The sequence below is a fragment of the Papaver somniferum genome, chromosome 2 (genome assembly GCF_003573695.1).
Source record: "Papaver somniferum cultivar HN1 chromosome 2, ASM357369v1, whole genome shotgun sequence".
In the NCBI taxonomy this organism is placed as follows: Eukaryota; Viridiplantae; Streptophyta; class Magnoliopsida; order Ranunculales; family Papaveraceae; genus Papaver; species Papaver somniferum.
Genome location: NC_039359.1, coordinates 92,307,083 through 92,379,171, shown reverse-complemented (window position 1 = coordinate 92,379,171; position 72,089 = coordinate 92,307,083). Strand labels below are relative to the sequence as shown.

The window sequence follows — 72,089 nt, the reverse complement described above, 5'->3', positions numbered from 1 at the left end:
CTTTGTCGACTAGTTCTTCCAAATGTGCCTGGAAAGAGAGATGAAAATGAAAATATGTTAAGCTACATCGATCCTGGAAAGATGATGACAGATGAACTTAAGGGATCAACAGACTGGTACAGAGTACAGACCCGCATGAATGACTTAACAAGAGGCAGAATAATCGTCCGAAAATTGTAGGAAGACAAGGGTCCAAGCTTAAGCCCTAACTGTTGCATGCCTGTGACATTTCGCATGATCCTGGCATCAATTTTGCTGAGCTGCAGAAGAAAAATCAAATGAGATTAAAACGATGATTTTAGCTGAAAATGTACACCTAGTTACACACCCACCTCTACAGATAACTGTTCCTTCCGTCTCCGGAGTGCTACTTGAATGCAATTATCTGCTTGATGAAGAACATCGTACATTCTCCCGTCATCATCTTCTCCATAATCCGTATCACATAAATGAGTAGTGACACCAGACAGAGATTCTTCGTATCCTTCTTTGAGAACACTTGATAGAGCCTCCAACTCAAACCTACTACTGATGGACATAACATCACTTTCTCTTTCAGTAAGTTCTTCTTGACGCTTGCGAACGACAGCCTCCAAACTACGGGAGGCAAATCCAGTAACATGCTCCCTTTTTTTAAGCTCTTCGAAGATGAGACTCTCAACTGCTTGTAAAGCTTCATCGCAGCTCAAATGCTCACATTTCCTCTCGCACAAGCCTTGTAAGAGGTAATGTTCCTTCTCAAGCATCTGAAGAAATTCCAATCCACGATGGGAGTTTTCTTTCTTCAGACGGATCCATGATGTAAGCATTTCCTCACTCGAAGGACCAGAGAAAATCCAGGATAGCAGAGCACTGCTATCGAGTGGAAGAAAATTGTCATTATCACTAAAGGGAAAAGGAGTGGCTGCTGTATCACCATAACTCTCAGAGCAACCTTTCTCATAACCACTGCTAGTAATTTCGCCTCTAAATAAACGCTCCCCTAGAAAAAGAAATGATGAATCCCTGCTCAGAACAACTAGTTCTTTGATTTCAGGTTCTTTAGCATCACTTGGTTTCTCATATGTTAAGCTGGCTTATCAGGATATCTACTTAATCCGCAAGAGTGAAAAAGCTCCTGCAAAAATTTGAGGCCCTTGCTAAGTTGGGAAGCGCCCAAGAAACAAATACAGCGGGGTGTTTGGTCCAAACCAAGGTTTGAAAGCTGTGAATCAAGAACAAGTCTTTGAAGCTCGTCCATTGTGTACTGAATGACTTTATTAAGATGGCTTACTGCGAGACATTTATGTCTAATAAGAGACTGGAAAATAACGTGGATATCCTCAAGGAGTTTTGCGCGCTCAGTATCCTCACATGTTGGACACGATTGTGTGACGGGGAATGATTTCAACCACCTAGTGTTGTCATATTCCATTGATTCCAAGATGGAAACATTGTCATGCCTTCCGCTTTCAACTAAGCTTCCATTACAACATATTGCCGTCTGGTCACCATCCATTGTCAACTCCTTCTCCTCATTGGAATCCCATGTGTCTCTTGAGTACCAATTATCAGTTGCACTGGCATTCCTCCTGTCGTCATCATCATCATTCCTGCTATAACCACTCAAGAGTTTAGAAGATCCAAAATTTGATCGATCTTCAGCCATTTTGAAAGCGACAGAAGAATCAACGGGTTTCCATGAGCCATATTGAAGCATCCTAGTCCAATCAGCGTCAACTTCTTGAGGCAATACTGACTGCAAATTTGGAGAGAGGCTGCCCATATGCTCCCTCACCACATGTTGCAAATGTGAATCGCCATCAGTAAACTTCTCACTGCAGCAGCAGCACACCCAGAACTTCCACGTCTTCTTATCCTGCGCAAATAACAGGGCTTCTAACAGAGTCTGTAGCATCAAACTATCCTTTGATGAACTGAAATGAGATTTTAGATCCTCAATATTCACAGGGAGCAAACTTTGCTTCTTCTCAAGGGCCATTGTATCCCAAAAAGATTTAACATGATTCATCCTGTCTGGGAGGGATGCCGCAAATTTAAATGCTTACGTCGCTCAACCACTTTGTGAGTCCCCAAAGATGAATCTACGACTCTACCTTCAGCATTCTCCGCAGGAAGCAAAACAGGTTTCTGTTGCAACAGCCCAGCAGCAGCTACACGTACTTCAATTTCCTTCCTTCTCTCCTCAGGTGTCTTAGTTGTTTTAACATGATTCATGCTGTCTGAGAAGGATGCAATCTTCCGCAAATTTAAATGCTTATGTCGCTCAACCACTTTGTGAGTCTCCAAAGATGAATCTATGTCTCTACCTTCATCATTCTCTGCAGGAAGCAAATCGGATTTCTGTTGCAACAGCCTAGCAGCAGCTACACGTACTTCAATTTCCTTCCTTCTCTCCTCAGGTGTCTTAGTTGCTTTTTTGATCTCATTAGGCCGGCTAGCCTGAGCCAAACTAGCCTCCATAGGATCTTCGGTTATCCATGTCACTGGAATCAACTGAACCTTTTCGTCCGTCCCATTATTAAGATTCTTCATCCAATTTGAAATTGACGCAATGTTGGCTCTCTGAATAAGATCACGAAGTTCCTGTTGAACATAGTCTATCCGTTCCTGGGGTGTTCGTAATTTGTGCTGGCTCTCATCCTGCAGACTCTCCTTCGCTGGGTCGATAGGATTCTGAATAGAGAGTGCCCTATCACACTCATGAATAATCTCATCATACCCAACCTTACTCTCATTTATATATTCTAACAGCAAATTAGCATAAAAATGAGCAAACTCAATCGAGTTGGGCGACAATAAAACAGCTCTTCTAGCTGACTCGATAGCATTCTTAATATGTCTTTGTCTCACATTTGGATCTTCAACTAAGGCAGCAAGTTTAAAACAAATAGTCCCTTGAACTCATGAATTAAACCAATATTTTCATAACGAAGACTAGCCTCTTTCATAAGTTTTAAAGCCTTTGTATGATTCCCTCTTCGTAGTGCCGTTAGGGCTTTTTCACATTCAACTTTAACACAAGAAAACAATGAATCATCCATAACATTATAATTCTGCTCATTAACAACACCATCTTCAACTACCTCCTCTACCGTTACTGAAACTACAGTTGTGGCAGAAGCAGAGGGAGTAGCTGAAGTGGGTTTGTTTCGTAAACCAGGGTTACGTTTCTTATGCCCCATTGTGTGATTTTATACTAAAACCTTATCGTTCTAACTCAAATTTCTTTGCATAAATAATAACAATTAAACTAAATAGAAAGAAAGAAAAAATACTTATCAAGTAATGGGGTGGAAAATCAAACCCATTGATGATGAATCTGTTTTTCTTGCCTCAATTTCTTCTCTGTGTTTCCCGCTCTCTCTCTCTCTCTAAAACCTTTTCTCTGTAAAAATTTTTGAGAGAGAAAAGAAGTCCAAATGAGTGGAAATATTTTTTTTCTTTTTTCATTTATAGTACCCGATGCTCGGCGTGCCCACATGTCCGTCTACTCTGCCATTAAAATTCGATTTTGAGTTTTGATTTTCTTTTCCACATGTATTCATGTATTCATGTAGGCATGACTTTTTACTTAGATAGTTAGATCGCGTCTTTTCATTAGTATTGGAGTTCATCTTGGTATACCGAAAACCAAAAGCTAGAGACTATCTCATAAAGATTTATCAAATAAAAATGTGGGAAAGATTTTTTGTCCCGAGTTGACCGTCTATATGGGGATAGATTTTGCAAGTAAGGGCAGTCAACCCATTATTGGCAGGTCAGGTAGTCCCTAAAAATTGAAAACGACTGGTCGAATACCATTGGTGGCCGGATCGGTTCAGCAGCTCGATGGATCAAGCCTGGACGGCTGCTCCGAACTGGACAGTCCCGATAGGGCGGGATGTACTTGGCAGGGGTGTCACCGGGGAAGTGGATTAATGCGGAGATTTGAAAACGTGACGGAAAGCTGAACTATCGGCATCGAGAAGGGTCGAGCGAAGAGTGTTCCCCTTGGAAACAAGGTCGCTTAGGTGGTCTGGTCACGCCGGCAGGGCTTCAAATGTATGCAGCACTCACTGTCTAAACGGTGCGATTAGCTCATGTCCAAAACCACCCAACCCGAATAAAGGGAACAAAAGGTCATTTTCATCTTCATCATCTGTATGCCTAGACAATACCTGCACAAGGCGGGAATCAACTTGGTATACCATCAATTAATCGGGACGACCGAAGGGAGTCCCTTCTATACTGTCAATATTGGGGCTAAAAATGCATCGCTTGCAACGCTTTTTTTTCATTTTTAATCGATCCAATTGAATGGGTATTGGTCATTTTTTCTCGAAATTGAATCAATAATCGGAGAGTTATCGTCCCCGACTATGGTTAGGAGCAATGAAAACGGTTGGAAGTCGACCCGATTGATGGCTAATTAGGCATGAAAATGGTCAAAAAACCGTCACCTAAACTTTTAATTTTAATCTTGATCGTTGGTTGCCAACAAAATTCAGCCATCAGATTTAAAACTGTTACTGAAATGTTACAAAATTGTTACAATATAAGTGTTAGACAAATATAACGCTTATAAATGTTATAAAATCACTGTTACAAATTTTGTTGCAAAATCTGTAACAAATTGCATCACAAAAACAGGCTCCCCGACTTTGATCGTCCCTGCACTGCTATAGCAGTCATCTAGTATTTTTGTACTCTGAATTCGTATACAATACACTTTTCAGATTCTGGGTACTTTGAGACTATCATTGATCAGATATTCAAAATAAAATATCCAATGCATTTCTAATCTTTTTTAAGTTACGAAGTATAATTTATCCAAATACTTAATATCGGAAGCATCTACAAATCGGATAGGGTTTAGAGCATTGTTTAAGATTATTGCTTGATTTTCGTATTTACGTTTTCCGTAAGTCAACATGGGTATGAGAATAAAAGGCTAGGCCGAAACGTCAAGATCAAGAAATAATAAGTTTAGGTTAGGGTTAATTTGGTTGTAAACATCGTCCAGCATATCAAGCCATCAATTGGTACTTAGAAACCATAAACGTCAAGACGTGTAAATCCGAAAACCGTGCATTTAATTGAGTATTTTAATATTTTTCATTAAAAAACTATCAAAACGAGATTAGTTATACAAAATAATTACGCCAAAACACTCTCCTTGTCATAAGGTTTCCGACGAGTCGTAATTTGCCTGAATCGCACTACGAAGAATTAATAGTCGTTAAGCGGACCGAGCCAATACATTGAGACATATTAAGTGGAAATCATACTACTCGCCCAAGAAGTCACCCAGTTAATAAAATATTACTCTCGCTCATCTTAGTACTATTCTCGCCCAAGCACGCTTAACCGCAGAGTTTTGATGGGTTCTGGTGTATCAATTCTGGTATGATCGATAAGTAGTCACTGCCTTTCATAGGAAAAACCGCCGTAAAAAGCAACAAAAAAAGAAGAAATAAATCAACACGAGAACTTCCCAAGATGTCACCCGTCTTCGTATTACTCTCGTAAATAGAGTAATACTAAGATGGCGAGAGTAGTATTCCCAAGAGGTCACTCATTTTCAGGCCTAGTTTCTGAAGAGGACCAGGACAGCTGGTACAATGGCCTTCCTCATCCTAATCTCTAAGTGGTTTCTTTCGAAAATCCCTTTACATAAGAAACTGTAGTGTTCTCTAGCTCGGAAAATTATCTGCATTCGTTCTTGATGTAGACCTCTTTCTCTCATGTTCTCGTGACTTGGATTATTTAATTTCTTGATGATGTTGCTTCTTCTTCTGTTCTTGGACAGTGTATCCATAGGGAGATTAATTAACTCTATCCATTCTCTTTCTCCTGTTAAAAATTAATAATGCGAGTTACGTGAAAATTCATTTTCTAAAGCCTCTCCGAAAGCGACGGATCTAGGAGAGACTAAGGTGGGCTTTAGCCCACCCAATAATTTCAGAAAACTCTTTTGGTCCCTTATAATTCTCACAAAAATTATATTTAACCCACCTATAAATTTAGATTACCCTATTAGTAATAGAGAAAAAAAAAATTACAATTTTCTTAAAAATATAAAACACAACATTCGTATTTTCTATATGTTTCTTTTATTTTAATAGCTAGAATCATTCGATCAAACTACTATTCAAAAACAAAAAGAAATATCAAGGCATTATAAGCGTGGCTCTATTCTCCCGCATTGGCTCTAGTTAAAGTTTTGTTTGCTTGTTTTATTCGTCAGTTTAATTATAATTTAACGATCGTACTAAGTATATTAATCAAACATATTTTCAAGTATGACAATGTTATTTAATTCTAAAAAAATGATGGAATTCACAAAATTTGAAACGTCTTACGGCCGCCTAAGATATTAGTATGTATTATATAAAAAAATCGTCGTTAAAATTTTCCCCCACTAAGATAAATTTCTAAATCCATACATGATTTTAGGCGCCTTTATAAATTTACCGAACATATCATTATTACAATTGAGTGTTTATGATATTTTTTAGCACATCCATACATATATTCCTGATTCCGTCGTTGGTTTCAGGTTTGTAGGTCGGCTCTAAATGAAGACCTGTACACTTCGCTTATCTTAGAACCCTTTCATGTCAAGAATGTTAAGGAAAACGCCATTTCACATTTCTATTGTTATAGAGGACTCTGATAATTTGAGAGCCAATTCAAACTTTCTATCCTTGGTTAGCATCAAAATAAACCAGTAAGGGTCTAACCTAGATAACAACTTTTTAGATAATCTGATTAATAAACCATTAATATAATTGTTGTTAGATAATTGTTTTTTTATAGTTTGATTAATAATCCATTTTTGTAACTGAAATCATATTGCTTATTGACCGAGTTGTAGCATAATTCTCTCATAGCCTGCTAATTTTCCTTATTTTGTGATTCACAACTCATTATTCTGGAATTTCAACTAATAGCTATTCCAACTTGGCTTTACTTTGGATCTTTGGCCATTATATTTTAAATTATGTGTATTCTTTAAATCAGTTTATCTCTTTTAGTGTTCTCTTGCCTTTACTTTGTGATTGACTATTTTCTTAGCTTGGTTATTAGCTTTGTTTTTTTAATTAATTATTCACATAATAGATGTCATAATTCTAAAAGATCAGTATGAACAAATTATCTTGGAATTTTCATATTCTAGGATCCAAACCAAGTGGTCATCACCTAGCTAAGCTTTGTATCTCTGGCAAATCTAACTTTCTATTTCTTGATGTGATATTTTTGCAATCGCACGAAGTCTACAAAGTGGATATGGCATGTATAATTCGTTCCACTAAGATTGATAATACTATCTAGTTACTAAACAAATCCTATGCTAGAAATTAAAGAAATATTTTTTTTTAGATGATTTTTCTTTTTTTATGAAATTAGTTTAAAGATTACCTAATGATGGGAGAAAGCCATAGGGTTTCGGATTGCACTACATATAACGGTTCTTAATTCAATATTTAATTTCTCTAATTTACTTTCAAAACTACATAAGGAAATTTTTAAACCCAATCTCATGCATTGGGAAAAAATTCGTTTATAAATAATAATTCGACTTAAGTCGATTCACAAAGTCTAATTTCCTTCGCTTATAAAATATCGGTAGCTTAAAAACTACCCAAAAAATTATTATGAAGCTATTTTATTAGAAGAGAAATCATTAATTATTAAGAATCTTAATTAGAGAGTAATAATTAAAGAAAAATTAAATACCAAAAATTAGATGTCAAAAGTAGTTTCCTCCTCAACCCTAGAAATTAAATTTAGCTAATCATGAATCGTAAGTTGGAAGATATTGATGAATCATTGTATTCAAAAATACACAAATTTGCTTACAATAGTTTGCAGTTGCAGAAAATATCCAGCGACCAATATTCCAGTTACTAAAAAGCTATCGCAACTGAATAATAAAAGACTGACTTCTTCTGTGTTTAATTAGACCATGGTTTCTGCAACTGTTATAGGTGGTTTGATTTCTTCGTGTTCTTCTTCAACAGTAGCAGCATGAAACTTTCTATGCAACTTCAATTTTATGCTTTGCTCTCTCCCAAACTACTCGATAGCCCCTGTATTCCCCTCCATACTTTATATATACTCTCAGGACCCAAATCTCGAGTTTAAAGCAAAACATCCTCTATTTAAAAATTTATTCTCCACTGCCATTACACGAGAATAATTTCTCTTCTTTAGCTTCTCACACTTTTTTATTGCAGTCTACACACTCCAATTCGTCGCTGCACGTCTCAGCAGCTGTTAGACACGTTCTAGACTCGTGCAAACCTTCCAAGGATAGAGAATATCTCACGGGAATTTATACTTCCTTGTTTTCTTCAGTTGGTGATTATCCAGCCAACTAATTGAATCAAACACCCTTACCACCCCAGTTTAGCCTAATCAATTCAGCCTAATGAAAATCAGCAATTTAGTCTCCTCCAAACAACTCCAAAAATCAAACCCTGAATTCGCAACTCTGCTGCAAATTTTCCCCGCCAATTTTTCTGTTTTGAATTTAAGAAGAAGCCGGAGTACCCCTATCCTCTAGTGGGGTCCCTTTAGCAATTGCCCATGGGTACCTTTAATAATTTTTTGGGTGCCTATATCACTTTTTCGATCCAATTGTTGCAAAAAAAATTATTTCCCAAAAACACCATAATAAATACAAAATCGAGCACTAATAATACATAAAATTGAGAACAATTCAGCCACAAAATTGTGTCTATCAAATACCCCCAAACTTATTATTTGCTAGTCCTCTAGCAAATCTAATCTAGAAAATAAAAATCATAACTCACTGTCGCAGGCATCGCGATTGCACTTAGCATGTGCAACAATCCTTTGAACCCTTAGGTGGCCCTAGTGGACGAGTTATAGTCTCGAGTGGGTTTAAAAGAGGTGTACCCACAAAACTTTACTTATAATTCGTGACAAGTGTCCAAAGATATATGAGGACATAAATTTTCTCAACATATCGACAAGTAGTTAGAGTGCAAGAGAAAAAAACATCTACCAAATATCCGCTCCACAACGGGACATATCTCGTTCAACAATGAGAGAGAGGGATCCGTTAAACAACTAGAGTAACATCGAGAGAGAGATTCCGCCCAATATCGGAGAGATATCCACTCCACAATGGTATGACATCAGGAGAGACACCCGCTAAACAACTGGTCTTATTTGATCAACATCGGATAAAGAGAGTATGCATGGTGAGTTGAACCAGCGCCATAAAGGTCTTGTGCCAGATGGAAAGCGGACTAACATGGCAATCCCTTTCTCCTCGACTCTCTCATAGTGCTTAATAGAAACAACATTGTCTTCGGCTTCAAATATTTGATGATAAACTCTTGAACTTCGTAGAACTTTGAAAGTGTATTAACTTTTATCCTCCATTTCTTCTTGCTTAAAACTTCTTTATATATTTCTCTTCCCCGTAGCCTACAAAATTTAAATGCAAATATTTATTTATTTTTGACTTTTAATGCATTCCAACTAATATTAACATGACCATGAGAGAAGGACTTAACTATTTGGATCTTCACAACTTGTAGTGTCTTGGTATCATAAACTTCAACAACTTACATCGTTTGATTTTCTTCGCTCTTGTAACTAAGTCTTCAACTTTGATTATGAATTTTTCTCTTCCTTGTATTGTTTCTTATAAATCTTGAACATCTTCAACTTTCTTCATAGATTTTGATGTCGCTTCGCTTGTTGATGATGATAAGTTTATATTGAGAGAGAGTCACAATCCATAACACTACATGATGAGGTTGCTCTATCTTTCTGGCATAATTGTCTTTCCATCAAAAATGATTAGGTCCATCGTGACTACCCTCTTAAATGTTAATTACCTCTCCAGAATGTTAATTTCTCTATAGTCTCTCAAGAATGTCAAATTCTCTATTGTCTCTCTAGAATGTCCAATTCCCTAGCAATTCTAATTTCCATATTTTGGCGAGAAACGGTATGTAAACTTAACTGAGTACTATTTGACTCTAAAATTTTCTCCCTTACCCTTAAACTTAAATTTTATATCGTCCTTAATGTTTCAAATTAAAGTGCAATACTAAAAATATAGGTAACAAGAGGAATAAAGAGGTAAGTCAGAAAGATAGTACATGGGTGAAGCGTAACAATCCTTTGCGGGAGAATAAGACAGAAAATACTTCTGCATATAATGGTTCAGACAAAGTTGTTGTTGGTAATGGTAAGACTCTTACTATTTCTAAAACTGGTCGTTCCACATTACATACATCAACTGCTAATTTTAAATTGGATAATATCTTGCTAGTGCCAGAATTATCTAAAAATTCATTGTCAGTTACTCAGTTTACTAGAGAAAATTGTTTCTACTTTGTGTTTGATCCATGGAGCTATGAGATTAGAGATTTAAGTTCACATACAATTTTGGCTCAGGGTAAAATGGTTATTACTTGTATCCAGTCAAAAATTTGTCCTTTACTTCAGATAGTCACTTTACATCTTTTTCTACTATGATTGCATCTTCATTTGTTTAACACAACAGACTACGAAACCCATCTAAGAAAATCATACATCATTTGAGTGCAAACAAGTCTATTAATTGAAATTCTGAAACTTCTAAGTCTCTTTGTCATCCATGTCAAATTGTTAAAAGTAAAAGACTTCATTTTCATCTGTCAAACTTTCATGAGTCTAATCTTTTATCTCTTATCTACTGTGATGTTTGGAGACCATCACTAATACCTTCTTATGCTAGCTATAAATATTACATTGTTTTTATAGATGATGCAAGCAGATTTCACTGGATTTATCCTATGAAATTAAAACTAATGCCTTAGAATATTTTGCACATTTCAAAACCCATACTAAAAATATATTCTCTACAAAAATTCTTTGATTTCAAACTGACAATGCATGTGAGCTTGCGAAATGAGTTTTTAAGAAATTTCTTGATTTTAAGGGTATTCATCTCAGACTTTCTTGTCCAAATACACCAGAATAAAATGGTCCGGCAGAAAGAAAACATAGGCATATCACAGAGATCGGTAATACTCTTTTTTGTCATTCTTCTTGTTCAAAATCTTTTCAGTATGATGTTTTTCTTACTACAACTTCTCTCATTAACAGAACTCCTACTTCTGTTTTATCCATGAAGTCTCGATATGAAATTCTCTTTAAAGTTGAACATGATTATTCTGTTTTAAGAGTTTTTGATTCAACATGTTTTCCTTATCTTGGTCATTACAGATATGATAAGTTGTCTCCAAAATCATTCAAATGTGTGTTCATTGGATATAGCCCATGCATAAGGGTTACAAATGTTTTGATCCTGTTTGTAAGAAAGTTCATATCTCTATACATGTAATTTTTGATGAGAATTATTTTTATTATGCATCTTATTCACCTTCATTTACTCCTTTCTCTGGTGATAACTTGCTTATAAATTCTGATTCAGAATCCTCAAATTTTACTCTTATTCCTTCTGTTCCCCAACCTTCTATTGTCATTAGATCAATAAGGGGTATTTCAAAACAAAAGAAATTTCCTGATTTTGTCTCAAATCATTCAGTTAAACATAATGTTCCAAATGCTTTTACTTGTTTACTGAATACTATTTCTGCGCTGAAATCTTTCAAGGAAGCATCTAAATGTGTGAAATGGGTAAACAATAGGGAAGCATGGTAATCGTTTCCATACATGATAGATCACCTAAAGTTTGCTGAGATACGTGGAAATGGTATTCCGTGTAGAGTTTCTAGAGTTTTTGCTGGCAAATGCCATAATGTTGGAAAAATTGATTCTCACCCCCTGTAGCTATTCTAAGCAAGTGATGATAAAATTCCGTGAGAAATTGCTAAAATTTCAAAGAGCCTCGAAAGATACTCAAATTTTGTTAGAATCTGAGCAGAGTCGTACCTTTCTACCTCTTATTTCTAATTTTTTTTTCCCTAAACGCAGTTGTCATTGTTGTCTATTCACTACGTCAGTGGCTCAAAATAATTCGACTTTTAGTGGACAATGAATGGCCGTTGTAATGCCTTAATTTGAATTATGTTATACTTTTTATGTTTATGAGTCGGTATTTTTGGCCGACTCTCGTGCCCATACCTGCAAATGCGGGGGTCTAACAACCACACCCAACAATTCGTTTGGCAATCTGAAAGGACTTACTCCATACACTTTCTAGAGAATCAACTAGACAGTCAGACTAAATCTAGAGTAAAGTATATCAAAGAGTTTAATATCTCTAACTATTAATTCAATACACAATCAGCAAAATAAAAATCTGCGAGCCCGATTTAATATAAGAGGAGTTACTTGAACGGTACCAAAGACCAATGTTCAAGTGACAATCAATGTAAATCAACAACCAAAGGTTGGATATTCTAATTGATTGATCTTAGCGAACAGCCTGTGATATTTCAATTATATAAAAAAATGTAATACAGAAAAGAAATAATACATACACCAGAATTTTGTTAAAAAGGAAACCGCAAATGCAGAAAAATCTCGGGAGTTACTCCAGATTGAACACCACACTGTATTAAGCCGCTACAGACTCTATCCTACTGCCAATTAACTTCGGACTGGACAATAGTTGAACCCTAATCAATCTCACACGGATTCAAGGTACAGTTGTGTTCCTTACGTCTCTGATCCCAGCAGGATACTACGCACTTGATTCCCTTAGTTGATCTCACCCACAACCAAGAGTTGTTACGACCCAAAGTCGAAGACTTGATAAACAAATCTGTCTTACACATAAAAGTCTATAGATTGAATAAATCTGTCTCCCACGGAAATACCCAAGAGTTTTTGTTCCGTCTTTTGGTAAATCAAGGTGAACATGAACCAATTGATAAACCGGTCTTATATTCCCAAATTACAGCCTAGTATTATCAATCACCTCACAATAATCTTAATCGACTAGCAAAACAAGATATTATGGAATCACAAACGACGAGACGAAGATGTTTGTGATTACTTTTATCTTGCCTATCGGAGAAATTAATATCGAGCCAATTATTTCAATTGTACTCAATACGATAGCATCGGGAAAGATCAGAACACGCAACTATAAAGAAAATAGTTGGGTCTGGCTTCACAATCCCAATGAAGCCTTTGAAGTCGTTAACCTACAGGGTCTCGATAGAAACCTAAGGTTAAAGGATAATCGACTCTAGTTTATGCAACTAGTAACACACATGAGGTGTGGGTATTAGAATTCCCAGTTGCTAGAGTTCTCCTTTATATTGTTTTCAAATCAGGGTTTGCAATTCAAGTTAACTTGGGAACAAAGCATTCAATATTCACCGTTAGATGAAAAACCTGATTCAACCAAGCTAATATCTTTCAACCGTTAGATCGAACTTAGCTTGTTACACACAAATGAAATGTACCCTCATTTAGGTTTATGTAACCGTACCCAAACGTGTACACCATGTTGGCTCACAAATAGTTAACCAAGGTTATCCATATGATTACTCTCATATCAACCTTATTCATCTTAACCATAACTAGTTCAAATGACTCAAATGAAACTAGTTAAAGAGTTGTTCAATTGCTATATTCTCATAGAATTATACAAGAACACAATTGAAGCAAAATTGGTTTGATTCACTCGAATCAATCATGAACATTATAGCCACGGTTTGAAAATATTGCATTCCTTATTATATAAATGTTTATGTTCATGTTCATAACCGATTTTAGAACTTTAACCTTCAAGTATGCAAATGGGTACGCATACTTGAAACACCCGGAATAAGATTTGGTTTCGCCAATACGCAAACGGGTACGCGAACTTTCAATCCCAACAGAAATTCTCGGACATGAACCTGTACGCCAGTACGCGGTACGCATACTTACGTTCCCGGATTTCTCAAGCCAACAGGTATGCAAACGAGTGTGCATACTATGGTTCCCCGACATGGATTACATATGTGCAAGAGTGCATAACATGACATATCCAATAATGGTTAAATGTTCTGAACTCTTATTTCAATCATTGAAACTTTATTAGAGGATGACAATAGCCGTTTTCACACAATATTCACATCAAAGCAATTTTCAAGTTATTGAAATAATCATTACGAAACATTCCAAGACATTGCCAAATGATTGTATCACGCAAACCATGTAAGATGTTACTCGGCAATTTTCACATGATACAAGATGAACTTGGTCGAAGTTAAAGCTTGCCAACACATATTTCGAGAAATATGTAAGCGAGTTAAACTCAGCTCGAAATCTCAAATGTGCATATAGAAAACTATATCGTAATACGACTTATGTCTCAATATAGGATATAGAGTATAAATAGACTTTCCAAGTGATAGATGAGTTTAAGTCTCCACATACCTTTTGTCGATGAAGTTCCACAAGCTCCCCTTAGTAATAATTCGTCTTCAAATGATGAACGTCGTGAAAACTAATCTCAACTACACAATCTATATCCTAGTCCGAGACATCTATAAATAGGCTAGAAATCAAGAATTATAGTTTTGATAACTAACATTGACAAACATGCTTGAGATAGCAATGGATGCTAGTTCGACCGAGCAATGCTCTGATAATCACCCTCTTTGTCAATTTTAGTGACAAAACTATCAATACATATGGATTACAAAATAAATAAATAAATTTAGCTTTCCATCCAAATTCTTGATCTCCTTGGCATCTTCAACACGACTCGAAAACTTCGTCACTTCCAAGTACTCCATGGTTCTAAACGTGTTCAACTCAGCATCATAGTTGTTGAAGATCCGTAGCGATAACAATGAGAAAAAAAATACTATGGTGATATGTATCACTCCCCCTTAGTCAATACTTCATCTCAAGATGAAAACCACTCCCCTTTACATAATGATCCATAAACTATATGTATTTGTAGTATGAAACTACACATTAATTCTCCCCCCTTTTTGCCAATTTCATGACATTTTCATAGAGATACTTCATGACCAAAAGAGAATAGCATACCAACTTATTTAGATGCAATCATAAAGCCGAAGCTAAATGCATTCATCAAGGATTTTATAAAGATACAAGATAACCCCTATAATATTCCACAGCCGCACTCCCCACAAAGATTTGGCACTTAAGCACAAGTTCAATTAAGAACTCTCCCCCATAAAATGTCATTCCCGAAAGAACAACAAAGGCGACCTTACTTTTACAAGAAAAGAAGGATTTCTTTGGACATAACCAAATCACATGAAAACATGAATTTGTATCCAAAAATATAAATTGAATCAACCACAAAAATGATCAATTCAATTGTTCATGATCGACATAAGAGAAATTACGGAGCAACACAGTATGTGCACAAAAATGTGGATCGGAGATCGACCAATACTGCGGAATACACAAGGATTCATTCTATTTTCCATCACTATTTGCACAATGACATACAATAGACATAATCCTTGTAAACAAAAGTTTTATCCTTTCTTCCCTCAAATAATGACATAAAAGGCTTTAATTTTTGTAATTCAAAAGTTCATTCTATCTTTTATCAATACTTTCATACTGACATAATAGAGATAACTTTTGAACAAGTATGGGACAGTCACAGGTTCACGGGCGTAAACAACATATCCCATAACAATTTGCAACATATAAAATCATAAAGATTAAAATTGCAAACATCATCTTCCAAAAACTTAGAATTTAAATAAATAAATCTAAACATATGAAGATGAAAACGTTTTACATAGCTATGTGTACTCACAATGTGGCTATTCCAAACCCTAGTAATCCTTCTAAAAACACAAGAAATAAATTCTGATAAGAAGTTTCCTAGATACTGTAGAGCTTTCTCAGGGCATATACATAGAATTCCTTTTCATTATTTAAAAATCCATTGATAATCGGATCATTCAATTCCTCCAAATCTTCATAAATATCAGTTAACTCACTAAGTTCTCTTTTCAGTTCACGCAGAGTGTTCTTTGTTAGAGACAACATTTGTTCATAGTGATAAATATCTTTTAAGGATGAAATTATTCGATATTTTAAATCATTTATTTTTTCGATGAAATCCTTCACCATAACCCTAAAGTTATTATCAGAATGACAAACAGACAATAGGAAATTGGAGGAAGAACCTGGATCATTAGTCGTATCCTTTACTTTTCTTTTCCTTGAAGACTGGATTCCTTCACACAAATACACATTGACTGCTTCTAAAGAATCTCTTTTTGTTGTACCTCTTGTTATAGGAGCCATGAGACTGTATCTTTTGAAGAGAAAGAGGTAAAGGATAATTATGTTCAAAATGAACATAAAAAGACTTCTAGGATAATAGCTAAAAGGACTTTGAAAAAAGTCTCCACGGTTCATGATCCATTATGTATTTCAACAACAAAATATTTACTTGCTCAAAAAAGAACAGAAAATCAACAAAAGATTTACAAGACTTGAACAACCTTGAAGTAATCCTTATTTTTCAAGTCCAAAATAAGGATACAGTTCATTACTATGATTTAGATAGTAATGCAGTGAACAGAATGTTCAGTTCTTGTGTCACAAGGTGACATTTCAATGTTTGTAGAATAAGAAGACTTACCGTCTGACTTTGAATCTTTTGGACTTCTTCTTGTACTCAGGCGTCACTGACTGTTTTTCCAGAGTCAGATCCATCTTTTGCATGTCATTTTGAAGTTTGGAAATTCTTTTGATGTTCCTCTTGAATCTCCAACACTTACTTTGGACATGACTTCCACAAAAAGAGCAAAGCAAAGAAGGTTTGCTTTGTAGAGATGGCTCAAGATCAATTGATCCAGAGCCGGCAGGAACAAAAGATTTCGTTGTGCTCACTGTCTTACTTTTGAACCCTAAACCACTTGTGTTTCCAAAAGCCTTTTGACCAAATAACATTGCTGAAATTTTGTCTGAGCTTCCTGACAACCTTTGTAGGTCACACTTGAGAGAACTGATCTCTTTTTCTTTTAGGAATAGGGTTCTGGTGAATTCATCATTAAGACAATCAATCTCAAGAGCTTTCACCTGTAGTGATGATTCAAGTTTATTCAACAACTCCTTTGGTTGAATATTTTCATGGTGAATTTCCTCATACTTATCCAGAAATTCTAGGATCTCAGTCTCAGACTCGCATTCCGATCTGGAATTTGAGTTTCATGGATTTTCTTCCGAGAATGTTGAATCTTCTATACACACTTCAGCAGTATGTAAGATGTTGGGACACTGAGATATTTTTCCTTGTCTTGAATCATCAGAAGTAATAGAGAGAGAAGATGATCTCTCGGATCTTTTGATTTTCTTTACCATATCTTTGATCTTTTATCTCATCAATGATCTATTAGAATCGACGACATTCATCATCCCATGACAAGTTAGAAGATTCACTTGCAATGGTCACATCATTGAACGCAGAAGTTCTGACTGTATTCTGATCAAGATCAAACAATTTAATCTTTCCCACAAGAGTACTTCTGGAAAGAGTATCAATGTTATTTCCCTTAATGATGGCATGCTTCTTAGAATCGTATCTAGATGGAAGCCATCTGAGAATTTTCATCACAACGTCCTTTTCAGGAATAGTCTTACCCAATGCAAAGGATGCATTAACAATTTCAGATACTTTGTGATTAAACTCATCAAATGAATTTTCATCTGCCATACAAAGGTTTTCCCAATCGGAATTAAGGTTTTGAAGCCTAGCTTCCTTATCACTGGTATTCCCTTCGAATACGGTTTCTAAGATATCTCAAGCATCTTTAGACCAAGTGCATGTAGTCATACGGTGCTGAAGATCTAGGGTAATGACATGTATTACGGCATTCAAACCTTAGGAGTTTTTCTTTGTAACAAGTATCTCAGCAGCGTCATATGCACCAATATCCTTAGGAACTGTCGCACTCCCTACTTCCACAACGGAAGCATCATAGCCATTAACTACGTAAATCCATGATTGAAAATCACGCGCTTGAAGAAAGGCACGCATAACAATTTTCCACCACAAGTAATTTGAGCCATCGAAGACCGGTGATACGTTTATAAAGACAACACCTCCATATCAGATCGCTACAAACACAGACTTATGAGGTCTTTAATGTGTTTTCCTGCTCTGATACCAATTGAAAATGCCGGGGTCTAAACCACACCCAACAATTCGTTTGGAAATCTGAGAGGACTTACTCCAATACACTTTCTAGAGAATCAACTAGACATTCAGACTCAATATAGAGTAAAGTATATCAAAGAGCTTAATATCTCTAACTCTTAATTCAATCCGCAAACAGCAAATAGAAATCTGCGAGCCCGATTGAATATAAGAGGAGTTACTTGAACGGTACCAAAGACCAATGTTCAAGTGTCAATCAATGCAAATCAAAAACAAAAGGTTAGATATTCTAATTGGTTGATCTTAACGCACAACCTATGATATTTCAATTATATAACAAAATATAATGCGGAAAAGAAATAGCACATACACCAGAATTTTGTTACCGAGGAAACCGCAAATGCAGAAAAACCTCGGGACCTAGTCCAGATTGAACACCACACTGTATTAAGCCGCTACAGACTCTAGTCTACTACCAATTAACTTCGTACTGGACTGTAGTTGAACCCTAACTAATCTCACACTGATTTAAGGTACAGTTGCGTTCCTTACATCTCTGATCCCAGCAGGATACTACGCACTTGATTCCCTTAGTTGATCTCACCCACAACCAAGAGTTGCTACGACCCAAAGTCGAAGACTTAATAAACAAATCTGTCTCACACAAAAAAAATCTATAGATTGAATAAATCTGTCTCCCACAGAAATACCCAAGAGTTTTTGTTCCGTCTTTTGATAAATCAAGGTGAACAAGAACCAATTGATAAACCGGTCTTATATTCCTGAAGAACAACCTAGTATTATCAATTACCTCATAATAATCTTAATCGACTAGCGAAACAAGATATTGTGGAATCACAAACGATGAGACGAAGATGTTTGTGATTACTTTTATCTTGCCTATCGGAGAAATTAATATCGAGCCAATTATTTCAATTACGATAGCATCGGGAAAGATCAGAACACACAACTATAAAGAAAATAGTTGGGTCTGGCTGCACAATCCCAATGAAGTCTTTGAAGTCGTTAACCTACAGGGTCTCGATAGAAACCTAAGGTTAAAGGAGAATCTACTCTATTTTATGCAACTAGTAACACACAGGAGGTGTGGGTATTAGATTTCACAGTTTCTAGAGTTCTCCTTTATATTGTTTTCAAATCAGGGTTTGCAATTCAAGTTAACTTGGTAACAGAGCATTCAATAGTCACCGTTAGATGAAAAACCTGATTCAACCAAGCTAATATCTTTCAACCGTTAGATCGAACTTAGCTTGTTACACACAAATGAAATGTACTCTCATGTAGGTTTATGTAACCGTGCCCAAACGTGTACACCATGTTAGTTCACAAATAGTTAAGCAAGGTTAGCCATATGATTACTCTCATATCAACCTTATTCATCTTAACCATGACTAGTTCAAATGACTCAAATGAAACTAGTTAAAGAGTTGTTCAATTGCTATATTCTCATAGAATTATACAAGAACACAATAGAAGCAAAATCGGTTTGATTCACTCGAATCAATCATGAATATTATAGCCACGGTTTGCAAAGATTGCATTCCTTATTATGTAAATGTTTATGTTCATGTTCATACCCGATTTTAGAACTCTAACCTTCAAGTATGCAAACGGGTACACATACTTGCAATATCCGAAATAAGATTGGGTTTCGCCAATACGCAAACGGGTACGTGAACTTTCAATCCCAGCAGAAATTCTCGGACATGAACCTGTACGCCAGTATGCAAACGGGTACGCATACTTAGGTTCCCGGATTTCTCAAACCAACATGTACGCAAACGGGTGCGCGTACTATGCTTCCTGGACATGGATTACATATGTGCAAGAGTGCACAACATGACATATCCAATAATGGTTAAGTGTTCTAAACTCTTATTTCAATCATTGAAACTTTCTGAGAGGATGACAATAGCCGTGTTAACACATTATTAGCATCAAAGAAATTTTCAAGTTATTGAAATAATCATTACGAAACATTCCAAGACATTGCCAAATGATTGTATCACACAAACCATGTAAGATGTTATTCGGAAATTTTCACATGATATAAGATGACTTGGTCGAAGTGAAAACTTGCCAACACATATTTCGAGAAATATGTAAGCGAGTTAAACTCAGCTCGAAATCTCAAATGTGTATATAGAAAACTATATTGTAATACGACTTATGTATTAATATAGGAGATAGAGTAGAAATAGACTTTCTAAGTGATAGATGAGTTTAAGTCTCCACATACCTTTTGTCGATGAAGTTCCACAAGCTCCCCTTAGTAGTTATTCGTCTTCAAATGATGAACGTCGTGAAAACTAAGCTCAACTACACAATCTATATCCTAGTCCGAGACATCTATAAATAGGCTAGAAATCAAGAATTATAGTTTTGATAACTAACATTGATAAACATGCTTGAGATAGCAACGCATGAGAGTTCGATCGAGCAGTGATCTAACAATACCCCTAACAAAAACTAGATGAAAACAAAGTTTGCTTCTTAAATCACGACCAAAACCAACCAAAACAACTAGAGCGCCCAGCGACACATGAGAAGCAGTAAGCAACGTCTACCGAATCTTATGCAAACCAAGTTCTACAGATTGTGTAATATGTAAGGATGCACAAGAACCGGTTGAGATGACCTGGACTGGAGTGAAACCGGAAATATCGAATCGTAACCGGACCGGAACCGTTCTAGTCGGTACATAGACCGGTTCTGGAAGTTGAGAACTGGGATAGACCGATACACACCGGTTCTTGGGGGATCGGACTTGAACCGAACCATATGTACCGGTGATTATTAGCCGTTAAGATCTAGATATGGTTTTAATCCTAGCCGTCCAAGATAGGGATAGGAATATCGAGAGAATAGTTCACTCTCATTTTTCTTCTTCTTTTTTTTCTCAGCGACAACATTCTTCTCTGTTCTTCCCTCTATCATTCAGATTCAGTGATTCACAGTATCAGTGTATCCGTGTATGAGTATCACCATATCTATCAGGTAAGTATTCTTCTCCTTAGGGTTTGATTGTTGATTGATTTAGGGTTTGATTGTAGATTGATTTAGGGTTTTTACTTGTTTACAGATTCAACTCATCATCTCCATCTCTTTTAACTCATCTGAGTTCTATATATTCTTGAAGAAATTGGGTTCAGTGGAGTAAAGGACTGAAGGTAAATCGTTCTTTCTATTCTTCCTCTGTTCATTAACTGAACTGTGATTTGATCTTATTCCATTTTGGGTATCTCAATCAAAGATAAATGTTCTAAGAAATTGGGTTTTTATGTTTAGTAATTGGGTTTTTATATTTTTAGAACATGGTTAGGGGGATATAGGGTTTCTAATGAACAACTTTAATGTCTGATTTTCATGTTTCCTGTTGATGGATTTTTTGTGTAAGAGTAAGTTAGGGTTTGTTATATGCCTATTGAATTTGGTTCTAGAGTGAGTAGAAACAAACTAGAAATGATGTTTTGGGTGGGGGGGGGGGGGGGGGGGGGGGGGGGGGGGGGGGGGGGGGGGGGGGGGGGGGGGGGGGGGGGGGAATGTAAAATTTTGCAGGAAAAAGCTATAATGGAAGCTAATTTACGATTCATGGATACAAGGATTGGATTGTGTCTTTAATTTCTTTATGCTTCCATTATTTGTTTATTTATTCGCATTAGAAATGTATTCAAATGAGTATTTTAATATATGCATTTTTATTAACTGTTGTTGCATTTCAAGTGTTTGTTGGAATGACTCATAAATGGAAGAGAAAAAAAATCTCTGGTTGGTTTTGCTTGTATGTGCATTGTAATTGTTGGTGTGTTATTGCTTGTATGTGCATTGTAATTGTTGGTGTGTGATTGCAAGAATCTGAATGTAATTGGTTTTGTTTTATGTTTGTTAGATGACCACATCAAATTCAACTCCAACTATAAATGCAAATCCAACTACAAATGAAACTCCAACTACAAGTACAACTCAACAAACAGAAGTTGAATCATCCTCTCAAGCTGCATCTCACACAAATGAATCTGAAAATGCAACTCCAACAAGTACAGCTGAACCAGTTGAAGTTGGTGGTAGCAAAAAGAAGCATGGCAAAGTGAGATCAACTGTTTGGTTGGAAATGACTAGGATAAATGATGATCTTGTTGAATGTCATCACTGCCACAAGACATATGTTGCTCACAATGACAATAATGGCACCTCTGGACTAAGAAAGTATTTGAATAGATGTTTAAGAAATCCTAACAGGAAGAAAGAAAAGGGACAACCATCTCTGCTGATGCCACCCACAAAACTAGGTCAGGATGGTAAACTTATTTCTCATACTTACAGTTATGAAAGGTTAAGAAGGCATCTTGTTGAGTGGATAATTATTGAAGAAATACCTTTTAGAAAAGTACAAGGGTCAGGCTTTGTGGCAATGATGCAAGAGGCACAACCTAGGTTCAAGGTTCCATGACGTATGACAGTTCATAGGGATATGTTAAAGATGTATGTAGAAGAGAAGAATAACTTAAAAACTTACTTATTGACATCTAAGCAGAGGATATATTTGAAAACTGACACATGGACATCACCAAATAACTTTAATTATATTTGTGTAACCGCTCACTACATTGATCAGATATGGAAACTGCAGAAGAGAATACTCATGTTCTGTCAAGTTGAAGGTCACACAGGAAATGCAAATCAGTGAGAAGCTGGTGGATTGTTTGAAGGATTGGGGTCTAAAAGATGTATTTGGTGTCACTCAAGACAATGTCAGCGCCAACACAGTAGCTATGGATCATCTGCAGAAAGTTGTTACTAGCTGGACAGGATCACCAATTAGAGCTAAATATTTACATGTAAGATTCTCATTTCACATCATTCTGGTATTTTCTATTAACTTTAACTAGTATTATTCATACATGTTCATTAATAATCATAGATTCAGAATGTGAGACTTGACTGGACATTGAGTGAGTTGAGCTAGAACTTTGAAGTACACTCTGAATTAATGTACGTGTTACGGCATTTTATGTTGCTCCTTGTATGTTTATTTCTTACTGATGTATGGGTTCTTTTAGTTCTCTGTTCAAGTTTTTTCTAGCCTGTGGCTACTGTCATATGTTGGAAGTAAATGTATGATTTGGTGTTCTTTTTCTTTATGTTTTGTGTTCATACTGTCAGCAGTTTATCTTGTTTCAGTTGTTGTTTGTTAAAAGGTTTTTCAGTTCTGAATTTGTGTGTGAATTTGTCACAGCCTCACAAGCATCTTATGACTAATTTTTCTTGATTATTTGTTATCGGGTGAGGTGTGCAGCCCATGTTCTTGCTCTTGTCATAAAAGATGCAGTACGGCTCTTTAATGAATTAGTTAAAAGGATAAGGTCAGTTGTAAAATATGTTCGTAGTTCTCCTTCTAGGTATGAAAAGTTTAAACAATGTGCTTCTGTAGAAAAGGTAGATTACAAGAAAGCACTGACTTTAGATGTGTACACCCGATGGAATAACACTTACTTGATGTTAGATGCTGCTCAAAGATATGAATTTTTTTTTGCAATGTTAGCACAGATTGATAAGGACTTCCAAGAGAGGTTTATTTTTGAGCAAGACAAGGAATCTGTTTTACCAAGTGATGTTGATATTGAGGAAGCTATAACTAGTGATGATATCATGGAAGAAGTGGTTGAGGATATGGAAGAAGATGAAGAGATTGAGCATATGGAAGAAGAAGTTGAATAGGTAGATCCAACAGGCAAGAACAAGGCAAAGAAGAAGAATAAGAAGAAAGTACGGACACATGCTCCTTATAAAGAAGATTGGAAATATGCTAGAGGTCTTGTGAAGTGTTTAAAGGTATTCTTCGATGCAACTATGAATTTTTATGCTTCTACACAAGTCACTACTCATACTTTCTTATGGGAATTGGTATTCATCCATGAAAAATTGATTGAATTTAGAGAAAATGTAGCATTAGATCCATTTATTGCACGTATGTCTCGTCTAATGTTTGCCAAGTACAATAATTATTGGGGTGTGTATGAGAGAATGAATTCTGTTATGTTTTTTTCTCAATTGTTGGATCCAAGAGAGAAACAAAAGGGGCTAGAATTTACTCTTAAATGCTTGTTTGGAAACAATTCGTGGGAGGTTCAAATAATTATGAGAAAGGTGAAATTAGAATTTCAGGAAATCTTTGATGATTATAGGTCAGTGTATTCAACTCATGAGGAAGGGTCATCTAGTGATGCTCCGGTAGTTGCCAGTTCAGTTAGCTCGCAATCTCAAGGCTTTAAATCTATAATTCAATCAAGGAAGAGACAACGTTGGGACAACCCAAGTTGTGTTGAAGAAGCAAGAACAACGGAGTTAGATAGGTACTTGACAAATGCGATGGATGGCAAAATGCGTGAAGTATATCAAGATGACGACTTTGACATATTGGCTTGGTGGCAGGCTAATGCAAACAGGTATAAGGTACTGTCATACATGGCAAGAGATATATTAGCCATGCATGTGTCTTCAGTTGCCTCTAAATCAACTTTTAGCACCGGGAAGCGCGTTCTTACTCCATGGAGAGCTTCTATGTCTACAACGACAGTTGAGTCATTGATCTGTACACAAACCTATTTACAAAAACCCATTGCTCTTGATCTTCTATGTGATTATGTACCTGATGATGATGGTGAAGATGCGGCAGATACTTATTTAGGTTTTTCTTATTTTTTGTTTTCTGTAATATTACATACTTTTCTTGTATTGGTAGTTTGGTACTTACTTCTTGTTTATCTTTTTTTTGCCATTTGCAGTCATAATTGAAAATCTTCTCAAAGCTTGAAGTTTATTCCTTTGCTCCTTGCTAAGAAATGGAAGGTTGGTAACTTTCTTTATCTTGCTGTCCTTGTTGAAACATAATTTGGATTCATTTCTATATCAAATTCTCATTGCTACTACGTAATGTATGGAAATGGATGGACTAAAAATATTCAACCTACACAAATTCAACTGTAGTTATGAACTTCTTATGTATTTGCTTGCTATTTGTTCAGAACTGGTTGTAACACACACAGGTTGAGGTTGTGTTATCCTATCAATGGCCTTATTGGAGAGGAAGGTGCGGATTTTTGGCCTACAGTTGCAACTTGCAAGTGCAGACTGTGCAGCCATCCATTTTCGTTTGCAATGATCGCATTTTATTTCTTGTCGACTTGTCGTGGACAGACTTATGGTTGTGGAAATGTTGTTTATTTTGGATTGTTGTTTTGAAGTTATGGAAATGTTGAACTTAAGTATGTATGCAACCTGAACTTATTTTGGATTGTTGAAACATTGAACTTATGAAAATGTTGTCTTATATTTTGTAATGTTTTTCGGGTAAAAAACCTGGTACCGGTCTTGTACCGGACCGGTACAACTCCAGGTACAGGTACAGGGACCGGTCCTCAAAATGAGGTATCGGTCAACTCCAAGTACAGGGACCGGTTCCATAAGAGAACCGGGCCGTACCGGACCATGTGCACTCCTAGTAATATGGTAGTTGCATATGAATTTTATCCTTATGACTATCAGTATGGGTGCTGGATGATGATTGTATATTGGTGTAGAGCTTATTTTATGCAATATTTGATTGATAGATTCTTGTTTGATTAATAAATATAGACTAAAATTGAAGAACTTAAACTTATTAGAACAAATCCAGTAGGGTGGGCAAATGGGAAAATTTGTCAGTCTGCTTAATTAAGCATTGAACTGAGCATCTTGCCCCACTAATTAATTAGTAAGTCATTCTTATGATTTAACCAATGAAGGTAGCAGTCCTGAATCTCTACTAGCAAAATTCCACGAGACATCAACTATGTCACATAGCTGTCGCTCTACAACAACATTTGCGGTGTAGCAGCACACCCATAATCAGAAAGTAACAAGTAGTGGGAACAGTAAAGAGAGTGAGGATAGTAGTGGTCGTACGTCACTAATAGTCTTCCCTGACATAGAGGGCATGAATTCACTACTTCCTCCACAGACCATAGAGGGCATAACTTCCACCACTTACGAGATAAGTGTATGCTACAACTAATATAAATAGGTTACTCAACCTATTCACAGGGATATCCGAGACTTACACAGACAAGGATTATCTCTACAGTCTTTCGGCTTCCTATTAGTCTTACATAGACGAGGCCTAACAGAGTAGTTTCACAGCAAACATCTAAGAACTCCGTATCACAGTTCAACAACATCATATACTTCACATCATACTCTGATATCAATACTTTCTATGTTTCTCTTCCCTAAGACCAACCCTTCTCCCTCTTCTGTAACTGATGCACGAGTTGAATGGCTATCTCTTGACTTAGGCTAGCTTTGTACGATTTTGATCTCTCGAATCTAAGTACTTTTATAATACATTTTTTAGCCTAAAACACGGTGCTACTCTTCTTCTTCATACGATGATCATCAATAGTAGTTGAAAATTATCCAAGTTTAAAAATACAAAAATCGTGAATTGTTCACGGACGGTACAAGGTTTTGGAGGACACTCTTCGATAGTTAAACTGTTCTCTCGAATTCGTTGTCTCTAAAGTTTTCGTTTTTTAATAAAAAGAAACCCAGAGTTTGTATTTATGCAAGCTCATCTATTATTGCTAATGGAAATACTGGTTCTTGGTTAGAGCAAGTCTTATGATGGAAGAGTTCCATCTTCCACGCCACCTCAGCATTTGGAATTGTGGATGGAAGTGCAAGTGTAGTAGTAGAACAACAAAAACGCTAATCAGAATAGCGTTAGAAAAACGTTACTCAGAATAGCGCTCAACGCTATTAAGATTAGCGCTTTTTTCTCAGCCATTAGATTTTCAAGGCATCATTTTAAATCTATGGATAAAAAAAAACGCTCTTCTGAACAGCGTTGAGTGCTATTCTGATTAGCGCTTTTCGTCTTCTAGTGCACTATTCTGAATAGCGTTTTACGCTATTCTGATTAGCACTCAAATGGATTCCATGGGGCTTTCCACGAAACCATGGAACACTGCTTGGATTTTTCATGGAAAACACCAATTTGGAAGCCACTAGACTTGACATTCCACAATTTTTCCACACTTGGAAAAGGATGGATTCCACCATAAGACTTGCTCTTAGAATAGGGTTGGATTTTTTATTTTTTTTGAAGTAAAGAGGTGATCCTCTCAATTTCATTGATATATAAAGATTGTATACAATATGTTAAGATACATCATTGAAAAACATTATAAAATACAGAATTTTTGTATCACAATAGTAAGTAAATTATAATACAAACGTATTAAATACATGAATTTCAAGGAAATTGATGATACTTGAGAGATGGTAATTAAAATTCTGCCATTTGGATTTGAAGAATTTGTTTTCTTCATCATTATCTTCTTCATAAGATGGAATTGTCCCATACAGGAGTAATAAGCACAAAACACCATTATCACAATCAAATCCGGTAGCCATTGATCTTCATAAGAATGTAAAATTACGTCATGCCGGAAGAAATCGTCCTTGATGTACTTGAAACGATTGTTACAATCGTCTGAAACGCCTATAAGGCTATGAGAAATCTCTAATGAGTTTGAGAACACCATGATAGCAATAATGAAACTGAGATAGGAAAAACCTAAAAATCGCATTGAGTAGCGATGTTTTATTTAATATAACTACTAATAAAAAATATGTACTATTGTATCCAAATCTAATTGGAAGATCTGAATAATTCAGATAATATCCAACAAATTTGAAATACAAATTTGGAGAATCAAACATTTAGGAAGATCTGTTTGCTAAGTTATGGGAGGGGAAGAGAGAGAGGATGAGACGATGAGTACCAAAAACCAAACTTAAACTGGGTTGGATTTTGATTTCCAAATATAATTTGGATTCAGTGTCAATATGATTTCTAAATTTGAGATTGAGACTATGTTAAAAAAAAAAAAATTGCCAAAACAGAATTTGAGAGCCATTTAATGTTTTAAACATTAGAAACGTAGATTATACATTAGGTTTAGAATTTAATGTATGTACGTATAATCATATATATATAACACACAGGCACTGTACAATTGGGTTACCGAACGGAGGCAATATGACTGCTCTCCTACAGGCATTAAAAGAAAAACACCCTGAAAAGTAAAGAAAACATCTATCTATATATACTTTAATACCATTAGCCGTAGTTAGTAGAGAGAAAAGAAGGCCGTGTATAAGCTGGAACAACCACAACTCCAGCTGTACAATGTGCTCAAATTTACAATCCTCGGAAATGCATCTGTTTAAGAGAACAGTTTTATGCGCAATTCAGTACTGAGCCCAAGACTCCAAGCTCAGTAACAGTCTGGCCCATTCCCCTTTCTCGTCTGTGTAGAACTTTCACAAACTCATTCGCACTTAAATTCCCATCAGCATTTGTATCAAATACATGGAATATGATGTCAACTACGTTGTCAGAGAGAGTGACACCGCATACCTGGAAATTTTAGAAGAGAATAGAACACTATGTTAAGAAGACCATCATACATAATTATCTCTCATTTGGAGCAGCATATGCAAGAATATGAACATATACAAGTCATAGTGTACAGTGGTATTTACATTGGAAGCAGCTCGCTGAAAATCCTTCTTTGTGAATAAGCCATTTACTGTCCCATACGAGAAGATCGCCAAAGACAACGGAGCTAATTTCTTACGTATCTCTGCAAAAGCCATGAATTCTTCCAGTGTAATGCGGATCTCACTGAGATGTGGTTCATTGTCTAGTTTATCGACCCGGGCAAGGAACTGATTTATATTGCTCATATCAGCTGCAGCTACCATGGACAATGCAAAATCCTTAGCTGATATAGTTCCTCGGCGCTTGTAATCATAGTGATTGAACTCCAGGAGCAATATCTAAAATCTCATAAAGGATTTAACATCTGATTAGTGAACCATACACTCCTAACTGATAATTAACCTAAAGAATATGAAATATGAAAGCAGGTGCCTCCATTAGTATTGACCAATGACTATATATAAGCATATCAAAGTCAGATCCTAATATTACACAATTGAAATATAGATTACTTCCCAATTTCTTAAAAGCATTTTCTCTATTTACTTTTTTCCATATTTTCCTCTAATTCTACCTGCTTTTTATTTGCATAACTAAATCTTCTTTCTGGTTATCATCAATCAAATTCACAATATAAAAGTGACATTTCCCTACAGAAAAAACTTCCTTCACAATTTTACAAACTACTCAGTCTTTTTTTTTTACAAACCAGCATATCCATGATTCCTAGATATGTAACAATAACATGGATATGCATGCATGTAACCACCCACTGACCTAAAGGGAAACGTAGACTGGGGTGGCATATTGGTTGGGTAAAGAATAAAGTGGAAGACTCAGTGCTCCCAAATTTTCATCTGTTACACATACAATAAGAATCACAAAGCCTAAGTTTCGCATGCATGGGAAAATGCTGGTTGCCTTAACATGGAGGTGACTTTTTAAGTTCTTTTTTCTTTTATCCTTCATTTTTATATTTTCTTATGGTTTATCCGAACATAGTTGCAGTAACGACGTTCCTGGTGAAAGTACGTTGTCACTGGCATGCACTCACAACTTTACATGAACAAGAATCTAAAGCAGCAAAGCCTTTAGACTCCCTGTCCTACAGGCACGTGTTTGATTATCGAGTACCCACAATCCCGATATAAGAATAACTAAGAATAAAGCAAGAGAACCTAGAACAACTACATACTTAAAAATGTCATAACGGAGTGCAGTGTTCAATTCAAGTATTCAACTAGTTAGGGTGACAGACCTGATGAACATTTCCATTACATACGTTTAAGATATCGAACAATAATTGGTGCTAGCAGATAGTTAACAAGGCCATGAGACAGAAACTATATGTACCTCATTGTGCAAATTTCTCAAAAATTCAACGAATTTTTCATGTTGTAAGCATGATGTTCCATCCTTGCCAAAAAAATATTCCAGCAGACCTCCATTTTCAACAGGATAACTAATTTTTAGACCAGTGCGCTTTCCATCCCTGTGATGAGCTCCTTGCCTATTGAGCGCTCGCATCCAAGTCATCACTCTCTTAAACTCATCCCTGTCTATCTCTCTGGCAATAAACAGTATCAATTAATCAACACAACTACACATAACTCAGCCCAACAAGATGAAAAGACATTATAAACTGTCAAGAGTTTAGTGTTTGAGTAACAATACAACAATCGCGTCATTTATCTTTATATTTCACAAATTTTCACAAGAATCATAAAAAGTAACAATTTTCACATTACATTTTGTGCTAAGTTGACTTCTTAAGGAAATCCGTGTATATCAAAGCAGCCAAACAGAAGCTATGCTAGAGATAGGTAAGTTAGTACAAGCAGAAAAGGTCTGAAAAATTACCGGATTCCAGAAAGGATATCGTAAGCAAGTGTTGCCTTTTGGAGGGGGGGGGGGGGGGGGGGGGGGGGGGGGGGGAAGGAAAAAAAATCCTACACAAGTTCATGAGTTTCACATCTAGGAATTGGTTCAACATCATGTAAGTACTTAACTGACTGATGATCTCTTGAGATTACTACAAATGAAAGCACGTAGGAATCTCAATCTTAACTCTCGAGCCTAACCCAGAAATTAATGGGTCTACTGAGATCTTTATCAATCATCTCGAAGGAAGAAAGTACAAAATGGAGGAAAAACATTAAAAAATGGAAGACTACTTTCAGAATCCAGGTAGGAAATGGAAAGACGAGACAAAAATGTTTCATTCTGTAAGTAACACTATAAACATTGGCCGCAACAACCTTAATTAACTTTTCAACAACACACAAAAGTGGTGATGTAGCTTATAAAACTTAACTCATAAGTGCCGGGTAGTAAGTACGTTAGTTCCACTAGTAGTAAATAGAAATTGTGCGAAGACCAAGATACGTACCCATTGTAGTCAAGGTCAAACATTTTGAAAGCTATGGAAAAGCTTGATTCAGGAATGCTAAGTAGTGTGACGAAGAAAATGTACCTAAAGAAAAGGAAACCAAATCTTAGACCTGCATGAACCAGCTCAATCACTTGTAGAACATATAAGAAACCCACATTACAGTTCAAGAAAAATTTCTGGCAGCATATTGCTGAAAGATTGATAACTCACTCTGCAAAAGATATAAGTCCATCATTGTCTGTGTCAAAAAGCATGAAAAATTTTGATGGAGCACATCTCAACTCTCCTTCAGGGGCACGCTCCCCTCTAAGATACCCTTCTCTAACATTACTAGATTCAGATGGAGGAAACACCGGAACGATTGCCCGCATTAAATCTGCTGGTCTCATAAGAACCTCACCTTCAGGGGTAACGAAGGATGCAAAGTACTCAAAAACCTGAATGGACATAAGTTGTAAGATATAACTACCAAACACCACTTTGTAATTGTGTAACAATTTTACATAAACAGGCACCACCTACACATAATTTAAACACCAATTTATTGCCTCTGAGCTATGAGAAGTTGAGAACCTCTCGACTCAATCCATGTTGAACCTCGAGTTTTCCGTTGAACCCAATTCAATGGTTCTCTGTTATTTTATACTGTATAAGATCCATATCCATATAAAGATGCAAAGAATGCAAATAGAAAGCCCAATTACCCACTTGTAAGTCAAATAAAAGTGAAATGAAAGTGATGAACAAAATCTACAGCTACAGCTTCCACCCCAACTAAATATAGACCAAGGATCTACACCTAAGGAGAAAAAGGAGGAGGGAATATGAAGCCCAATACCTTTTCTGGAGGACTCCTCATCCTAATGCGTTTTTCATAGTTAAAGAAGACCTTTCTCCTGTAAGCATCTGTAATGAGAAACAAGATAATTATAATATTATAGTAGCACAAATAGACTGCCCATGTTTGACTCCCGTTATGGTTAAATAGGAGTGACATTTCAAAGGAATTACTGTGAATAAAATACTCAGACTCAGAATAAAAGCAGCAGGTTACTAAAACCTTCTACTCAACTAAAGGTCCATACATACAACACATAACATAAAACAGAACACAGTGACCAATCAGTCTTCAGATATCCAATAGACTATCATATTAATGCTTAACAAGCCGATAATGAGATAAAAGCAGAGAAGCAACCAGACTTAGCAAGCAGATAAGGTAAGAAAAACATGGAACTGGCACTAAGCCACCAAATACTAGGTTCAATAAGCATTAGCAAATTGAGGTCAACAACTACTCTTACCTATTTGAAGATTGAATGCCTCACTACTATTATTATGCTAAAGCTCTCATTGAATTCAATCCATCAAGCAGTAATTTGACCAGTACCATTAGGAAGGGGGAACTAGTACTGATCGGATAGCTCATAGATCATGCTCCCAAATTCTGACGGAATTAAAATAATTGGTTTCACTAGCTCTAAGGCAACACGAAACCCAGAGGAAGAAAGAAATTGGTATGTCTGTAATCAGTGCTGACACCTTACAAGTCTCCCAATACCGCACTGGAGCTTACAACCCATAAACAATGCACCTCTTATACAATGCAAATGCAAATAAGAACCATTGAAGAAACTAATTCCCGAGGCCTTTTGTGAAAATAAGTTCTTCTTAAGTACTGTACTACAAATGTGAGATAAGGCCTATCAGATAGTAACTTACACTTTGATGAGAGGGGGAATAGGTGTGCTATCTACACTGTTTAAAAAGGCATTCAAAAGCTAGGCATCATGCTGAAGCAAGATCACGCCTTAAGGCTTGAAGGCCTTACTAGCCTCATTTCTATATTATGCCCTTAAGGCTGAAGCAAGATCATCAGTTTTACCACTGTTTTTAATTTTATCTTAAGGCAAGAGCTTCAAGGCACCGTGCTAAGTTCCTACTCACTTAGTCGCGCCCCCATAACTCCTGGCTACAATTGTTCATGCCAAGTTTAATCTATTTATCGTTGGCAACAAGTTCAGCGTGCATCTAGAAGCTATGTGAAAATAAAATGAGTTTCCTTAAGAGGTAAGCTGCAATGTTCAGAACATGATAAACAAAAAATGCGCTTTCTCAGGTAGAAAACTTTCTTCCTATGAGCTTATCCTTTTTTAAGGAATTTAAAAGACAATAATTACGTTCAGATCTGAGCTCTAGAGCATTCTCACAAACAATGAACAGAAACACAATTAACATTACAATTAAATTTAAAACCAGCTATGAATTTGTGAAATCAGTTTGTAAAATTATTATACTCCACAGAAAACCAAACCAAAATAACAAATCGAAGAGCAAGCTTACCCCCAAATATGAATTTAGATTTCTTTTTCTCTGAAGTATCAGCTGAATCATCTTGTTGTAAAACCGAAGGATTTGTTTGAGTAGTCCAATCAGCAAAAGCAATAGCACCCGATTTTGCAGAAGAGAAATAAGAAGAATTAGAAAACCAATAACCTAAACCAGAACCAGCAGCAATTATAGATACTGATTTAAGAAACAAATTCAGAGACGATGGAGATGACGACGACGACGACGACGATGATGATGAAGATGATTCTCCTGCTTGATTTCGGAACAACCGAATGGTGTGATAACGATGTCTGTTTAATCCATAAATCAAAGGAGAAGATCTTTTCAACGATGAACCGAGAGACATGGTACCGCAGCAGCACCAGAGAATGAGACTCAAGGATGATGGATGGGATTTACAGGAAGAATGGAATGAAAATGGTGAAGGTGAAGAAGGGGGATTTAAATTTGAGGCGGAGATTTAAAAGTAGAGAGAGAGAGAGCGGAATTCCTGTGTGCGCCGGAGAGTTTGGGGGATTTGACCAACAAAAATGGTGGGCTTTGCTTTTATTGGGAATTTACCGCGAAAGCTAACACTTCGCTTTTGCCCCTCTTAAATTACCGTACCAAACACCACTAACACTAGATTCAAAGACCTTTTACTTTTACTTTTCAAAAGTTGAAATTAAAGCCAAGGTGGTGGAACCCACCAACACCAATAATTACTTGAAGTATAAATGATATTTTACTTTTTAAATTCACTTAAAAATAAGCTGAATTGAAAAAAATAAAAATATTGTTGTAGGGCCTGTGACCTATAGAAGTGCGGGCCAACTAGGTAGTTATGGTTTTCCCATGGTTGTATATAAAGCATACTCTGCTACGTAATATGGCTGCTGCCTATCAATACAATCTCTCTTGTCGTTTCTCATACTTTTGGTCTTCTCTCTATTTTTCCCTTAAAGACGTTATCATGCACGAAACTACCACAGAGCTAGATTGAATTGGTGAACTTTTTTACATGGAATGGATGATTTACATCAACGATTAATATTAGAATACAAAACAAGGCTTGGAAAAGATCTAAGTAAGGGCGATTAGTCATCAGTCAAGGAAAGTCAAATCAAATCTCCTATCACCATTAATGAATCTCTGAATCATGCAATAAGTTTTTTAGTTTCATTAATACTTTCTCTGTCACCCAGCATTTAATTTTCACTAATTTCTTTTGTTTCATGTCTGATTCTCGAGTCTTGTTTCTTAAATGTATTAAGGGTTCTTCGTTTTTTTCAAGATTGCATGTCACTTTTTTAAACTAATCTTGATCTTTTTGTTTCGTTTTTACTCTCCTGGATTTGATTTAATGGCTTGCAAGTGTTAAGGTTATGCCTGGTCTTTGTTGCCTTGTATTGGTACAAAGTTGTCATTGCAAAGGTTGTCCCCCCAAAGGTTGTTTTCTTCAAGGTTCTTGGTCTGTGTTTAAAGTAAATGGCGGAGAAAACTAAATCTAAAGCAGTTCCTTGATTCTATGGTGAATCTCAGTCATCTGCATTTTTTTCTTGATGGAAGATTAGTGTCAAAAAAGCTATGACTAATCCAACACGTCTCAGTTCAAAATCATGCAAACCCTCTTTAAATTGGAAATACTCAAAGCTGAAATTCCTCGTCCTAACCATCATTCTCTCAAACTTCCTGAATCCAAAATCAAAACCTTTCTCAAATTTCATCACCATGGACCCAAATTTGGGGGATATGAATTTCCTTGAAGAGCAGCTCATGTCAACAAACCTCAACAACTCTGAATCTGATGAAATTAGACAAACTTTTGTTTATTTTAGTGTTAATCTTGAAGAGGATTTCCGAAGTGGGCCACTAGTGTTGTAGGGAAACTTCTTGCTGCTGATCTTATGAAGCCAGAAATGGAATTCCATCTCAAAAATATTTGGCTGAAAAAAGTAAAGAAAATTCAAATCAGAAACCCAGCTCCAAACCATTTTATCGTCAGATTCACGAACTGGGATCAAGTCAATTGGGTCCTTGAGAATGCTCCTTGGTCTGTAAATGGAAATCTCTTCATGGTCAAACCATACAATTCATTTGTGCATATACAAAAAATGGATTTCAGCACTCAAGAGTTCTGGTTTGATTTCAAGGATTTACCACCAGAACTATTTGTTGAGGAAACAATGAGGAAGTTTGCAAAAATAATGGGTGAAGTCATAGCCCTGGATCCGAAAAATGGAAACCATGTAGATTCAAATGGTATCAGTGCAAACATCAAAATCAATGTGAACACCCCTCTAATTAGAGGTCTCTTAACTGAAAATGGAGCTGGGTACACTCAATGGATCCCTTTCTACTATCAAAAACAACCAGGAAATCTTTGTCCAGCTTGTTTTATCTTAGATCATAACGAAGATGAGTGTGAAAGGAAGGCTAACTTTGTTAGAGCTCTGGATAACAAAGTTCTCTTCAAATTTGGGAAAACCAATTTATCTCTCAAAGATGTCATGGCAATGAATCCAAAGTATGGAGATGGTTCCCCAATAACCACCAACAAAAAGGTGTCCAAGAAGAAAGCTGCAGCTGCAAACAACGTGATCTTTCAAAAGCCATCTGATGGGTATCATGTTACTGCTGTCTTCACTGAAGGAACTGGAAGTCACACTACTGCAAGGGAATGCTCTAGTCAGAGAAAAGGAAAGAGGGTCAGAGAAAATGTTGCAAGAAACCTGAATTTTGACAATCCCATTTTCATGGATGCTGACAGTCAAGCTGAAAATAGTGTGTATCAGAATGATCCTGAAATTCAAGACTTGGATCAAGGGCAAGGGGGGATTGGGATCAGTATTGAAATGCTATGACATAGTACCATCATCAAACAGGGCAAGAAGACCAGGTAACTAATACTTTTAACACTATCCCAATCTTTTTGCAAGCTCATTTATTTTACAAGTTTTCTGGTCTTTATCATCATATCATTTACTATCATAATTACAAGCATATCATTTACCTACATAGTTTTAATCATTTTAAGAGTTCAACTAAAAATCTTAGGAAAATGAAAATTTTAGCTTGGAATTGCCAAGGCATTGGTCAAAAAGATACTAGGGATCATTTGAAACATTGCATTCACAGTAATGACCTTGACATAGTCTTCATTTCAGAAACCAAAACAAACTATAAAGAAACCAACTCATTTATTAGATATTTTGGTTATTCCAATTATTGGTCACAATCATCCATTGGCCTCTCTGGAGGAATTGCTCTACTATGGAATGATGGAATGAGCATACAAATCACAAATGAACAAAAAAACCTAATAGAAGTCATGGTCACAGCTGGTCCTAAAAATTTACAATGGCTACTAACCTGTTTATATGGAAGTACAAAGTACAGAGAAAAGAAAGAACTTTGGGAAGATATCACCGCTAGAAGTCAGAATATACAAGTTCCATGGATGATAATTGGAGACCTAAATATCATCATCAGCAGTCAAGAGAAGATCTCCAAGGCAGAAAAATCTCAATCCAGCATAAACAAATGCATAAAGGAATGGCTTCTTCAAACTGACCTAGTGGAGGTCAAATTCTCAGGCTACCCCTACACATGGAGCAATCACAGGAAAAATGACCAATTGGTGGAGGTAAAGCTAGACAGGGCCATAGCAAATACACAATGGCATGACAACTTCAAAGCATCTACAACATATAGCCTAACATCTTTTGGTTCAGATCACTCACCAATATTACTCCATACTAATCCAGCTGAGAAAGAAAACAAGAGACCATTCAGACTCTTTGAGAACTGGATACATCAAGACTCTTGTAAAGAAGTAATTGCCAAAGCTTGGAAACAACACCAACAAGGATCTGCAGCTTTTCAAACTGTATCAAGACTAAAGAAAACTAAGAAAGATATTCAAAAATGGAACTATGAGGTCTTTGGTAATGTGAATCAACACATCAAGGAGGTAGAGAAGAAGATTCAAGAGGCTCAAGCAAGTCAGAGACACAACAACGGAAATGAACTAAGTAATCTTCATCAAGAACTGAGATTCTGGTACAAAATGGACTCTGATATGAAACATCAAAACTCCAGAGAGAACATTCTGAAGAAGGAGAGCAGAAACACCAAATACTTCCATTCAAAAGCCAACTAAAGAAGAAGAAAAAATCACATTGATTCTCTCAAGGATGATCTAGGAATATGGCACTCGGAGAGAAAGGATATTGAGCCACTTCTCAACAAGCACTTCAGTTCCATCACCACTACTTAAAATCCACAGAAAAATGAAGCATAACAGCAAAAGACAATACTAGTTTAACAAGAGTCTCTGATTTAGAAGAAATCAAGAACACAGTTTTCCAAATAAAACCTTGGGCAGCACCAGGACCAGATAGCTTTCAAGCAGGTTTCTACCAACAATGTTGGAGCATAGTCAGTGAGGATATTACTCAAATGGTTCAACAATTTTTCAAAAATGGATTTCTTCTCAAGGAGCTTAACTACACATTTCAAACACTGATCCCAAAAATTGAGTATCCTCAAAACCCCTCAGATTCCAGACCTATAAGCATGTGAAACATAAACTACAAAATCATCTCAAAGATCCTTGCCAACAGATTAAAATCAATTTTACAAAAAATAGTTTCACCTTTTCAAGCAGCTTATGTCCCAAATAGAAATATCTCAGATAACACAATAATAGCCCATGAAATTGTTGATCACATGAAGAGAAGTAGAAATAAATTTGGTAAGGTGGTTATCAATATGGACATGCCAAAAGCATTTGACAGGATTGAGTGGAAGTTCTTATTGGATATTATGAAACAACTTGGCTACTACAACAAATTGTGTCAAATGATCAGTCAGTGCATTGGAACTACCTCAGTTTCTGTGCTTCTTAATGGTTCATCTTTCCAACCTTTCAATCCTTCAAGAGGCTTAAGGCAAGGTGATCCAATTTCACCATATTTATTCATTCTACACATGGAAGGATTCTCAAGAATGATGTGCATGGCTGAGAGCTTAAGGAAAATACAAGGAATAAAACCAAGTCAACATAGTCCCATCATCAGTCACTTGTTGTTTGTTGATGACTGTCTCCTATTATGCAAAGGTAAATATCAAGACATCAAGAATCTCCTAGACATCATCACTAAATTCAACAATGCCTCTGGACAAGTAGTGAACTTCAACAAATCAAGTGTGTTCTTCAACAAGCATATGCAACCCCAGAGATGTAATCATATCACTAGTATTCTTCAAATAAAGAAAATGGGCTTAAATGAAAAGTACCTTTGTCTTCCATTATTCTTAGGCAAGAACAAGAGAGAAAGCTTCAAACCAATAGAAGAAAAGGTTCAAAACAGGCTAAGCACTTGGCAAGGAAAAATAGTTGATCAAGCTGGTAGATCTACTCAAGTTCAGTCAGTGCTAAGTACCATGGCAAATTACCAAATGGGATGCTTCAAAATGCCAAAGTATGTCACAGACTCAATTGATAGAGTTCAAAGAAGATACTGGTGGAGGAAAGAAAATAAAGAAGGATTGAATCCAATTTCTTGGGGTGCAGTTTGTAAACCCAAAAGAATAGGTGGAATGGGCATTAAAAATACTAAAAAATTCAATGATGCTCTGCTAGCAAAATTTGCCTGGAAAATGATTAGTGACCAAAATTCTCTTTGTGCCAGAATTTTGAGAGCCAAGTACTTCTACAACAAAGATCCTTTTAGTGATAATATTACTTCTCATGGTTCTTGGATATGGAAAAGTATATATAGAGGACTACAGATTGTAAAGAAGTATTACATTTGGAGTGTGGGTGATGGTTCTAGAGTTAAAATCTGGAGACACAATTGGATTGCAGAAATGCATCACTCAAATCTCTCAAATGCAACACAATTCTTTGCCAATAATGATAAAAATCATAGTTTAATTCAGCAAGAGACTCTACAATGGAATCAGCAAAAATTAGATCAAGTTTTCAACAACACAGAGAATAAGAAAATTGAAGAAATTAGAATCTCAGGAAATTCCAGAGACTTTCTCAACTGGAGTCTAACAAGAAATGGAACTTTCACAGTTCAGTCCACCTATAAAGCTCTAATTCAATAAACAAATGGAGACTACATCAACAAAGAAGAACAAAAAATTTGGCTGAAAATCTGGAACTTAAAGCTTCCTTACAAGCTTAACTTATTCCTCTGGAGATGCTTAAAAGATATTCTGCAAACAAGAACTACATTGGGAAGACACACTCAAATGGAAGACTATAGCTGCCCTTTCTGCAAACAACACCCAGAGATAGACATGCACATTCTTCTGCAATGTGATATGGCAAAAGCCATTTGGTTTACTCTACTTCCAGAAGCAATGCACTCCCAGCAACACTTCAACTCTCTGCAAGATTGGATAAAATCCTGGAACCAAGCTCAGAGCATCATCTCCTTCAAAAATGAGAAAAGTATCCTTTTAGCTACAGTCATAATGTGGCAAATTTGGAAATCCAGATGCATTACAGTCTTTGAAAAAAAAGTCTCACACCCTAATAGTATCATAATAAGCATTAGGCAATTCTGCAAATATAACATTTTAGGTAGTGAGACTAACTCTATAAGCAAAAATAACAGCAACAAAACTAAGGAAAAATGGAAGAAACCACCTGAAAAATGGTGGAAATTAAATTTTGATGTTGTTTTTGATAATGATACAAACACCTGTGGTATTGAACTAATCTTAAGAGATTGTGCAGGGAGATTCGTGGAGGCAATGGTGAAAGCTACAAAGGCTAGAGATGCAGAGCAGGGAGAAGGTTTAGCTCTGCTAGAAGCTGTAGAATGGTTCAGAAGTAGAAGTTGGAGGAATATCATCATTGAAGGAGATTGTAATACTGTTATTGAAGCTGTGACTTCAAATTTTGGCAACTCCTCTTGGCAGGATCATAATCTTCTTTCGGATATTAGTAGGATAATAGAATCTAGTAGTAATATCAAATGTACTTTCGTTCCTAGGACTGGTAGTGAAGCGGCTGATGGACTAGCCAAATATGCCAAAAGATATGAATGTAACCAAGTGTGGTCTGATAACCCACCAAGATGTATCCACTCAATTCTTGAGTTGGACAACTCTATGTAACTGTTTACTTTGAGTAATGAATTTTCTTTTATGATTAAAAAAAAATCAGCTAAGTTGGGTCTATTTATTCTTATATATATATATTTTTTTTTTCTTCCCTCTTTTGATTTTGGCATATCTAATGTTAAATCTCTGGTGAAAATTAATTTGGTATGTCTTCCCATGATCTGTTCTATATCTATGTATCCCATAATCAATTAGTTAAACCCGTGGTGAAAATTAAATTTTATCTGTAAAAGCTACGTCTGTGCATCCTATACCAGTCGATTTGAATTTCATAATAATATAATATGCTTATGTTTGTGATGGGATCGATTGTGTTTATGTGATAATAGTGCGCCACTTGGAATCATCCGGGAAAAGAGGAGGAGAAGGAAAAAAAAAACTACATCCCAGACGATCCCAATTAATCTCTGACTCTTTCTTTTTTTTTAATAAGAAAATAGGGAAACCCCGAAGATTACATGTGTTGGTGCTCATTTCCATAACCATCATTAGGTAGGTAATTCAAGTAATAAAAAAAGGAATTACTGAACCATGTGTTCGTTGAACATTCCTCTAGACCTACTGCCGCCAGACTTCTGGATATAGAGTTTTCAGAAGTTGGAATTAAGTTAAGGGCTCGTATCCCCTTCATACAAACATGAAAATTTAGACTGTTTCCGTCCTGCAACCTTGTAGAGCTTTTCGTTATGTTGTTCACCAGTTTCCTTGTAGCTTCAAGGACTTTCATGTTGTCACTCTCAATTTGTACCATCTAGAGATGCAAATCGCGTATCCACTTGATCGTCAATGAAGCCGCTTTTTCCTCTAACTCTTCTCAATTGACTCCTGCGGTATTAACGCACCTGGCCCCGGAGTAAGTACATGTATGATTAGAACAGGTTAAAGCAATTGCAGAATTTTTATTATCAAGATCCCATACAACATCTACATTTATTTTCATGGACATAAAAGGAGGGTTTAACATACAATCACACATGGCAATCTTTATCTCTTCCTCCCTATTTGGCAACAACCTACTTCTAATGTTATCCTTAACTAAAGAGTTGATAGTGTACTTAGTGTTTTCTACATTTGTTTTGATTTTCCTAAACACTAGATTACATCTAGCTTTCCAAATGGCCCATGGAATGGTAGCCATTGTTTCTGGCCAGTTGAGTAGCTCTCTTTCCTTGATGTCATTTCTAGTAAACCAATTCCTAATCCATCCAAGGATATGCACCTGATTATTCAAAACAAACTCAATGTTAAAACCAATGCTATTAAAAACACTCAAAGTGAAAATCACATTTTAGAAAGATATGAGTTAGAGTTTCTTCTTGTTGTCCACACAGAGGACAAGACTTGTTTATGGCTGGTACGATTCTCGCCATCCTCTCATTGAGGGAGAGGATATCGTGGACACATTTCCAAAGGAATGTTTTAACCCTTGGCATTTTGTTGAGCCTCCAAATATTTTTCCAAAAACCACCATCCTGTTGTTGTTCTTGGTGCCCACTAGTCACGATCTGTTTATATAAAGACTTGGTAGTGAACTTGCCATTGGCTTCTAGGTTCCATACCAATTTGTTTGCACTCCCCTTGTTGATCTTAACTTCTCTAACTATTTCCATTACCTCTCTCTGAAAACAGGCTTACAACTAATTTGTATTTCATTTCAAACTTTCACCTGTACCTTCAATTAGCTCAGCAACGAATATGAGATTATTGCTATGTTGATTTAGTGGTTGCAAATTACCCACTATCTCTGGACACCACAAGTCCTCCCAGATTCTGATGTTATTCCCGTTTCCAACCCTCTAAAAAGAGTTATTTCTGATTCTCGACATTTCTTTATTGATGTTCTTCCAACCCCATGAAGCTGAGTCAGGGCACATCTTTTCACTGTTTAAAAGGATATGGTCCTGGTAGTACTTGTGTATCATTACTTGAGCCAACAGAGTATCCGGATCCTGCAAAAGTCTCCAAGTTATTTTTGCTAGCATAACACTGTTGAAACTCTGCATATTCAAGAGACCCAACCCCCCAACTCCTTTAGTATACAAACGTCACTCCAAGCTTTTAGGTATACTCCTATGGATATTGAAATATCTTTCCCCCAAAAGAAATCACGTTGGATCTTGTTAATTTTCTTAGTAACCGCAACAGGAATTCTAAAGCAATTCATTTGGTACATAAGAATAGTAGTAGTACAAGTATGAATTAAAGTAGACTTGGCAGCAGGCGACAAATTTATATTCCAGTTTTGAATTTTTATTTTTCAACCCTAACGACAACATTTTGAAAAGAATTCACCTTAGAAGTATGTGTAAAAAGTGGTGTGCCTAAGTACTTGTCATTCAAACCTATCCTACTAACTCCCAAAATGTTTCTAAGACTGTCAATATTGTTCTGGTGGGAGTTTGTACTAAAAAAATTCCAGACTTCTTCAAATTTATCAACTGACCTGAAGCATTATTAAAATCGGTAATTTTTTTTAGGATGTTCTCACCTTCAGAATTATTGGCTGACGAGAAAAGTAACAAGTCGTCAGCAAACAACAGCGGGAAATGAGTGGTGCATTGTTCCCAACTTGTATCCCATGGATAAGGTTAGACTCCTCGGCCTGAGCTATAGAACGAGATAACACTTCCATACATATTATCAAAACGTAGGGAGATAAAGGATTTCCCTGCCTTACGCCTCTAGAAGGAATAAACTGATTTCCCGACACACCATTTACCAGCACCGAAGAAGAATAAACAATTCCGATACATTGGTTAACAAGCTGACACCATTGTTCACTAAAACCAAACTTTCTCATGACATTCAACAATTAATCTCTGACTCGAAGAATGGTAAAAGGTAAGGTATTGTTGCAATTTTGTTGTATACCCACCCTCGAGTTGGATTTACCTTTCCACTCAATCTCGGAGTTGAACAAAATGCGGCCCTGGTTAACGCTGTCAAAGGGAAATCATATTTACAACCCGGTCTAGCCAACCTGGTTCAAGTAAACCAGGTCCAGCCAACCCGGTTCAGGTCAACCAGGTCAAGCCAACCCGGTCCAAGTCATCCCGATCAATCCAACCCCGTACGGCCTGGTTCGGTCCGATCCCAGTCTCTAATTTCCAGTTCCAGGGTGTGCGCGACCAACGCATTCTGGTTATGTGTATATACAACGGGAACCAAAGTTTGAGGTATGTAACATAACATAGAATGTTTGTTGGGCTTATTTACTTGTTTTTAGAATTAGAACATGCGTAGTTCTGGTTTTTTTTTTAAGATAAGTTCATATTATACAAACGGTCAACTTAAACTGTGATTGTTGATCTCAACCATTAAGAATTTTGGTTTTATTGTTATTTTGTTCTCTTGAATATGATATTATCCATAGTCGGATGATTTTTTGTTTCTTTAATTGGTTGTATCAACTCAATTCCAATGTATTTATTTGGGGCTTAGAAGTATTTGAGCACCATTATTGGATACTTGATATTGTTCCCCAAATTTGAATATTCTGTGTGATGTAATCCATTTGCTGGCATAACGAAATTTATCCAGAGGGACATATGTATTATGAGACAAAGATGTACTTTTGTCTTCGGTAGTAATAACACTAACACACAAGTATCAACCGATATGGGATCGGCTAAAATGTAATTATAGCTCCCATCATAAATGAAAGAGTTGGAAATGGACCTTTTCATAGATGTTGGTATATACAATGTAATGTGTGTATCATAGTAGCAACCAATTTTCACATCAACTTTAATGGCAACAAGAACTTTGTCGGGCCAATTGACTATCTTATTGAGTTGAACTAGATCCAATATCTGCACTTATGGAATGAAAACACGAGACATAAATTCTCTAAAGCACTTGAGATATATTGGGTGACACATAATATATATTCACTCTAAAGTACTTGAGTTGAATCCCACTTTTATTACGTAATAAGGCCACACCACTTATTAAAACTCTCCAGATCCAAGTGTTTAACTCATAGTTGTTTTTCTTCCACTAGCTTAAGGAATTTAAACTAGCGGTTGAACTATTTCCTTATAATGTGACTACGAGGATTGGATCATCGAGCGAAGTACTACTCAAAATTTGCTTTCAAGATAGAACAAATACGTCAAAAAATCTCTACATGTACCAAGAGATAATCACACCTTGTTAAATTCTACAAAAACTCATGCAAATGGATATCATGTGGAACTTCACAATGATGAGAATGTAATTGATTGCATCTTTTATAGCCTCTAATATATTTGGAAGGAAATATATTTTAGAGAAACTAATGAGTTAATCTAGTGAAATGTAAATCACTGTAGTATTTGGATTATTGAATCCATACTGACTCCGACGATGAAATGTTGGGAATTGACTCATACAGGATTTTGGCATAGCCATAAAGCAACTTTGGTTATGACATGATGAGTGTTTTGAAAGAACTCGTACAAACGTCACTTTATTTGAGTGAAAGAAAACGGGAAAAAGATTGACAGAATGCGAAGTAACAACATATCTCTCAATAAGTGTTTTCTAAAGTACCAGATGCACAACCCCCTCCTCCCTCCTATTATGCTTTTAAGTAAGAGAGCATATCACTCATTTTACAAAGTCTTCAGTAAAACAGGATCGAGACCATCCTAAGATGCAAATGGTAAACAATCCATATTACAAAGATAACACGGTGAAATTTAGAAAAATATTCATGCAGAATGCAGACCACTATAATGACTTATGGCTCTGGTGAATGTTTTGACATTTTGGACTAGTTATAGTTCCCAAGAAAATTGCGTTTAAAAACTCCTAGCACATATTACACAATACAAAGTGCAAAGGCTCACCACCCTTATTAATGCTAGAGAATTTACATCAAAAGGACTTGATGAATATTGCATGTTTAATAGGATCAATATAGAGCATATTATACCGAATGGTCTCGCAGAGGCTACCATCAAAGGTTACAAATGGTGCCTAAGGAATATATTATGCGTACCACCCTATCTTTTATTGCTTTGGGTATATGCAATATTACACGTGTCTTACTTAATTCGTTTTTAGAACCCAATATCAGTCAACCTTTTCTGCATGCCAGTTGGTAACTGGATTTAAGCATGACATTCGTGTTCTTACGCCTTTTTGGTTGCACTATATATGGGCCATTACGGCGCCACATCATACTATGATGGTTATTCAAAATTGTTAAGTAATTATCTTGGAAATGATTTCCCAAAAATTATCCGCATTTTAAAACTTTTGGCAAGAGATCTCTTACCGCCAGATTTACGGGTTATCACTTTAATGAGACAGTCTTCCCATCGTTAGGGGGGGATAAGAAAAAGTATTTTCTAAGGGAACGACATGATTTGTCGTGGTATGTTCCCATTGTGTCTCATATTGATTCTTGTACTCCACAAATGTAAATGTGAAGTGATAAAGAAAATTTTATTTTCAGAATGTGCATTGATGTTGCTAAAGTGATGAGATCACACATACCCGCTGCAAACCTACCTGCAAAGTTACAAATCCTCAATACGAGATATACACCATAGACTAAGGTGTTGCAACTACACTCAATGGAAGTTTGGTTGATGCCATGGCTCCAAAAAGAAAGTTGGAGAGACCACTTGGTTCGATCAATCCTCACGTAGAAAGGAAGTAGGTGAGTAAGGCACAACTTATTTATATCATCAGAAATCATCTCATACGATTGTCTTTAAATATGTCCATGAATCAAACTGGTGGACGCTCTGAAGTTGTAAATGATTCTAGAGAACAATGAAACCCTGACGGATTATGAGAATGCATATGAGTCAATGGAAGGATCATGTGTGCACAATGATGATATAATCCATAAATAGTTGCTCCAGAAGTAGAGCACAATGAGATCGAACCATGCTTTATTTTGATTAATTTCAAATAAATAGCATATTTGGCGTATGCAATTCAGGCAGAACTTAGTTCTTTGACAGATATACGGGTATTTGGTATGGTAGTGCTAACCAACCTAGTGTAACGCCTGTGGGACATATGTGGTTATTTGTCATAAAGTGTGGTGAGAAGAATGAGGTCTTAAAGTACAAAGAATCACCTTGTGGCGCGAGGTTTCTCACAAACCCCTGGATAGTTTACTCTTTTGAACATCATAATGTTCAGTTAATTAGTTTGCTTGGTAGTTTCAAAAGAAATTGAAACATAGTAGATGTGGTCATATCTCTGGAGATTTAGACTCAAAGATATTTTCAAAAGTGCATGATGGCCTTTTTCTTCCCAAGTCGAATGACTCTAAACCACGGAGTGTGTTTGCAGTTAAACTGGAACACTCACTTATTGATTTAAACAATCAGGAGGATGTGGTATACCCACCTAAGTGACTATTTGATTGGTAAGGGATAAACAAGTACGGTTTTGTGCCATGCATATTAAATAAGTTTCTGATTCAGAACTATAGATATATATGTCAGCGGTATGGACATGATAAGTGCTCTTAATGGAATAAGAGATTTTACAAGATATTTAAAATCTGAATTTGAGATGAAAATCCAGGGAAATATCGATCTTATCTATGTTCTGAACTAGAAGACCGAGTTTTTGGTATATTATTCCACCAGTTTGTATATGTCCATTGTCAGGAAATTTAACAAGGACATGCATCCTGCTAGCACTCCCATGATTAGTCGAGTTTCAAATGTACATAAATGACCAATTCGTCTAAAGGAAGATGACGAAGTTGCGTCGGGAGATGAACTTTCCTTATCTAAGTATAATAGACGCATTATTGTACTTAGCATAATGTACTCGACCAAATGTTACATCCTCAGTGAACTTGTTAGCTAGATATAGCTCAGCGCCAACCAACGTCATTGGAATGGTATAGTGAATGCAATCATGTGCTTAAAAGTAACCATTGACATAAATTTGTTTTATCCATGCAAATACATAAAAAGGAATGCTAACGATAGTGCAAGGCAAAGGTTGTTGATTATAAAGGAACAATAATCTTTTCTCCAACGAAAGTAATCAGGGGGAGATGCCGAAATCATGGGGAGGATTCAAGCATATGATGTCGACATAATTTACTTCGAAATTGAAGCTGTGTTGTACTCTTTTTCCTTCGATCGAGAACAGTTTTTCCCATAGGGTTTCGTTGCTCGGCAAGGTTTTTAATGAAACAACAACAAACACCGGGAAATAATTTTCCAACTAAGGCTATTGTCTTTCCCACAAGGATTTTCTGACTTCAGATTTATAAATCTAGCAACTAGTCAACTTCAACGGAATAAAGTGATCATCTGCAACAGATCACCTTTACTTGCATCTGTCACGTTGTACTCTTTTTCCTTCGTCAAAGTTTTATCCCACTGGGTTTTCCTTGTCAAGGTTTTAATGAGGCAACATGTTTGAGTCCAACTATGTTATAAGCTTGCTTAATATTGTACTTTTTTTTTTAATTCAGGTTTTGTCCCCCTGGGTTTTTCTGACAAAGTTTTAACGAGACAATTAACTTAGACTAGTCGGTCCTTGAAGATCGTATAACATGTGGAGTACATGTAAAATACGAGATAACATGTGAAGTACTACATGTGAAGATCTGTACCAAGGTTTTGTCCCACTAGGTGTTTCCTTGTCAAAGTTTTAATGAGGCAATTGATTTCGTCACAAGTCATTAGGAGAGGACGATATTTGAAGAACTACATTCGAAGCACTATATGTGAAGCACTGCGTATGAAGTTCTATTGGACCGCACAAGGGGGAGTGTTGTAGGGCCTATGGCCCATAGATGTGCGGCTAGGGCTGGCAACGGATAAATATCCGTCGGATATTGGAAGTACCGATAAGGTTAAGGTTAAGTATTATCGGATATCCGGTATCCGATAATATCCGGCGGATATCAAAAATTCCATATCGATAAGGTTAAGGATAAGCTATCGGATATCGGACATTTATCCGATAAAATTCGATAACTAAGGAGGGTTTCTATCGGAGTTGACATAATTCACAAACCCTCATTGTTATTCCTTGATGAACCCACATCAGGTCTTGACTTTACCAGTGCTTACAGTGTAGTCGAAAAGGTGAAAGACATTGCTCGAGGTAGAAGTATTGTTCTTATGACTATCCATCAACCCTCTTTCAGAATTCAGATGCTCCTAGACCGGATTACTTTTCTCGCAAGGTAATCATAAATGCTCAGCAATTTAAAGTTGCAACCAATACTGGGTTTTCTTGAACTACAGCTATAAGAACATGATTTTGCGTTTATATGTACTTGCAGGGGTAGGCTGGTGTATATGGGAAGCCCAACTACCTCTCTGGAATCGGCAGGCCAGTTCCTGACAGTGAGAACAGTATGGAGTATCTCCTGGATGTGATCAAAGAGTATGATGAATCCACAATTGGGCTAGATCCTCTCATTTTCTACCAAAGTGAAGGAATGGAACCTGATCAAGTCACAGCGACTCCAAGGCTAGCTTATCAGTTTTATGAATATGAATATTAACTTTCTTATCGGATATCGGATATTAACCTAACGGAAGCAGCCTATTCCGATACCGATATCGTTAAGAGGAAATATCCGACAGAATATCCGATTCCGATATCCGATATGTCGGATTAAATCCTATAGGATGTCGGATTTCGGAAATGGATATCGGATATCGGTTATCCGTTGCCAGCCCTATGTGCGGCCCAACTAGGTAGTTAAGATTTTCCCATGGTTGTATATAAAGCATACTCTGCTATGTAATATGGCTACTGCCTATCAATACAATCCCTCTTGTCGTTTCTCATACTTTGGTCTTCTCTCTATTTTTCCTTAAAGAAATATCACTTTTTTATGAAATGAATGAGTGTCATTCTAACCTCTTAGGATGAGTCTAATGGAGAAACTATGTAGGATGAAAGCGATAGAAAACCGTGGTCTAAAACTAAATAAATTGAAATGCCCGTTCTCTCTCCTCAAAAGCAGGGGATGTGGGAGGGGATTTAGAAAGGGAGGATTCTCTCCAGAAAAAAGTGAAAAACGAGGAAAGGATCCTCGCTTTTAGAAGTCCAACGAGGTCACAATTCTCGTTTTCCTTGAGCGAGGTCCTAATCCTCACTGGGAACTTAAAGCGAGTAAACAAACCTTGTTGTATATAAATACTTGTTTGACCTTTTTAGTCCTACACCCCAATTACACCCTACGACATAATTCACACTCTTACATTCTAATTCATGCTCTCTTTTTAAAGCTTGGTACTATGGTCGAGAATTAATGGTTCACCACGGGGAATCAATGTCACCAATCTTAACAAGGACGTAAGTGTTTTTATTAATTTCAGAGAGCGACAATGATGGTACATGTATCAATTACAAAATTCTAAACGTAGCTCGTTCTGGAACATAATAATCTTTGTTGTTATAAAAAAAAACATGAGAGACAACGTCGAATGGGAAGTGTTATTTTTAGTGAATTCAGATTAGTTATAATTTATTTCATCAATTTCAAATTACGACACAAGATAGTACATTGATCCAATATAACCACCAATTCTAAGCTTAAGTCACTTTCGCAAACACCGCGGATGCACTGAGCACGTGGAACAAGTGTTTAAACCGATAGGTGTCCCTGCCGGACGAGTGGTGTCTCTGAGGGTTTACAAGAGGTACACCCACAAAACCATTAAAGCCAGTGCAGTTACGTTACTATCCGTGCCTAAACAACCTTCTTGGATTATACTCATCCAATACGTCCTTCATAAGCACGTAGGATTCATAAAACCTGAAATGGTGTCCATGCTTTTCATGTAAATATGTTTTCGTTGTTTTTTCCTATATGAAGTGAACAAATAATCAAATAAGTATGTCATAAAAAAGGTTCTTTTAGAAAAACAACTATTAAAAACTAAAATTACTTACGATGTCCATATTCGTTGTGATGAATGGCGGTGGAATTTCTTTGAATAACGTAGCTTAGATAATAATATACATTTTCACATCTCTTTTTATACTTCCTGAAAAATCGGGGGTACAACAACCACACCCAATATTTCGATTAGCAATCTGTATGGACTAACTCCAATATACTTTCAAGAGAATCAACTAGACTCAATCTTAATAAAGTATATCAAAGAGTTATATATCTCTTCCTCGATTCAATTCTTACTCAAGAAAATAGAAATCTGCGAGTCTAATTGAATACAAGAGAAATCACTTGAACGGTACCAAAGACAAATGTTCAAGTATCAATCAATGTAAATCAACAACTAAAGGTTATATATTCTAATTGATTGATTCAAACGCACAACCTGTGATATTTCAATTATATAACAAAATATAATGCGAAAAAGAAATAACACAGACACCAAAAATTTTGTTAACAAGGAAACCGCAAATATATAAAAACCCCGGGACCTAGTCCAGATTGAACACACACTGTATTAAGCCGTTACAGACACTAGCCTACTACAAACTAACTTCGGTCTGGACTGTAGTTGAACCCCAATCAACCTCACACTGATCCAAGGTACAATTATGCTCCTACGTCTATGATCCCAGCAGGATACTACGCACTTAATTCCCTTATCTGATCTCACCCACAACTAAGAGTTGCTACGACCCAAATTCGAAGACTTTAACAAACAAATCTGTATCACACATAAAAGTCTATGGTAATAGGTAAATCTGTCTCCCATAAAATATCTACAAGTTTTGTTCCGTCTTTTGATAAATTAAGGTGAACAAGAACCAATTGATAAACCAGACTTATATTCCCGAAGAACAGCTCAGTATTATCAATCACCTCACAATAATCTTAATCGACGCGGCGAAAGAAGATATCGCGGAATCACAAACAATGAGACAAAGATGTTTGTGATTACTTTTATATCTTTCCTATCGGAGATATCAATCTCAAGCCAATCGTTACGATTTTACTCAACACGATAGAATCAGCAAGATCATATCACACGACTACAAGAAAGTAGTATCGGTTTGGCTTCACAATCCCAATGAAGTCTTCAAGTCGTTAACCTACAGGGTTTCGAAGAAACCTAAGGTTAAAGGATAATCGACTCTAGCTAATACAACTAGTATCACACAGGAGGTGTGGGGATTAGGTTTCTCAGTTGCTAGAGTTCTCCCTTATATAATCTTTCAAATCAGGGTTTGCAATCAATGTTAACTTAGTAACAAAGCATTCAATATTCACCGTTAGATGAAAACCTGATTATATTCAAGCTAATATCTTTCAACCGTTAGATCGAAAACTTAGCTTGTTACACACAAATGAAATGCACGTTTTAGGTTTGTGTAACCGTACCCAAACATGTACATTCGTTGGTTCAATAGTAGTTAACCAAATGGTTAGCCATATGAGCACTTTCATATCAACCATATTCTTCTTCACCATAACTAGTTCAAATGACTCAAATGAACTAGTTAGAGAGTTGTTAAATTGCTTAGATCTTATAAAAGTATATAAGACACAATCGAAGCAAAAATGATCTGATTCACTCGAATCGATTCATGAACTTTGTATCCACGGTTTGCAAACTTGCATTCCTTAGTTTATATAAGTATAAGTTCACGAATAATCGTTTTTAGAAATAACCAACTTAAGTTCGTGGACTGAGTTCGGGTACTTAAGTACCCGGAATAAGTTTGTAAACAAGTTCACAAACTCCAGCAGATTTTCTGGGGACGAGAACCTCCGACAGTTCGCGGACTCTGTTCCGGTTTTCCTGATCAACAAAGTACGCATACTTTGGTTCAAAGAATAAGGACTTATACATATGTATGTGTTACCACACAATGCTTATATCCAAAAATGGTTATATATTCTAAACTCTCATTTCAATCATTGAAACATTCTTAGAGGACGTTATATAAGTGTTTCACAAACCATTTTTCGTCAAAGCCATTTTCAAGTGATTGAAACTTAACATGACTTTTGTCACTAGGTAAAGATGAACTTGGATAAATCGAAAGCTCACCAATACATATATCGAGAAATAGATAGGCGAGATAAACTCGACTCAAAATAGCAAATGTGTACAATCAAAGTCTATATAGCAAAACGACTTTTGTCTCAAAATAGAAGATAGAGTAGATATACTTTTGAGTGATAGATAAGTTCAAGTCTCCATATACCTTTTAGTCGATGAAGTTCCACCAGTTCCTTGAGTAGTTCTTCGTCTAGTATGATGATCGCCATGGAGTTCTTGAGCTCAACTACACTTTCTATCCTAGTCCGAGACTTAGCTATAGTAGACAAGAAATCAAGAATTATAGTTTTGATTACTAAAATTGAAAAACATGCTTGAGATAGCAACGCATGCGAGTTCGACCGAGCAGTGCTCTAACACTTCCAGCCAGGTTTCTTATAGCTTGCTTTGATCTATGGTTGGGATTCAGAAAGTTTTCTACAAAATGATTATGGATCTGTTCCCAAAAATTTTGTGGGGGCATTTCAGCTCCTTCTATAACCAAAACTATCATTATTCTAACCCTTGAAGCTATGATTCATGTATTTTCCTGAATGGTAAATCTATCATCCATATTGGGAAAATTCAAATCAAAGAATTGATGTGAGATGTTCACGGTTAGGTTGTGTAACTATCGGTACAAGGGATTCTATTTATAGGAAAAACGAATGCATGTGTTGTCCATTCCAGTCACTCTTCACAGATAAGTAATCTCATTCATTGTTATTTTTGTTAAAGATGCAACATGTCTTCCCACTAGGCAAGTGTCATCGACAAGTTGAAGCCACTATTACAAAAGTATTAAAGGAAATAAAAGGGAAATAAATATCATCCCATCTACGACAATAACCAATGATATACCATCAATTTATTTTTACTTTTTTGTATTCGCACATTGATTGATTTTTCAAAAAAAATAAATAAGGTAGGGTGCATGATACAATTTAAAGCTAAGTCATTTTCGAATGACCTGCGGTTACACTTAGCACGTGTAACAAGCCTTTAAACCGGTAGGTGTCCTTAGTGGCTGAGTGGTGTCTCGGGAGGGTTTACAATAGGTATACCCACAAAATTATTAAATCCGATGCAGTCGTTAGTATATGTGCTTAAACAACCTCCTTGGATTGTACTCATCCAAGGCGTCCTTCATTAGGACATATCATTAATAAAACCTGAAATAACTTCCATGCTTTTCATGGAAATATGCTTTCGTCATTGTTTCCTACATGAAGTGAACAAGTAATCAAATAAGTATGTCATAAAAACAAATTCTTATAGAAAAACAAGTATTAAAAACTAAAATTACTTACGATATTCATATCGGTTGTGATGAATGCCGGTGGAATGTCTCTGAATAGCGTAGGTTGGATGATAACATACGTTTTTACCTCTCTTTTTATACTTCCAAACCCGTACCTTGCTTTGATCTATGGTTGGGATTCAGAAAGCTTTCTGCGAAATGGTTATGGACCTGTTCCTAAAAGTTTTGTGGGGGTATTTGATTAATGATTTTTTTGTGGGTTGTTGTAGTAATGAGGTTCAAACTCTCGGACTTGTGAAGATTAAATTTAAAGATTTGATAAAATTATATACAAAAATATTAACAAAGTGGGCGCGAGGTAACCAAGACACTAGATTCCACTATTATGCAAAATTGAATGATAAATATTTCAAAACTCTATTCAATTCTTAAGTCCTCTTTTATCTTTAATTCACTATCAATCATACTGATTCTCAAACATTATTTGTAAACCTTAAGCATAGATTATCAAGATATTAAACCAAGCATAACCTATCAAACTGAATAACAAATAATTAAGACAATCATTCAAATAATTTAAAACTCTGCAAAAGCAGCGATTAGGTGAATTATATAATTAAATGAAATAGTTACCCATTTATGTTGCGTGAATAGCTTCCTCCATTGCCTTGGTTACGAGGGATTTAGCTCATCATAGTAAAAATGCTCTCAAAATAATTTATTATGGCTCAAAAATGGTTTACAAATGATGAGAATATGAGAAATACAATAAAACCAGAGACCTACGACCCTCAGTGACAAAATAAGGGAAATAAATATCACCCCATCTCAGACAATTACCAATGGGACATACCATGAATTTATTACTTTTCCAGATTCGCACATTGATTAAATTTTTTTTTTTATAAAAGATAGCGTACATGATACAACTTAAAGCTATGTCATTTTCAATGACCCGCGGTTACACTTAACACGTGTACACCCACAAAACATACTAGTGTCTAATATGGTGCTAATCTAGACCCCGGACAGCAAGACCACACTCTTATGGGATCACCTGTACATAAAGAATCACGTTAAAATTAGGTATAACCATATTTGATTCTCCAAACAAACAAATTACAAGTGATTCAATTTTGGAAACAAACCTTCTCGATGTTGGGTAGGGTGATATTTATACAAAAGTCTGTCTTTCCCGGAACTTTCTTCAAAACTAATACTTCTCTCACCCTGATTTTCTTTCCATACTCATCATGGTCCACCACTCACCCGTGACAACTAGCATTCATACTTCCACTAGGATCCTGTAACAAAAAAGAAATACAAACAATATGTATTGCCACATATTACGACCTCAAAATTGGACTGACTAACCAAATGGATAACCAAACAGAAGTAAAATATCACCTTCCCCCTCAACAAAAATCTACCAAGAGGCTCGGCTTTATGCTCCTCCACCAATACAACCAAATGGTCGATTCTTTGACGTGCTGGTTTTATTGATCCTAAGGGGGTTCTTCCCTCTGCGTAAAATTGTTGTGCAAGAAACCAAGGGTTACTTTGGAATTAGATATCGTTACCAAATTCGGTTTTATCCCTTGATAATTGTCGGAGAACTTATGTAGATACATTTTCCTCTCCCACAACTCTCCTCCTACATTTTAGATCTTCTAAATCCCGATGTTCTCCCGCAGGTCCAATAATTTTTTGTCGGTTACTTGAGGCATCACAGGAGATAGACAGAAAACTCTTCGATTGTTTCACCATCAGACATGGTATGATATAGACAATGACCGATTTATTCGGTACTCATTCGGGTTGTAGTGCTCACTAACGAAGGACGTGCTAGAAATGGATTGTACGAAACTTTGTACATTCACATTGGAGTAACTATCTAATACCGCATCTAACTCGTCTTCATTAAAAGTTTCCCTCCATCCGCAATATTAACACTCCCTTTTAAACCACAAACCCTATCAATACTAAGAACTCGAGTTGATAGACTACGAAACCTTGGAAGTATATTGCGAGCTTAGGTTTAGGATTCACTATATATAAGAATAAAATTTGATATAATTGTAGATGCTTTGGCTGAGTGTTTTCATAATCACACGTCATGCTCAGATCCCATCCACAATCTACTTTAGTGTTAGATGTGATAAATAAATGTCAATAGTTCAAGATTGTGGAATTGACTAGTCGGATTCAGAATCACTTTGGAAGCCCACAACCCATCCATAAACTCTTTAATTTTTTGTAAGATGTGACTAGTCGATGTCAATAGTTCTAAACTGTAGTTGTATTATTAAAGGAAAAAATATCATTGAAGAAACCAATGGGAGAGATGAATCATCAACTTTCATTAGTGGGAGACACGATTCAATTTTATTGGGACAAAACCAAAGAAACAACAAATTAACAATACACTGAAAATAACATATGTATGCCCTTTACGCATGACCCGCGGTTGCTCTTAGCCCGTGTAACAAGCCTTTTAACTACTAGGCGACCCTGGTGGATGAGTTTTGTCTCGTGATGATTTACATAGCCGTACACCCACAAAACCAAACTCTTTGATGTAATTATCCTTCAAGATATCCTAACAATTGGAGGTCCACATAAGGAAAGTTATGCCTCATGATGAGGTAGCAATTATGAAACATAAATCTTTTTCCATTCTTTGGGAGGTATAACTCGCGCACATGCAAATCCTGTAATAAACAAACGAATATAAGGTTATTGTTTAAAAGTAAATCTCTATTTAAATCATGTATACGTTTACAGTGGTTTACCTACAATCATTTCTCCAGGCATATTATGATATATCGGTATCTGGAGTGCAACAAAAATGTTCACCTCCCTCTTGATGGTGAACACCCGGGACCGTAATGATTTTCATGTCTGACCGTTTTGATCGCGAATTATTTCGGTAAAGAGCTGGGCGACATGGTTCCAGAACTCATTTTATTTTTCGTCTGTTAATACGTCTGGATCGTTGGAAACGTTGCAATACGCCCGTGTTAGGGCTTCGTCTTCCTGTGAAAAAGTACCTTTTGCCATGTTACGAAGATAAAATATATATAACTAAACCAAATAAATTCTTAAAGGAGGAAATTTTTAAAATGAGAATAAATAATTTTTAAAAGAAAGTGCGAATGTCTATAAATAGGCCTATTTATAGCTAATATTATCCCAAACACATAAATAGTAAACGCCTTTTACTTTTTAAAAGATACTATCACTGTTTACAAATGGCCCATAATGCTCACTGAAAAAGTGGGGTTCTAACAAACACACCTAATATTTCGTTAAGACAATCTGTATGGACTAACTCAAATATAGTTCCAATAGAATCAACTAGACAGTCAGATTCAATCAAGGAAAATATATCCAAGAGATATATCTTAATTTCTCAAATCAATCTGCAACCAAACAGATAGAAATCTGTGAGCCGGATTAATAAGAGAAACAACTTCAATGGTACCAAACACCAATTTCGAAGTGTCAATCAACAACCAAAGGTTGGATTCACCAATTGATTGAACTACGCACAACCTATGATATTTCAATTATATAGAAAATATAACGCGGAAAAGAAATAACACAGACACCAGAAATTTTGTTAACGAGGAAACAGCAAATGCAGAAAAACCCCGGGACCTAGTCCAGATTTGAACACCACATTGTATTAAGCCGCTACCTATTCTAGCCTACTACAAGTTAACTTCGGACTGGAATGTAGTTGATCCCTAACCAATGTCACACTGATTAAGATGCATTCGCGTTCCTTACACCTCTGAATCCCAGCAGGACTCTACACACTTGATTCCCTTAGCTGATCTCACCCACAACTAAGAATTGCTACGAACCAAAGTCGAAAACTTGATAAACAAATATGTCTCACACAGAAAAGTCTATTGAATAGATAAATCTGTCTCCCACAGAAATATCTACGAGTTTTTTTTCCATATTTTGATAAATCAAGGTGAGCAGGAACCAATTGATACACCAGACTTATATCCCTGCAGAACATCCTAGTAATATCAATCACCTCGCAATAATCTTAAACGTATGGTAGCGGAACAAGATATTGTGGAATCACAAAGAATGAGACGAAGAGATTTGTGATTACTTTTTATCTTATCAATCAGAGATTAAATCTCGAGAAAATCTTAAAGAAGATATTACTCAATATGATAGAACAAAGTAAAATCAGAACACACAACTACACAAAAAATAGTTGGATCTGGCTTCAGAATCCCAATGAAGTCTTTAAGTCGTTAACCTATAATGGTTTTAAGAAAAACCTAGGTTTAAGGAGAATCGACTCTAGTCGCAACTAGTATCACACAAGTGGTGTGGAGATTAGATTTCCCAGTTGCTAGAGTTCCCCCTTATATAGTCTTCAAATCAGGGTTTGCAATCAATGCTACCTTGGTAAAAAAGCATTCAATATTCACCTTTATATGATAACCTGATTAGAGTGGAGCTAATATATTTAAACCATTAGATTGACTTAGCTTGTTACACACAAATGAAATATGCCTTCATTTAGATATGGGTAACCGTACCTAAAAGTGTACACTTGGTTGGCCCAACAATAGTTAACCGAAGTTATCCATACAAACACTTTCATATAAAACTTGTTAATCTTATCAAAACTAGTTCAAAATGACTCAAATGAAACTAGTTCTAGAGCTGTTCAATTGTTTTTATTCTCATAGAAGTATACAAGACACAATTGAATCAAAATCGGTTTTGATTCACTCGAATCGATTCATGAACATTATAGCCACGGTTTGCAAAGATTGCATTCCTTATTGTATAAATGTATTTGTTCATGAGTATGTAAACATACATAACCGATTTTAGAACTTAACCCACTCAGGTATGCAAACAGGTACGCATAGCTAAGTTCCCGGACTTGGTCTTGTTCGCCAGCATGCAAAAGGGTACGCATAATGTCATTTCAGACTTTATCCTTATTCATCAAGACTTTGTCCTTCTTCTGAATCACTGTCATCCGAAAGATCATCCAACTTATCATCAAAATATTTCTCCCAGTTAAATGCAGATTCAGACAACGGACCAGAGACAAAGTCTTTTTTAAGAGCTTCAGGACTTTGAAACTCACAAGGGTGACTCTGAACTGATGTTGCTTGATCGGAGATATTCTCATTGTCCATAGAGTCATATCTCTACAAACACAGACTTGTAAGGTCTTTAAACGTGTTTGCCTGCTCTGATACCAATTGAAAAAGCGGGGGTACAACAACCACACCCAATATTTCGATTAGCAATATGTATGGAATAACTCCAATATACTTTCAAGAGAATCAACTAGACTCAATCTTAATAAAGTATATCAAAGAGTTCTAATATCTCTATTTCACAATGTAATCAGCAAATCGAACAGATAGAAATCCGTGAGCCTGATTATTATGTGAAATAACTTGAACGGTACCAAAGACCAATGTTCAAGTGTCAATCAATGTAAATCAACAACCAAAGGTTGGATATTCTAATTGATTGATCTTAACGCACAACCTGTGATATTTCAATTATATAATAAAATATAATGCGGAAAAGAAATAACACAGACACCAGAATTTTGTTAACGAGGAAACCGCAAATGCATAAAAACCCCGGGACCTAGTCAAGATTGAACACTAACACTGTATTAATCCGCTACAGAGACTAGCCTACTACAAACTAACTTCAGTCTGGACTGTAGTTGAACCCCAGTCAATCTCACACCGTTCAAAGGCACAGTTGCGCTCCTTACGTCTCTGATCCCAGTAGAATACTACGCACTTGATTTCCTTAGCTGATCTCACCCACAACTAAGAGTTGCTACGACCCAAAGTCGAAGACTTTAATAAACAAATCTGTATCACACAGAAAAATCTACGATAATAGATAAATTTGTCTCCCACAGAAATACCTACAAGTTTTGTTCCGTCTTTTGATAAATCAAGGTGAACAGGAACCAATTGATAACCCGGACTTATATACCCGAAGAACAACCTAGTATTATCAATCACCTCAAAATAATATTAATCGACGCGGCGAAAGAAGATATTGTGGAATCACAAACGATCAAACGAAGATGTTTGTGACTACTTTTATATCTTGCCTGTCGGAGATAAAAATCTCAAGCCAATCATTACGATTGTACTCAACACGATAGAATCAGCAAGATCAGATCACACAACTACAAGAAAGTAGTATCGGTCTGACTTCACAATCCCAATGAAGTCTTCAAGTCGTTAACCTACAGGGTCTCGAGAAGAAACTTAAGGTTAAAGGAGAATCGACTCTAGCTTATACAACTAGTATCACACATGAGGTGTGGGGATTAGGTTTTCTTATTGCTAGAGTTCTCCCTTATATAGTCTTTCAAATCACGGTTTGCAATCAATGTTAGCTTAGTATCAAAGCATTCAATATTCACCGTTAGATGAAAACCTGATTAGATTCAAGATAATATCTTTCAACCGTTGGATCGAAAACTTAGCTTTTTACGCACAAATGAAATACACGATTTTGGGTTCGTGTAACCGTACCCAAACATTTACATATGTTTAGCCATATAAGCACTTTCATATCAACCATATTCTTCTTCACCATAACTATACAAGACACAATCGAAGCAAAAACGATTTGATTCACTCGAATCGATTCATGAACTTTATAACCACGGTTTGCAAATTGCATTCCTTAGTTAATATAAATGTAAGTTCACAAATAATCATCCTTAGATATAACTAACTCAAGTACGCAGACTTAGTTCGCGGACTTAATTTCCTGGAAGGAGTTCACAATCTCCAGCAGATATTCTCGGGATAAGAACCTCCGCCAGTTCGCGGATTGGGTTCGCGGACTGAGTTCACAACTCTTGTTCTGGATTTCCTGATGAACAAAGTACGCATACTTTGGTTCAAGGAATAAGGACTTATACATATATGTGTTGCCACACAATGCTTATATCCAACAATGGTTATATAATCTAAACTCTCATTTCAATCATTGAAACATTCTTAGAGGATGTTATATAGTTTTTATTCACAAAGCATTTTTCGTCAAAGACATTTTCAAAGTGATTGAAAAATAACATGACCTTCGTCACTAGGTAAAGATGAATTTGTCCAAAGAGAAAGCTTACCAGCACATATTTCGAGAAATAGATAAGCGAGATAAACTCAGCTCGAAATAGAAAATGTGTATAATCAAAGTCTATATAGCAAAAAACGACTTTTGTCTCAAGATATGAGATATAGTAGATAGACTTTTGAGTGATAGATAAATTCAAGTCTCCACAAACATTTTAGTCGATGAAGTTCCACCAGTGCCTTGAGTAGTTCTTCGTCTTGTGTGATGATCGCCATGGAGTTCTTGAGCTTAACTACACTTTCTATCCTAGTCCGAAAATTAGCTATAATAGACTAGAAATCAAGATTTATAGTTTTGATCACTAACATTGACAAGCATGCTTGAGATAGAATGCATACGAGTTCGACCGAGCAGTGCTCTAACAATTTCCCCTTTTGTCAATTTTAGTGACAACTATCAATACATATGGAATACAAAAATAAATGAATAAACTTTTGTAGCTCCTATTCCACATGCCTAATCTTCAACATTACTCGAAATCTTCGTCATTTCCAAGTACTCCAATGATCCCAAAGGTTGTAAGTTCAGCATCATCGTTGTTGAAAATCCATAGCTATAACAATGAGAAAACAAATATTCTCAATCATTGTTATACAGTGTCATAGTATTATTACACAGCGTCAAAGTTCAATTGTATCACAACTTCAACAACAATACTATGGTCATATGTATCGCTTCCCCTTAGTCAATAATCCATCTCACATTGAAACCACTCCCCCTTACATAATGATCCGAAAAAAATATGTATTTGTAGTGTGAACTACATATTAATTCTCCCTCTTTTTGTCAATAAAATCTGCAAAGGTACGAAAACGGGATCCTAATGAAATTTCCAAAAGAGACATTTCATGACCAAAAGAAAGCACATATCAACTTGTTTAGATACAATCATATAGCCGAAGCTAAATGCTTTCATCAAGGAGTTCATAAAGATTCAAGATAACTCCTATAATATTACACAGCCGCACTCTCCACAAAGATTTGGCAATTAAGCACAAGTTCAATTAAGAACTCTCCCCCATAATATGTCATTACCGAAAGAACAACAAGAGCGACCATAATTTCAAAAGAAAAGAAGGATTTCTTCGGACATAAAAAATCACATACGAATATGAATTTGAATCCAAAAATACTCAATTAGATTAATCACAAGAGAACCCATAATTAATCTAATCAGAAATATACAACCAAATTAACCACAAAAAGTGATGAATTTAATTGATCATTCTCGACATAAGAGAACTTGCGAAGCCTCACAGTTTAACGTCAAAATATGGATCATGGAAGATCAATACTGCGGAATATACAAGAATTCATTCTATTTTCCATCACCATTTGCACAATGACATACAATAGACATAATCCTTGTCAAAAAAATATTTTAACTTATGTTTCATCAATAAATGACATAATAGGCTTAACTTTTGTACTGTCAAAAGTTCATTCATTCTTTTATCAATACATGCATATCGACATATGAAAGACTTAACTTTTGACAAGGTTTGGGACAATCACAGTTCACGGACGCAAACACACATATCCCATAACAAATTGTAATATATAAAACCATAAGGGTTAATACTGCAAAAAATCATCTTCCAAACAATTTTAGAATTTAAAAAAATAAACCTAAAAACATGAAGATAAAAACGTTGGACATAGCTACGTGTAATCACAATAATGGTTATTCCAAACTCTAGTTATTCTTCTAAATAAAACAAGAAAAGAAGATTTACTAGGAAAAATATCTCTTAGTGAACATGATTTGAAAAACACTAAACCCGTTCAGCAACTAGAGATTGAATATGGACGAGCTCATCAGTTGCTTTCTTCAGTTTGTTTTTCAGAAAATCAAGATTCCTTGTTGCAATTCCGAGTTGTTCACGTACGACCTCAAAATCTCGAAGAAGATTTCCTACCAATTGTGATGACATCTGAACTGGTAGATTGTTTTCATGATCAATAGCATGATAGCATGTTATGAAAACATGATTTTTGTGAAACTCTATAGTCTTGCCCTTCTTGTCTTCATCATCTTTGTTGCTTCCATCCATTGTGCACACAAAAAATTCAGTAGAATCTTTTGACCTTACGGAACAATGTATGACATATGTATATACATATATATATATATAAAAGTTCCATAAAAACCCTAGGAAACTTGTATACATCCGTGTGGGTCAGGTGTACGTGCACTCGTGGTCACAACTCTTACGTGACCAAGGGGAATGGAGAAGCCGATCTTGAACAACTACTTAATTTCAAGAGAATAATTGCTGAGAAGCAAATACTTGGAGGAAGGACGATAAACAAGGAATTTTTCTCAAAAGAGGATGATCAGAATTATCTTCCAGAAGAAAGAACTGGAGCGAGGCTCAACAAATTTTTAAGATCATCAACAAAAAAACAACAAAGAGAAGAAAGAAAGGAAATCATACAACCTTGACAGCACTCTCAAGTCACACTTCTTGAGACTTTGAGCATCCTTCTTAGACTACAAGAAGAATGCTACATTGAGCAGTCATGTTGTATTTAGATGAGCAATTTGCTCATCAATATTGACTTCTTTTTTCTCTCCTTCAAGAGGATTTATAGAAAAATCATTTGACTTACTTGAAGGAGTTTTATCAATAGAGGAACAAGAAGTACCTGAGCCAGCCGCTTTCCTTGTTTTTTTGATGCTCCGTTTGAGTCTGTATATGCTGATCTTAAGCTGTGAGACTCGATTATTGATATGAACAAAATCTGGAGCAGAAGACTTGGATCCACAGTCTTCTTTAGAGAGAGAAAAGGAATCCAACTTTTCTTTCTTTCTCCTATGCCTTTTTCTCTTTTCAGAGTTATTTAAGAAGTCAGTTCTCCTTCTGCCATTGTCGGTATTTTTTGTTTCAAAAACACAATTAAGAAAAGTCTTATCACAGAATTTTTCTTGATTGTCGACAATGCCTTTTACTCCAACAATATGAGAGACAGGTTTAATAACTTCTTTTGACATCCATGCAAGATTGTTGTGAAGTTTTTCATTCCTTAAACGAAAACGACATCTTCGCTCAGAATGTCCTTTATTTCCGCAATAATAGCAGTTAAAAGAATTGTTCTTTACCGTTCTCGTGTGAGTAGATTTAGAAGGAGCAAAATCCTTATTTCCAGAATCATTACAAGCTGCAAAAGGTTTCTCGCATGAATAATTATCATTAGCTTTAACAAAATTGATCTTACTAGTTTTTGGAGCGTTTATTTCTTTATATCCAAGACCACGTGTATACGATGTTCTTTACATGCTCCAATCATAGAGGATAAATTTGTAGAGCTAAAATTGAATCTCCTTAGACTCTCTTCCAGTGATTTCACTTTATCAAGAGCAGCAGCAAGGTCAGTCTCCAAGGATTTTTCTTTGGCGAGAAGACTGAGTTCTTTGTCATTAAAACATTATTGTTGAAAGTCATATCTTGCTTCAGATTCTGCAAGTTTTTCTTTAAACACAAAGAGATTTCGCAGAAGATTATCACATTCGGATCTTTTCGAGCGTACATCTTCTTCATGATCTTTAACAATAGATTGTAAGAGTTTATATCCACAATCATATCCCTTAAAGAGTTTTCTCAATTTTCTATTTTCTTGACAAAGAGGAGCCATGTATTTACTCAAGCAAGTTGTTGAATTCTTTTATTTCAAGTCATGATCAAACAAATTGATATATTGAGAGACTTCCTCATCAATACTTTGTCCTTCTTCTGAATCACTGTCATCCGAAAGATCATCCAACTGATCATCAAGATATTTCCCCCAGTTAAATGCAGATTCAGACAACGGACCAGAGACAAAGTCTTTTTTAAGAGATTCAGGACTTTGAAACTCACAAAGGTGATTCTGAACTGATGTTGCGTTATCGTAGATATTCTCATTGTCCATAGAGTCAGATCGCTACAAACACAGACTTGTAAGGTCTTTAAACATGTTTGCCTGCTCTGATACCAATTGAAAAAGCGGGGGTACAACAACCACACCCAATATTTCGATTAGCAATCTATATGGACTAACTCCAATATACTTTCAAGAGAATCAACTAGACTCAATCTTAATAAAGTATATCAAAGAGTTCTAATATCTCTATTTCACAATGTAATCAGCAAATCGAACATATAGAAATCCGTGAGCCTGATTATTATGTGAAATAACTTTAATGGTACCAAAGACCAATGTTCAAGTGTCAAGCAATGTAAATCAACAACTAACGGTTGGATATTCTAATTGATTGATCTTAACGCACAACCTATGATATTTCAATTATATAACAAAATATAATGCGGAAAATAAATAACATAAACACCAGAATTTTGTTAACGAGGAAACCGCAAATGCAAAAAAAAAACCTAGACCTAGTCCAGATTGAACACACACTGTATTAAGCCGCTACATACACTATCCTTCTACAAACTAACTTAGGTCTGGACTGTAGTTGAACCCCAATCAATATCACACTGATCCAAGGTACAGTTGCGCTCCTTACGTCTCTGATCCCAGCAGGATACTACGCACTTGATTCCCTTAGCTGATCTCGCCCACAACTAAGAGTTGCTACGACCCAAAGTCGAAGACTTTAATAAACAAATCTGTATCACACATAAAAGTCTACGATAATAGATAAATCTGTCTCCCGCAGAAATACCTACAAGTTTTGTTCCATCTTTTGATAAATCAAGGTGAACAAGAACCAATTGATAACCCAGACTTATATTCCCAAAGAACAGCCTAGTATTATCATTCACCTCACAATAATCTTAATCGACGCGGCGAAAGAAGATATTATGGAATAACAAACGATGAGACGAAGATGTTTGTGACTACTTTTATTTCTTTCCTATCGGAGATAACAATCTCAAGCCAATCGTTACGATTGTACTCAACACGATAGTATCAACAAGATCAGATCACACAACTACAAGAAAATAGTATCGGTCTGGCTTCACAACCCCAATGAAGTCTTCAAGTCGTTAACCTACAAGGTCTCGAGAAGAAACCTAATGTTAAAGGAGAATCAACTCTAGATTATACAACTAGTATCACACAGGAGGTGTGGGAATTAAGTTTCCCAGTTGCTAGAGTTTTCCCTTATATAGTCTTTCAAATCAGGGTTTGTAATCAATGTTAGCTTAGTAACAAAGCATTCAATATTCACCGTTAGATGAAAACCTGATTAGATTCAAGCTAATATCTTTTAACCGTTGGATCGAAAACATAGCTTGTTACACACAAATGAAATGCACGATTTTGGGTTTGTGTAACGGTACCCAAACATGTACATTTGTCTTCAACAATAGTTAACCAAATGTTTAGCCATATGAGCACTTTCATATAAACCATATTATTCTTCACCATAACTAGTTCAAATGACTCAAATGAACTAGTTAGAGAGTTGTTCAATTGTATAAATCTTATGTAACTATACAAGACACAATCGAAGAAAAAACGATTTGATTCACTCGAATCGATTCATGAACTTTATAGCCACGGTTTGCAAATTGCATTCTTTATTAAATATAAATATAAGTTCACAAATAATCGTCCTTAGATATAACCAACTCAAGTACGCAGACTTAGTTCGCGTACTTAAGTTCCCGGAAGGAGTTCACAAACTCCAGCCGATATTCTCGGGATGAGAACCTCCGCCAGTTCGCGGACTGAGTTCACAACTCTTGTTCCGGTTTTCCTGATAAAAAAAGTACTCATACTTTGATTCAAGAAATAAGGACTTATACATATATGTGTTTCCACACAATGCTTATATCCAACAATGGTTATATAATCTAAACTCTCATTTCAATCATTTAAACATTCTTAGAGGACGTTATATAGTTGTTATTCACAAATCCTTTTTCGTCAAAGCCATTTTCAAAGTGATTGAAACATAACATGACCTTCGTCACTAGGTAAAGATGAACTTGGCCAAAGCGAAAGCTTACCAAAACATATTTCGAGAAATAGATAAGCGATATAAACTCGTCTCGAAATAGCAAATGTGTATAATCAAAGTCTATATAGAAAAAACGACTTTTGTCTCAAGATAGGAGATATAGTAGATAGGCTTTTGAGTGATAGATAAGTTCAAGTATCCACATACCTTTTAGTCGATGAAGTTTCACCAGTTCCTTGAGTAGTTCTTCATCTTTTATGATGATCTCCATGGAGTTCTTGAGCTCAACTACACTCCTAGTCCGAGACTTAGCTATAGTAGACTAGAAATCAAGACTTATAGTTTTGATCACTAACATTGACAAACATGCTTGAGATAACAACGCATGCGAGTTCGACTGAGCAGTGCTCTAACATAATGTAAAGTCTATATAGCTAAACGAATTTTGTCTCAATAGGAGATAGAATAGAAATAGACTTCTGAGTGATAGATGAGTTCAAGTATCCACATACCTTTTGTTGATGAAGTTCCACAAGCTCCCGTTAGTAGTTCTTCGTCTTCAATAGATGAACGCCGTGAAGTCTAAAGCTTAACTACACATTCTATCCTAATCTGAGACATAGATATAAGTAGACTAGAAATCAAGACTTATAGTTTTGACAAATAAACTTGACAAACAAGTTTGAGATAGCAGCGCTTGCGAGTTCAACCGCGTAGTGCTCTAACAATCTCCCCCTTTGTCAATTTTAATGACAAAACTATCAATACATATGGATTACAAAACAAACAAACTTTATAGCTTCTCATCCAAATGCTTGATTTCCTTGGTTCTTCAACATTACTCGAAATTTTCGCCACTTCCAAGTACTCCAGTGATTTTGAACGTGTTCAACTCAGCATCATAGTTGTTGAAGATTTGTAGCCATAACAGTGTATAAAAATAAGATGTTTTCATATTGTTATACAATGTCATAGTATTATTACACAACATCAAAGTTCAATTGTATCACAACTTCGACAATAATACTATGGTGATATCTATCACTCTCCCTTAGGCAATACTTCATCTCACAATGAAAACCACTCCCCTTTACATAATGATCCATAAACCATATGTATTTGTAGTGTGAACTACATAATAATTCTCCCCCCCTTTTGTCAATATAAATTGGAAAAGGTACGAAAACTAGCGGGATAATAATGAAATTCTCATAGAGATACTTTATGACTAAAAGAGAACATATCAACTTTGTTTCGATGATTTTACATAGTTGAAACTTAGTTTATTTATCAAGGAGTTTATAAGATACAAGAAAACTCCTACAATATTCCACAGCCGCACTCCCCACAAAGATTTGGAAATTAAGCAAAAGTTCAATTAAGAACTCTCCTCCCCCATAAAATGTCATTCCCAAAAGAACAACAAGAGCGACCTTACCTTTGCAAGAAAATAAGGATTTCTTTGGACATTAAAAAATCACATGAAACATGAATTTGTATCCAGAAAACTCAATTAAATTGACCACAAAGGAACCTCAATGATTAATATAATCAGAAATGCTCAACATAAGAAAACTTACTGAGCCATATAGTACTTTCACATAGAAGTGGATCAAGGAAAGATCATTACTGCGGAATATTCAGAGATTCATTCTATTTTTTTTTATCAATATTTGCATAATGATATCATAGACTTAACCTTTGCAATTCAAATGTTCATTATATTTTCCATTAATATTTGCATAATGACACAATAGACTTAACTTTTGACATATATGGGACAATCACAGTTCACGGACGTAAACACACCTATCCCGTAACAATAAAGATTAATAATGCAAAATCATCTTCCAAATAAACTTTAGAATTTAAGTAAATAAATCTAAAAACATTGCAAGATGAAAATCGTTGGCAATAGATATGTGTAATCACAATATATGCTATTCCAAACCCTAGTTATCCTTCTTAAAACACAAGAATAAATTCTCATAAGAAGTTTCCTAGACATTAAGAAAATCAAGTTTCTTTGATAACTTCATACCTTTGAAAAGCTCCATCATAAAAGGTATCACTGATATCCTTGATTCTTTTGACCGTAAAGACTCCATGTTCATGGGTTAGAACATTAAATTTTCGATCAACAATGCGGGCAAGATGCCTAGCTTTGACACAGTCCACGATGAGTTTCTTCTGATTATGAATCAAGATCTTTTGATTTTCAAGGATTTTGGCCTGATCATCAATAAGATGATTATTTGCAGTTGAAGATTTGCAAATTCAACCCTAGAGTCATTTTGAAAAAGAATTAAATCCTTAACAGATTCACCAATCCAAGAGTTGTACTCTTTCCTTGCAATCATCTTTTTTAAGATAAGTTCTTGAACTGAATCGCATCCTTTAATATCTTCTTCCATCTCAAGATTCACCACTTCCTGAGGTCTTGAGGAGTTCTCCATTTTTTTTATTATGGAAGAAAAAAAGGTATAATATATACATATATATATATATATGTTTACGAACAAGAGAAGGACACCCTTGTTATGGAAACCCTAAAACTCCCAAGAAAGACACGGACGTTCGTGGACCTGTTAAGAAAGGTTAATGGATCAAAAAAAAGATCCAAGAATAAGGAAATACTCTCTGTTTTCAGATATTTTTTACCTTCATAGCTCAATAATTAAAAGATTTAATCAGAGCATATGAAAAGGATACATTAGTTACTATGAGTCAAGATATGACTCAACATTCACAAAAGAAAAAAACAACTAAATCAAACACAAGACAGATGGTAACCTATATTAGACTTGAGCATCTCGCAATTGTCATCCTTGCAACCTCAAGTTAGGTACAAGGATGAAATTACCTCGATCTAGGTAGCTAAGTGAGATGTAATCCCACCATGGAAATTGAGAGATGAGTTGTGAATATCATCTAAATATTTGAGCCTAGTATTCCTTACCTTCCTCCGGTTGTTTCTTATCTCAGAGGCATAAGACATAAACCTTTTTGAGTATCCATCAGAAGGATTTTTCTGAGGAAAAAATTTAGGACCTCTAGAGATAGGTTCCAGCGAGTCAGGATTTAGAGAAATCCATTTCCTAGACTTAGGTCTACCATACTTATTCTCATTAGCACTGGAAATGTGTACATTTGTAGCGCAAGAATTAGCACCATTAAGAGGGACAGAATTCCTGTAGAGATTTCAAGAAGAGTGACTTTGGAAACCTTGTGCACGAGAATTCTGGTTTTCTGCGGGAATTAAATCCATTGTAGATGTCGTCATACAATTCACCCTATTAAAAGCAAAAAGAAGTAGATTTCGAAGATCAGAAATCTGTTTATTTCAAGCAAAACAATGTGAATCATAATGATTTATTTTCCCGCGGAAAGAACAAGTTCGTGGAAGAGAGACATCGACAGGAACCTGTTCTAAACTCATAGCCCTATTGGAAAACTGTAAGTTATGTAAACATTTCCTAGCAGATGCTTCCTTTGGAGTAATTTTCTTCATGTACTGTAATCCTTTAGGAGAATTAGAGAACGACATAGAAGAAAAATTTGCTCATTAAGATAAAGTTTTCCCTTTTCAAGGACTTGAACTATTCCTGGGCTAGGAGAAGATACGCGAATAGTTTTTATTTTTCAGCGTGAATGTTGTTCAGATATGATAAATGAGTCTCGATCAACGTTTTTATCTAATTGAATTTTCTTTAAAAATATCTTCAATAACACTATTTTTTCACACTATAGGGTAGTTTCTTTAAGGTTTTCGACATTGTTAGAGAAAGACTCAACAATACTGTAGAGTTCCTGTTCTCGACCAAGAGACTTGTCGAGTTCATCAATGAGCTGAGCATGTTTTTCTTTAAGAGACTTTATTTTAGAATCTTGAAAATCAATAATTTCAACAGATTTTTTTTGATGTTTTGGTGAGCTCCATTTCAGCTTCTGATATAGTGTCAATTGTCTCACCAGGGTGAATGTTATCAGAATCTGATAGCAAAATATTTCTACCTCGGGATTCAGAAGAATCGTCTAAGGAGTTATCCTTTGAGGTAAGCCCAAGACATTTGGCGTAATCAAAAACTTTGGAAGACATTTTTATGTGCGTAAGAATGAGACAATCTATCCACATAAACCATATTTCTACAAACACAGACTTATCACTTATGAGGTCTTAAATGTGTTTTCCTGCTCTGATACCAATTGAAAAAGCGGGGGTCTAACAACCATACCCAATATTTCGTTTAGGCAATCTGTATGGACTAACTCCAATATAATTCCAAGAGAATCAACTAGACAGTCAGACTCAATCAAGGAAAATATATCCAAGAGTTATATCTCAATTTCTCAAATCAATTTACAATCGAACAAATAGAAATCTGTGAGCCGGATTAATAAGAGAAATAACTTGGATGGTACCAAAGACAAATATCTAAGTGTCAATTAATTTAAATCAAAAACCAAAGGTTGGATTCACCAATTGATTGAACTACGCACAACCTGTGATATTTCAAATATATAGAAAATATAATGCGGAAAAGAAATAACACAGACACCAGAAATTTTGTTCACGAGGAAACTGCAAATACAGAAAAACCCCGGGACCTAGTCCAGATTTGAAAACCACACTGTGTTAAGCCGCTACAAACTCTTGCCTACTACAAATTAACTTCAGACTAGAATGTAGTTGATCCCTAACCAATCTCACACTGATTAAGGTATAGTCGCGTTCCTTACGCCTCTGAATCCCAGCAAGACTCTACGCACTTAATCCCCTTAGATGATCTCACACACAACTAATAGTTGTTACGACCCAAAGTCGGAGACTTGATAAACAAATCTGTCTCACACAGAAAAGTCTGCTGAATAGATAAATCCGTCTCCCACATAAATACCTACGAGCTTTTGTTCTGTCTTTTGATAAATCAAGGTGAACATGAACCAATTGATACACCTGACTTATATTCCCGAAGAACAGCCTAGTAATATCAATCACCTCAAAATAATCTTAACCGTATGATTGCGGAACAACATATTGTGGAATCACAGAGAGTGAGACGAAAAGCTTTGTGATTACTTTTTATCTTATCAATCGGAGATAAAATCTCGAGAAAATATTAGAGAAGATAGTACTTAATACGAAAGAACAAAGAAAAATCAGAACACGTAAATACACAGAAAATAATTGGATCTGGCTTCAGAATCCCAATGAAGTCTTTAAGTCGTTAACCTATAATAGTTTTAGGAAATACCTAGGTTAAAGGGGAAT

General features: G+C 35.9%; 2 protein-coding genes across 2 annotated transcripts in view; both read right to left on the bottom strand.

Annotated features, from left to right (window-relative positions):
- The window catches only part of LOC113351616, a 1,827-nt gene extending 152 nt beyond the window's left edge, over positions 1-1,675 (bottom strand). The window contains exons 1-3 of the mRNA XM_026595569.1: positions 333-1,675; positions 132-260; positions 1-28 (exon numbers count right to left, since the gene is read on the bottom strand). The exon at positions 1-28 is cut by the window's left edge and continues 152 nt beyond it. Coding sequence (XP_026451354.1) covers positions 1-28; positions 132-260; positions 333-809 — 634 coding nt within the window. The 5' untranslated portion in view covers positions 810-1,675. The remainder of the gene's footprint in view (positions 29-131; positions 261-332) is intronic.
- A 26,372-nt stretch (positions 1,676-28,047) lies between these two features.
- On the bottom strand, positions 28,048-33,909 carry LOC113348408 (calcium uptake protein, mitochondrial-like). Its single transcript, XM_026592168.1, has 7 exons — positions 33,382-33,909; positions 31,877-31,944; positions 31,249-31,475; positions 31,036-31,119; positions 30,000-30,213; positions 28,688-28,984; positions 28,048-28,562 (listed from the first exon to the last, which is right to left on the bottom strand). Exons 1-7 carry the CDS (start codon positions 33,734-33,736, stop codon positions 28,383-28,385), a joined length of 1,425 nt encoding a protein of 474 aa, XP_026447953.1. The 5' UTR covers positions 33,737-33,909; the 3' UTR covers positions 28,048-28,382.
- Positions 33,910-72,089: the final 38,180 nt, after the last annotated feature.

What these genes read in the sequence shown, in the direction of transcription:
- LOC113348408 (XM_026592168.1), bottom strand. Translation starts at nt 33,736, where the DNA reads ATGTCTCTCGGTTCATCGTTGAAAAGATCTTCTCCTTTGATTTATGGA. An exon ending in TTTGACCTTGACTACAATGG is followed by an intron (nt 30,214 to 31,035) that starts GTACGTATCTTG and finishes GTTTATTGCCAG; the next exon opens with AGAGATAGACAGGGATGAGT. An exon ending in TTCAGCGAGCTGCTTCCAAT is followed by an intron (nt 28,563 to 28,687) that starts GTAAATACCACT and finishes TAAAATTTCCAG; the next exon opens with GTATGCGGTGTCACTCTCTC.